Genomic DNA, 60,948 nt, shown 5'->3' with positions numbered 1-60,948 from the left:
TTGAAGCTTGTGAATGGCTTCCTTAAAATATATCACTGTGTTCAATATAACTATTCTTCATGGCAGAGTTACTACCACTATTATTATTACACCTCCACAACATTCTCTGAGTGCCATTCACTGACATAAATTATTAATATGTTTAATTATTAATACATTTAATTCTCACAACAACCATATGAAGTAGACACAATTGTTATGCTGCTTTTACAGATAAGAAATCTGTAAACGGACACACAGAGAGGTGAAGTAACTCAGCTGAGGTCACACAGCTTGTCTTTCTAGAGTCTTTATTCTTAACCACTAGACTGGGTTTCTCAACTTTGGCACTATGGACATTGGGCTAGATGAATCTTGATTGTAGGAGGGCTGTCCTGTGCCTTGTAGGCTGTTTAGCAGCATCCCTGGAATCTTCCCTCTGGATACCAGTGGTATCCCCACACCCCCAGATATAATGACCAAAAATGTCTCTAGACATTACCAGATGTGACCCCTGGGGCAATATTGCCCCAGTTGAGAACTACTGCATTATATCTGGTCCCTTCAGGTCGCCATTGAGGAAGCCAGATCCCAGGTCCTGTTTCATTCAAGCCCTGAAATGACGGGAGGACCCAAGATTCTGGGCGAGTGACCAGTCAGCCTCAGGTAGAGCTGTGTGGACCTGTGGAGGGTCAATTGCTGTGTAGTGCCAACGGTAGAGCAAGTGGCTAAGAGTTCGGGAGACCGGGGAAGTCTCCCCATCTCAGAGATGCATCAGATGCAACTGACATGATAGCGTCACTTCCAGAGAAAATGAAGTTCCCTTTGTCCTTGAAACCCCTCCTCACTCCTTTTTCCCCTTCTTAAGGACAACCGCTGTCATGAATGTGGTATGTTCCTTTCAGTCTGTTTTTTTTTCTTTTAACATTTATATACATCTGTGATAAATACATAATACTGATTTTTCTACTTGAAAATTTATATAAATACAATTTAAATTTTATACCAAATATCAATTTTTGTTTTAATTCAACAATATATTTTGGAGATCTATTCAAAATGACACATATATATTTAACCCATTCCTTTTAACTGCTGTGAAATATTCCATTATGTGACTATACTATATTTTGCTTGGTCTCTCTCCTATTGATGGACGTTTGAGTTGTTTCCAGTTTGACATGAATACCAACATCCTGCAGTGAATATCCTTGGAGATATTTCCCGTGTACATGCTGAACTCCTCTCTGGCACATCCTTCAAGATAGAATTGCAGGCTTATAGGAAATTGCAGGCTTATAGGAAATACATGTTCCATTTAATCAGGTGCAGCCAAATTGTTCTCTATTTTATATGAATTTATACTCTTGGGGATTTCCCTGGTAGTCCAGTGGCTAAGACTCCACATTCCCAATGCAGGCCCAAGTTTGATCCCTGCTCAGGGAACTCTAGATCCCACATGCCACAACTAAAGATCCTGCATGCTGCAACTAAGACCCATTATAGGCAAATAAGTACATAAATAAAAATAAATATTTTATAAAATTTATACTCTCACTGTGCCGCGTTGCGCTTAGGTGCTCAGTCGTGTCCAACTCTTTGCGACCCCATGGACTGTAGCTGGCCAGGCTCCTCTGTCCGTGGGGATTCTCCAGGCAGGGATACTCTCACTTGCAATGTATAAAAGTTAACCTTTCCCACCAACACTTGGTGCAGACTTTTTTTTTTTTCCCACCATTTTTGCTGATCCGAGGGAGTCTTTTCCCATTGCGGGTGGGTCCAGCATGTGGGTAAACAACATCCATCATGTGTGTCTCAAAGGGGAAAAGGTTGGGAGTCACTCGGTCTGTGAGAATAGTCATGTTTGACCACAAACATCATACCGAGGTTCAAAAGTTGATGAATTGCTTAACAGCTCCTCAGAGTAATTCACCTTAGCCAGTGAAACACAAACTGCTCTTAAAACAAAGCAGTCATCAAGTTAACTGCTGTGCTGAAAGAACTTCCCCGTGGACTTCATAAATGCGGTCTGAAGTCTGCGCAGTGGGTCCCCGCGGCTGTGCCTTGGCAATGGAATCACACTGAGCCTGGAGGTCCGCCCTGCATTCCATGGGCTCTGCATGTGGGCAGGTGTGAGATGAGGGGCCTTGGCAGTTCCTCTGGGATACCTCCTCCTGCATCCCGCCCCCACTGCTTGACCAAGATTGGTGGGCAGACGGTTGATGGCCTGCCTCTCAGCCCACCAGGGGAGAGGCCAGGACTGGCCCAGCAAGGCTGCTTCAGAAAGTGAGGTTTGCCAGGGTGGGAGCTTGACTGTACTGAGACCCCCTCTTCCCCCAGGCCTTTCAGACCTTCCTTGCTCACCTGTTCCCCCCTAGTCACGTACCTCCACCCCTCTAGAGTCAGTCTTTAGGGTATAGATAGATTTTAGCAGGAAGCCAAGGAATCCGATCTGGGCTCTACTCTGCCCATCATCCAGTGACCAGGGAACTGCATCTGTTCAATGGGGAGGGTCCCTTTCCTGGGGACCTCTCAGGGTTAGTGTGAGGAGTGCCGCGGGTGACAGGTGAAGTGGGGAGTAGTTGGTTTAGCAGAGGAGGCTCCAGTTGGACTGTTCAGTGGCCTAGGCTCCATCACTTAACCAGCTGAGTAACTTCAGGAAGCCTCCTCTGTTCTCTGGGCCTCAGTTTCCCCATCTGTGACATTAATGCATTGGGTCAGGTCAGCACTTCTGAAACTGTATTACACACAATGTTCCACATGCTCCATGGAAAAGGGGTTCCATTGTCTACTAAGTCTGGGGAACACTGAAAGCCATAACTACCCTGGTAATCACATTAGAAGGTAGCATTTGAAGGTTTGGAGATACCTGGCAGAAAAGAAACATGACATTTCCCAAACATCTTTGGTTTTGGAACACTTTCCCTGTGGAACGGATAAAACTTTTTTAACATCTCTGAAATTACAGATTTGTCTCACAAGCGATGCATCTTGAGAGACTTCGAAATATGGTTTAATAAATACTAGCTATTGGGTATCAACTAAATGTTGGCACTCATTAAGTATTTAACATGTAGTATTGATTTAATGTTCCCAGTAATCCTGTAAATTAGGGACTATTATTATTCCCACTTTGCAAATGAGGAAACTGAATCACAGAGCAATTAAGAAACTCAAAGTCAGAAAGAGAAAAACAAATATAGTATATTAACACGTATGTATGGAATCTAGAAAGATGGCACTGATGAACCTATTTGCAGAGCAGCAGTGGAGACACAGACACAGAGAACAGACTTAAGGACACGGGGTTAGTGGGGAGGAGAGGGTGAAATGAATGGAGAGAGTAGCCGGGAAACATACAGACTATCATATGTAAAATAGCCTGTGGGAATTTGCTATGACTCAGGGAACTCAAAAACTAGGGCTCTGTGACAACCTAGAGGGTTGGGATGGGGTGGGAGGTGGAAGGGAGGAAACATATGCATACCTATGGGTGATTCATGTTGATATATGGCAGAAACCAACACAATATTGTAAAGCAATTATCCTTCAATTAAAAATAAATTAATTAAAAAAAGACACTCACTCAGGATCATACACCTAATAAATGGGAAAGCTGGGATTTAAGCCCTGATGACCCTGAACGCTTAACCACATAACCCTGATCTTTGGAATCAGATTTATAATGCAGTGACTATGAAGGACATAGGCAAGGTCATGAAAGGCCTTGGAGGGACTGCGTTCCATGAGAAAGGGCAGAATCATAAATGGGCAGAGGCTATTTTAGTGCAAGTATTAGAAGAGAGGAAGCTGCTTCAGGAATGTCTTTGAGTGAGTGTGAAGAGAAGAGGGGAGTGAGGTTGGGAGGAGCTCTGAGAGGGGTCCAAGTCTGACCTTTAGCAGATTTCATGCTGCAGTCTTGCAGGGTAGAGGGATCAGACACCTGGTCGACCTCATAGTAAGGACTGTGCCTAGACTTGTGGTCTGCTTGGAATCCTGCAAATCCTGGCAGGCCTTAAATCACACCTGCGAGGGAGGTGGGCAAGATTATGACCCTCATCAGAGAAGGCTGCTGAGGCCCAAGGAAAGTGAAATTCAGACATCTTTTCTTGCGGCTTTTTCTCACTGGAGTCTGTGGGAGCCATCAGTTCTCCAGACTCTGCAACATGCAGGAGACGAGGCAGGCAGAACTTCACCCTGGGAAGGCGGATTTCTAGGCCAGTGTGCTTCTAAGGAAGGCACACACTGCTCCCTCTCTTCCCCTCCCTCATGGTCCCTTAGGACCTGGTGCCCTCTCCGGGTTCCTAACACCCTGTTCCCCAAAACAAGCTAAAACTCACTCCTGTTGGAGTGTCTCTGACTGATGTCAGCTGTGTTCCTCCTTCAAAGGGGATTTGCATCATTGCAAGGGAAGGCAGCACTTATAACCAGACATTTTTCTCAAACTATAATGCGCAGACCAATCCTGGGGGATCTTGTTAAAATGCCAAGTCTGAGTTTGTAAGTCTGGGTCATACATAATGAGCTTCCAAACAGATGCTGAAGCTGCTGGCCCAAGGACCACACTCTGAGTGACAGACAGTGGTTTGGTGGAGACTCTAGGGTCAGGATGTCTGCCCACTTTTCTATCCAGCTGACTTTTGGAAAGCTACTTACTTGCTCCTAGCATTAGTTTCCCCATCTGAGTAGTTGTAGTAAATGCAAAGAGCCAACTCGCTGGAAAAGACTGCTGATCCTGGGAAAGAGTGAAGGCCAAAGAGGAGGGCAGCAGAGGATGAGACGGTTGGATGGCATCAGCAACTCGATGGGCATGAGTTTGAGCAAAGTATGGGAGGTAGTGAAGGACAGAGGAGCCTAACGTGTTACAGTCCATAGGGTCACAGAGATTTAGCAGCTGAACAACAATAAACGAGTAGCAAATACCCAATAGGATTTAATAAATGCCTAGTTATTATTGAAAACCCCAAATAGAGCTACCTACTTAATGGAATTGTTAAAAAGGATTAAGTGAAAAAAGTAGGTACACAGTACTTAACCCAGAGCCTGGCACGTAGTAAACCCTCACTAAATAATAATTATCAGATGTTATTAATGGGTATGGAAAGACTAAACAACAATAATATGGAAAGGCTAGTCTGGTAGAATCAGGGACTGGGAAGCCAGCAGGAAGATGGGGGAGAAAGCCATTCTTTCTGGTGTCATAAGGATAAAGTATTCTGGCTTAGAACGATCGGAGGTGAGTTCTTCTCCTGTACTTCATCACCACTGCTGCCCTGCTGGTTTCCCTGGAAAGAATGAGAGCCCAGGTCACCCTGGGCAGATGGGATGACAGGTCATGGATCCAGCCTCCTGTCTCAGCAGCTTGTCTTCTCAGGAGTGTCTCTGTGGGTCTTTCACTTACTTGCAGCCACCCTCAGCTGCTTCTCCTTAAATCATCTCTGCATCGCAGAGGGTTGGGAGCCTGCCTGCATCTCAGAGGCTCCAGCTGTCTCCTGTGGACTATGAATAGTGCTTGTCAGGCTATTTGTCTCGTCACCTTTTCAATCTGCTTTCTGCACAATGTCAAGTTGTAGGCTTGGTGAAGCCATTGTTTTTCTCAGTGACATTTTCTGGGAGAAGCATGGATTCATGAAGAGATAAGGAAAGTCCTTGTTTATGATGGGAACTGTGTGGCCCACTTGTCATCAGCATCTATTTGTCCTACAGACCGGTGCACACTCAGACTGCAGAATCCAAGGGCTGGAGCTAAGCTGTCAAACTGTAAGGTACATGTGAACCTTCTGGGGATCTTGTTAAATTGCAGTCTGATTCAGCAGGTCTGGGGTCAAACCTGAGATTTTTGCAATTCTAACAAGCTTACAGGTGATCCAATGATGCTGGTCCATGGACCACACTTTGAGGAGCCAATGGATCTCAAACTTTAGCATGCATCCAAATCACCTGTAAGCTGGTGTAAAACACAGACTGCTGGGCCCCACTCCCAGATTTTCTGTTTCTGTAGACCTAGGGTGGGACTAATACTTGGCATGTCTAAGAATTTCTCAGGAGAACCTAATGCTGCAGATTTAAGCACTGCACTTTGAGAACCAAAGCCTCCTAATCTTTTCATAACTTATATTGATATCTTCTGAGTTCTATTACTTAGTCTGTAGTCCTACCTGCTTGTGACAATTTAGTGGTACTAGTCTGTCATATGCATAGCCGGCAATGCCCCAAACTTGGCCAGTGATGCCCTTGTGTTTGTTATGACCCTATCTTGAACTGGTTGCTTTGACTTGCCTTACACTCTGCAAGTTTGCTGGCTTCTTTTTCCCACGACAGCCTCTCCTGGTCCTTTTGACCTGAGCCCCACAACAGCACCTCCAGTCTTGGTCTTTGTATCACTGCTCTGCCACCCCTAGACCTCCTGCCCTGGCTGCCCTGCGCAAGCAATGCTCTCCTGTCTGCACCCCGCTCACTGCCTTAGGGTACCCCCTCCCTTTTCCTGGTTCTTCTAAGGACACCAGGCAGCTGCTAGGGGCCTGGCATGCGAGGCTGTGCCCAAGGAAAGCAGAAATCATGTTGTTAATTAAACCAGCATGGACATACTGCCCCGGAACTCAGGAGCCTGCCCTCTCCTGCCCCCTCTGACCAGAGCCTCACAGAGCTGGAACGAGTTAGTTCGACCTTCTCAATTGATGTCATTTACGAGGTGGTTGTGCAATCCTTTGTTTAACAGGACTGGTTTCTGGGCCTGGCCCAAGGCTAAGCTGGACTCTGGCAGGCATCCACATCCCCAACCCTGCCTGCTCCCTTGAACTTCCAGACCCTGGCCAGTACCCCCTATATACCAGGCTGGCATTATCTTGTTGCCAGCATCCCTGAACTCCTCTGCCTCCCCGGAGGAATCCAAGGACAATGCCTCTGACCTTTCCCTGAAGCCCTGTCTCTGTGGAGCTTTCTGTTTTACGAGCTGGTCTTTCTTGTCTGGAGAATCTGTTTCTGTGTTTGTAGTTAGAGCAGAAAAAACTGCCCAGAGAGGTTGCATGGCCCTCTCGGGGTCTGGTAGCCATATCTCTGTGACTAAGAATCTTTGGCCTCAAGGATGCAATCTTCTCTCTCTTCCTTACTATAGTTCCCAAAGTTCTTCCTAACCTTATGTGACAGCTTCTGCCTAAACTGTACCAGGCTATCTTTCCTGAGCCCAGCATCCTGAAAAGGCAAAGGCTCGGTGTCAGATTGGCCTGGGTTCAAATCACTTCTTCACTGCTTTTCAGCTGTGTGACCTTGGGCAAGAGACTTCTTTGCACTGCAGCTGCCTTGTCTGTAAAATAAAGAACACAATTCCCACCACCTTCCGGGGGCAGTCTAGGGAGTGAGAGGATGTGGTGAAGGACGGGGCACAGTGACAACCAGACAGGGTTGTCACTGGTCCCCACAATCCAACCCTAGCCCCCATCAAGGTCTAGGCTTCCAATGGCTCAGCTCTTCAGACAGGGAATGAGTGGGTGCAATTCCAGACCGGCTTGGTTCCCTCCTGGCACTAAACCAGCTAAGGATGGCTGGGTGGGCTACCACCACCAGGACAGAGGGCCTGAGACCCAGGCCTGGCTGAGCCCCACCCTTCTGCTTTGATGATCTCACCTGTAAATGAGGCAGCTTGACTGTGAAACCGAAGTTCTCTCCAGCTCCATGATATTAAAATAGGTAAATTCAATAAACACATTCAGGCGGGGAGATGGGCCTTGCACGAGATGTGGGGTTGCTAGGGTGGATTCTGGGCCCTTCTCAAGCCTCACCTCTTGGAGAATGCTGAAAAAACTAAGACCTGATCTCTCTTCCCCTAGGCTCACCCTTCAGGGTCCCCATCCCCATCACAGAATTCTCAAGCCCCGCCCTGCTGAACTGTGCTCTGATGGAATCTGTGTTTTGCATCTTTTTCCTCTAAGTGCAGCTTCCTGGTGAGCCCGACATCCTTCGAGCCACATGTGGGACAGCGGTGAAAGGTTTCAGGACCTGTAGGTGGTCCCTCCCCAGTGGGCTGGTAATCACTTCCCGGATTCCAGAGGCTCATTATGTGAAATCTAAGCTGGACGCCCCAGCCGGGGTTTGCCTCTCCCATCTCAGCTGTCAGCGGGTGCTTGAATTGTTTACAATTATTCCAGGGGGGAGAAAGGAGGGCTGAGGCTCAGGAAGGTCTGCTTGCAACCCCCTCCCTCATGTTCTCCCTGTTGATGTTGGCCCCGCTGGAGTCTCCCCAGAGCGGTGGTCCCGCCCCCTGGGAGCACCTGCTGCGGGCCTGCCAGCCCCGCTGGGCTCGGGCGTGTGGGGTGTGTGTGTGGGGGGGGGGGTGGTGTGGGTGTGTGTGTGTTGGGGGGGGGGTGGAGCATTTGACTTGGGCTTGACCTTCCCACTGGGAGGTGGGGGCTGAGGGGCAGAGCAGGGGATTCATCAGCAAAGAGCTGTTTGACAGTGTGTTCACCATACTAGAACTGAACTTGAAATGGGTCTGCAATCCTTTCTACCATTTCTTCCATTTTTCCTTTCATAAAGAGGGTGAAATGCCTCTCATAAAGCCAGAGGCAAGTACTGGTTTGGGGGAAGAATTATGACACACAGATCCTGCCTGTAAGGAAAGAACAATCTAGAGAGAGGTCAGAGAGAGTCATCCCTCCGTTCATTCTTTTATGTTCTGGGTGAGTAATCAGCCACCAAGGCTCTGTCCTTCCCTCAAGCCTCAGGTGGAAATGGGTAAGTTTGGGGGTGGATGTGGAAATTCTGAAGCTGAAGAGAGGCTGTTTTCCTACTTCCACTCCTTTCCTGGGGGCTGGGGGCTGGTGCAGACAGGAGATTCTGAGAAGGGAAGCACAGCCCCTGCGTGGGGTTGCACAAGGCCTAGTAAGAACAGGAAGAGCTACAATACAAGGCTGACTCTGATAAGTGCCTTCATGAGGCAGAGAAAGAGAACCAGGCGTTCCCAGGAGGAAAGGGTTGCTCCCAGCTAGTGTATCCAGGAAGGCTCCCTGGAGAAGGCCATGAGCTGAGCCTGGAAAGATGAGGGGTTTCCACAGCTAGAGATGGAAAGGGCGGGATTAAGGGTACTGGCATTGTGTGAGAAACCCATGGGAAGGCTGGAAAAAGCGGGAGATACTCAGGGAACAAGTTCACTAGAAATTAACTAGGAGAGAGTCTCTTTCCTTTCTTAATGCCTGTGTGGTCTTGGACAAGTCCTGTAACCTCTCTGGGCTTGACGGCTTTGTGTACCCAACATGGAGAAGGTAGAGAGCTCCTGTGAGGCCCTTTCATCTCGTCTTTCTTTCCTAGAGCAGTGAATAAGACTGACAAAATCCCTGCCCTCATGGGCTGGGGAGAAACAGAATAAACAAATAGGACAGATGGTACTAAATGCCTTGGAGAATAATAAATTAGGGAAGGGAATGGAGAATGGGGGTAGGATAACAATTTGAAATAGGATAATTAAGGAAAGACAGTGATGAGATGACAATTGGTTGAAGATCTGAAGGACTCAGCCATGTGGATACCTGGGGAAAGAGCTATAGAACAGAAGAAACAGCTAGTGCAAAGGCCCTGGGGTGGTTGCAAGCTTGGTGTGTTCAAGGCCCAGTAAGGAGGACAGTCTTCCTTTCCTAGAAAGGAAGAGCAGTAGGTTTCCATAGAAACTGGATCTAGGAGGATGTATATAGCTGGCTCTCTCTCTGTCAGGGGTAAGTACCATTGTGCAATCAGAATCAGCTTGATAGGGCTTGTTAGCAGGAAGCACTCACAATGCTAGCACCAGCAGCTGGCAGAGTGCCCAGGGCACCTGGCGGCAATCAGCTGGACCAATTGGCTGTGCTGAGAGCATGCTTCCTGACATACCAACTGCAGGGATTCTCAAGTGCTCCTGCCTTTGGTCTAAAGGGCCCTGCAGCTTTATCTGGAGTGTATCGGGGTACAGCATGGTCCAGCAACGGCAGGCCTCCAGCACAAACAGTGCTATCTCCACAACCAGACACTAGCCCTGAGTGGAATCTCCAGTAAGGGGACGACACAGGTTGGGAGAAAAACATCTGACATCACAGCTGGGCCCCGTTCTCCCCAACTCCCAACACTTCCTTCCATCTCTCGATCCTTCCCCTTTCCACCAGTCAAAGGATTCCTCCCTTGCTCACTGATGGAAGAGATGATACAGTAGAACCCCCAAAACAGTCCTTTCAGCTATTGAGTCACAAATACTAAGGTCCTGGGGATATTTACGGGACTAAGGCATAAGGATGAAGGAGGAGAAATAAGTTCATGGTTGGGAGGTGGGAGGGGAGGGAAGAGAGAGGAAAATGAAGATTGGATACTGGGTGGGGGGGTGGGGAAGGGGCCATTGAAAGGAGTCTGCGTTCTGCCCTCCTCTAGATCAAGTGCCCAGTGTGGAATGGGGGCAGATGGGGGTAACGGTGGGGTATGTCCAGGGCAAGTGGGATTCAGGAGTGCCTTCCCCAAGCTCTCTGGGTCCAGTTTGATGCTGGTACCACACTTAGTCCTGTATGATTAAAAAATGGCCTGGCTGGGGTCCTGGGAACCCAGAAAGACCCACCAGGAATGGTGGGAGCACATCAATGTCAAACCTCCATATAAAGAGGAGTATTTATTATATAAAGCATTTATTCTAAGGCATTAACTCATTTAGTCCTCAGAACAATTCAGTAAAGTAGGCACTTTATTATCCCCATCTTACAGATGAGGAAACTGAGAAGTTAAACAACTTAGCTAAGGTCCCAGGACCAGTCAGTGATGTGGCTAGGTTTTGAACCCAGGCCTTTTGGCTCTGGAATCTGTTCCCTTAATAACCACTCCACTATATCACTAAGATCAGGCCACCTTGTTGGATGATGCCCACGTGGATTCTTGACTACACTGAGGATCAGCTTCCATACCAACCCCCTCCCCCACTGGTTCTCCATAAACCTCCCCAGAGCTTAGGCACCATTCAAATAAAAGAGGGAGGGAAAATTCCAAATTGACTGAGATTAAATTTCTACCACCTGACAGACGGGACTCAGCAGTGAACTTAGTTCAGTTACAGACTACTGTCAGTGGAGTAAGTTCATCCTCGTTACAATAACCTTCTAGGACTGGAGTGCCACTCCCTGCTATTGCTACTTCTCCCACCACTCTCACCACCATTAGGCCACCTGCCGAGGAGCAGGAAAGGGTGGCACCTCACCTAGGGTAAGAACAAAGATATACCCACTACCGGGGATGCAGCTTCTTCCTTGGTCAAGGGTTTCTGATTTTTAGGTTGAGCCATTCCAAGTGGGTCAAGGTTGGGGCATTTCTCTTGACTCCAGCAGAAAGCGTTCTGTGATTGGCTGGAGCCATCAATCACCCACTCACTCATCCAATTATGCCTGCAGTTCTACCCTCATCTGGAAAGAATGAAGGCAGCAAAGCACTATGGTCGCTTAATGCAAACCATTTGTGTAGTCAGAAGGAAAATGGGATGTGATTCACATGGACTTTCCAGCTTCTTTTTTAAGAGGCCTGCTGTCAATAAAGTGAAGGCAGGGCATTTTGCAGAAAAGGGACATTTCTGGTCAGGCTGAATTCATTCTCCCGCAACCATCTCTGGACTTCTTTGGGAAGCAGGGTCTGATCCATTCTTGGTTCTCTGCAGATGAGCTATGTGTGTGTGTAGAAGGTCAGGAGTTTTAGAAATTCTAAGTGGGTGAGTTTGACATCATCTTAATTTGTTACAAGCCATGGGCTAAGATGCAATAATGTATTTCCTGCACCAAAGAACACTGAAAGGAAACATTTAACAGTTATCATCCTGTTTTAGTAGATTGTAAACTCCTTGAGGGCAGACATATTTATGATTGGCTTGACCTCCAAGACCTAGCACAGGCCCGCAGGAGGCAGATGCAGAGTTTTATCCCAACACCCCTTCCAGTCTCTCATCCCGCCACGTATCCTCTGCCTCAACCGTCCTTGGACTGCCAATCTTCTGCCACAGGACCTTTGCACATACCTTCCTTAAGCTTGGCGTGTCCTCCCTCCCTTACTTACCTAGTTAACCTCTATAACTTCTGAGCTCTCAGCTCAGTCATCACATCTTCAGAGAAGTCAGCCTCCCTAATTAGGCCAATTTCCGCAAGAGAGATTCTCATTCCAGGCTGTCACCTTCCTTGTTGAATCTGCCACGGTTGTCATTTTACGCTATTTCACGTGCCTCTTTGATGAATGTCTGTCTCCCTCCCCACTTTGCCAAGTCTAGGAGGACTCACCACCATCTCCCCCACTGTCCTGCCTAGCTCCTGGCACTTAGGAAGTATGGAATGGATAGGTCAACCTTCGCTGAGTACCTGGACCTGTGTACCAAAGGCTGAGTAAACCCCCCAAACTGAGGCCCAGAGAGGAAAGGAGAATTGTTCAAAATGTCATGCTTTGTAAGGGCCAGAGGCAGGCTTTGAATCCAGTTCTTCTGACCCAGGTACCAGCATTCTTTCCGCTGCCTTTCTACGGGTTGGCGGAAGGACTGACCTGACCACTTGGGATGGACGGCATCAATCTTGAATATGAAGCTGTAGAGATAAGGCTGCGGTTCCAATGCAAATTAGCAGAATTTTTGCCCAAGGAAGGAGGCTGCTTGGGTTCAGCTCCAGGCCAGCCTTTTCCTGCTTAGCTGGAGACAGCAGTTCCCCAGCCAGACAGCCCCGTTCTCTGGTCCTTTTCTGCCCTGCTGGGCCATGAACTCTGTGGGCGGTGAGGCAGGCATTTCCGGGGCCCCGGGTTATGTGCCTCTGGAGGGTGATGGCTCCAGCTGGCCACATGTTCACCAACTGCACTTTGGTCAATTGCCCCAGGTCCTGGTTCACAGAATTGCCGGGAAAATGACAGCTCTGGGTCCACATGAAAGGCATTCTTGAAAAATCTCTCTGCCCTCCCTCCTTCCCCTGCTGGAGAATTTTGTGCTGTGAGTTATTGCAGCAATTGGCGGCCCGGATGGGTTTGAGTGGAGGGGGCTGGGCTTTCTCGTTGCTTTATTGCTCCAATGTGTGCGGAATCAACTCAGTTCTCTGGCAATCTTTTCTCCCCACCTCTTCGTGGAATGAAGATGCTCAGAGAAGTGGAAGCAGTAGACAAAGAGCCTCAGTTTCTTTGCAGTTTGTCCTGTAACACAGGGGTCCCCAACCTCCAGGATCTAATGCCTGATGATCTGAGGTGGGGCTGATGTAATCGTAATACAAGTAAAGTGCACAATAAATGTAATACACTTGAATCATCCTGAAACCATCCCCCCCTATCCTGGTCTGTGGAAAAATTGTCATCCACAAAACTGATCCCTGGTGCCAAAAAGGTTGGGACCACTGCTGTAAAGCTCCCCTGCACATTCCAGACCTCCTAGCAAATAAAGAGGGTGAGGAAGAGACTGGGGTTGGGGAGGGGGGTGGGCAGGTTGCAAATCTTTGCACTGAATTCCTGCTTCATGTCTCCCAGAAGTGATGGCCATGGTCACGACCAAGGTGCATCCACAGTAGTGGGCCTGGCCATGAGGAAGAGAAACCTGCAATGTCAGACCAAGGACTTCATCTGGACAAGAATGATACTTAATGCTTATGAATTTGATCTCAAGTAGATTTTTATCTGCCCATGGCCACTCCAGGGGTGTCAGGGAAAGTCACACATTACACGTTGCGAGGTGGCGGGGGCAGGTAATTGTATTTCCAACACCTTCCTGTCTGAAGAGCAGGGCTGTCCAATGGGACTTCCTGAGAGGAAGAAAATGTTCAATATCTGTGTCATCTTAGGATGGAAGCCCCTGGTCACACGCGGCCCCTGAGCACTTGAAATGTGGCTAGTGCACTGGAGGAACTAAATCTTGAATTTCAATTAATTTTCATTTGAATTTAAATAGCCACACGTGGCTAGGGGCTATCATATTGGAGAGGGTGGTTCTAATGACTAGCAATATCAGCATCACCTGGGAGCTTATTAGAACTAAGCCCCACCCCAGATCTGTTGAATCAGAGGAGCATTGTAACAAGATCCCAGGTGATGCACGTTAGCAATTGAGAAAGGTTTCTCTGGAGCACAGTCAAGAACAAAGGAAGTGAGAAAACAGAAAGCAAGGAATAAAGCTAGTGGGCAGAAAGAACGACTCTCATGAAATCTTTGTATCTTTCACACAGCATTTATCTGGCGGGTATTGATGCTTACTTTGGAGTCCATTCTAACAGCACTGGCTGTGGGATTTTTTTTCTCTTTCCCAGTCTGCAGTAGATTGGAAGCAGCAGTAGAGGCACCATAGGAGCATCTTTGCCACCTCTAATGCCACTTGTTTAATCAGCACAAAGTGCCTGTGAATATAAGGATCATGATGACCAGTGTCATTTGGGAAGGTGAGGTCTGGACCATCTCCCTAAGACCACACTGGAGTCTCTCGGCTAGAATTCTGCAAGCCAGGGCAGCATTTCAGAATCTCATTTTTAAGTACATGTTAGTGTCTGCTGGTAATGAAACACATGTTGTAGACCGATGAAATTTAATGTTCAAGCTAAATAATAAAATCTTTTATTTATGGGCAAGTTTTACATCTCCCTGAGGGGAGATAAGCTAGTGTACAAGTCTTTCCCACTTTCCCGGGTCTGATGTGAAGCCAGCTTGTTCCCCCTTGACATCACAGGGGAAATATGGATAGGAGCAGGGTGGGGGGTGGGGGAAGAGAAGGCTTTATATTTACAAGCCTGTGGTACGATGCAGCCAGATGCAGATTCTACTGGGTTTGTGGGTGTGAGGACGCTGGGGGAAGGAGTTAAATAGGACTTACCTTTCTGACCTCAGCCAAGTCTCCAGGGGGACTCATGGGGAGGGTTGCACTGGAGGAATTTTTTTAACTCTAAAGAGACCACAGATGATCAGACAATGCTAGGAAGGGCTCCCAGCCCTCACAGACCCTACCCTTCACTGATAAGCTTGCTCTTTCATTCCAGGAGTCTATCAGCAAAGACGAATTGAGCTCCTTCCATGTGCCAGACACCATTCTAGGTGGTGGGGGATTAAACAGTATGAAACAAATCAGAGACCCCTGTCCTCAATGAGTCTACATCTGAGTGGAACACAGTCATATACACAAGTAATTTCAGGAACTGAGAAGGGTTGTCAGGAGGATAAAATTAGTGGAGAGGCATGACAGTGATCCAAGAGGGCTTCGTGGAGGAAGTGACATTTGCATTGTGTCCTTAGAGGTAGTGAGAAGAAGGCAGTCCCTGAAGATCTGAGGGAAAGGCACTTCAAGGAGGATAGGGGTAGGGGCTGGGGGGATGCAGTGAATCATGCCAGGCCAGAGTGGTAGGATTTTATTCTAAGCAAAGTAGGAAATCATTAGAAGGCTTGTGTCTTAACAAGAGGAGTGATATTTCCTAAGCTTACTGTGGTTGCCATATGGAGAAAGGACTATAACTTTGAGGGGAAGAGCAGAAGCAGGGAGAACAGGGAAGAGGCTGTTGTGTTCCAGGTGACAGAGGATGGAGACTTGGGTTGAAGGTTCATAGTGGGAGTATGAGAAGAGGCTGGGTTCAAGATATATCCTGAAAGAGGGGCAGACAGGTCTTCCTGTGAACTGGATGCTTGTGGGAAGGTCAAGCTCAGGTGCCTGAGTAAACGGGTGAGTGATGCCACCACATCATGAAAGGAAAATGTTTGGAAGAGGAAATCAGTGTTTCCCTAAGTCTGAGATGCCATTAGGATATCCAAGAGGATTAACATTTAGGAGTCTGGCGCTCAAGTTCTTGAGATTTTTAAAATGTGGTCGTAGTCAGAATACAGAAAAGATTGGGAGCTACAGGACTACTAGAAAACAAAGAATGCCTCCAGAGGGATAAGATTAAAGGCTGAGCCGAGGGGCACACCACCACCTAGAAATCTAAAGGAGATGGAGGAGCCCGCAAAGGAGACTGGGGGGAAAATGGCCAGAGAGGAAAAGGGAGAAAAGGTGGTGGAACTAGTAGACCACATCAAATGCTGCTGAGAACTTGAGTAAGATGGAGACAGAGTGGTCTTTGACTCTGGCCTGAGAGAGGTCACTGTTATGGGTGGACATAAAAGCAGATTTAGAGTCAATTGAGGTATTAATATTTACTTCTTCTACAAGGAATAAGAAGAGAGGACTGTCAGTTGCCTCTAGGGAGGGACACTGGGTTGTTGGGAGAAGGGGAAGGGGACTGCCTTCCTTTTCACTAGATATCACTTTGTGTGTTTTATACCCTTGTTACAAGCACCTATTCAAAATGTCCCAGCAGATTGAGGAAAGAATGGGCAGTAAAACAAGAATGGGGATATCAAATATAAATGACACTTGGGAGATATTTTGCTGCAAGAAGGAAGAGAAAAATGGGTTGTTGTGGGGTCAAGGAAAGGTTTCTTTAGAGGATGTTTATACATTGGTGAGCGTGGTCAAGCAGAGAGTGGGAAATGGATAAAACAGGAAGGGGAGGGGATGGCTGCAAGGGCAGGATCTTTAAAGAGGCCACAGCAATGAGATGAACTTTAAAACGAGGGGTAAGTAGGTAGTGGGAGCTGGCCTGAGACTGACAGCTCATCTCATGGAACAGGAAGGAAGGTGGGGATGTAAGTTTAAGCATAGCAAGATGATGAATAGGTGGGAGGATGGTGAGACCATCAGTTAAGGGTGATGGGGGGTGTTAGAGAAGATACTGGAGGGTCAAGAAGAATGTATGAAAGGGAGTGGAAAAGTAAATTCCCATGGACAACAGTAATAGGTTTATTCAGCAATATTGAGCACCCACTTAAAGTCTGGGGTCATAAAACTAGAGTGAAATAGTTGAGGGGAAGGTGTGTCTGGGGGCAAGGAGGTAAAATGACTTCATTTGGGTCCCTCTGCATTTGGAGGCCTGCCTTGATTCTTCTTTGGCAGAGAAGTCTTTCATCTGTGCTCTTTTGGCACCTTGGATAATTTTTGGTGGGGAGGCATTGTCAGAAAGAGGGGTGCCATGGAAACACATGAATAACATAGAGCTGGGATTACCAGGCATTTAGAAGAGCAGCTGGCAGCAAAGGACCAGCTAGTTCCTTGAAGAGTTGTTGGTGATGGGGCAGTGGGACGTATTGGTAATGGGATGGATGTGTGGATTTGGGAGTGCTGGCTTTGGATACTGGTGCTAGCTTGGTGGTGATGGCATGTGGGCAAAGAGGTATTGCCACTGGGGTGTTAAAGGGGCAAGAATAGCTATGGATGCTCTGAGGGACAACAAGAAGGGCTGCTGCTATGAGGTACAACCCAAACTGTGACACTGAAAAAAGAGATCAGAATGAAAGTTAATCTACAGAGACAGAATAGCATAGTGGTGGCGTGGGGCTAGAGGTGGGGCCAGAGATTAACTGTAAGTGGGCAAGAGGGATCTTATTGGGGGTGATGAAAACGTTCTAAAACTGGATGACGTTGATAGTTACATAACTCACTATATCTACTAAATATCATTGAATTGTATACTTGAAATGGATGAACATCATGGTATGAAAATTATATTTCAATAAAACTGAAAACAAAAAGAATGACAGTATCATGCTTGGCACACAGCAGGTCCTCAATAAACAAATATTGAATGAATAAACTATCTCTTCACCAAGAAGTGAAAGAAAGTCAAAGTTTAGTCGCTCAGCCGCATCTGACACTTTGTGACCCTGGGCTCCTCTGTCTATGGGATTTTCCAAGCAAGAATACTGGAGTGGGCTGTCATTTCCTCCTCCAGGGAATCTTCCTGATCTAAGGATCGAACCCAGGTCTCCCACATTGCAGACAGATGCTTTACCATCTGAGACACCAGGGAAGCCCCTCACCAACAAGGAGAGATACCAAAACACTGGCCACATTTGTTAAAAGGAGCATGTATTACTCTTACAATCAGAAGAAAATGGAGGGTTTTTTAAAGTGGTGGGGGCCCTTGGCATTCTCAGTCCTCCATTCTCATTGCAAGATTCCCTTCCTGTGCCGAGCCCTTCAGATCTGGGTTTCAACTCCTACCTGTCTCCTATCAGCAACCACGTAACCCAGCCGGGTCTCTCCTCTTGAAATCTCATGTTCCCAGGCTCCATGTTTCAAATATACCCATCATCTCCATCCCTTCCACCCCACCCCCACCTGCTCCTTTTCCTCTTCTCTGCCTCAGTGACTATTCTCACCCTCCACCCTGTGATCGAGTCTGGAATACTCCTGGATTCCTCCCAGCACATCCAACATACCATCATTCCCTGACATCCACCTCACAACCACCCTCCCCTCCCCACTGCCACCCTTGGTCTGGGCCACCCTCTCCTCCCCACCATCTCATTCCTTCTCCTGATGTCTGCCTCAGCTGCCTCTGCATATACTCCTGCCTTAGCCAACCCCTCCTCCACACTTCAGCCAGAGTGATCATCCCAACATGTAAATATGGTCACCTGACACCTCTTCTTCAATTTCTCTGATCCTCAGAGCCTGCAGGATAAAGTCCAAATTCCACCCCAGGGCTATTCAGGATTCTCCACCTCCATCTCCTCTCCATTTCAGTCCAGTTCAGTTCAGTCACTCAGTCATGTCTGACTCTTTGTGACCCCATGGACTACAACACGCCAGTCTTCCCTGTCCATCACCAACTCCTGGAGCTTACTCAACCTCATGTCCATTAAGTTGGTGATGCCATCCAATCATCTCATCCTCTGTTGTCCCCTTCTCTTTCTGCCTTCAATCTTTCCCAGCATCAGAGTCTTTTCCAATGAGTCAGTTCTTCACATCAGATGGCCAAAGCATTGGAGTCTCAGATTCAGCATCAGTCCTTCCAATGAATATTCAGGACTGACTTCCTTTAGGATTGACTGGTTGTATCCCCTTGAAGTCCAAGGGACTCTCAAGAGTCTTCACCAATACCAAAGTTCAAAAGCATCAATTCTTCGGCACTCAGCTTTCTTTATAGTCCAACTCTCACATCCATACATGACTACTGGAAAAACCATGGCTTTGACTAGATGGACCTTTGTTGGCAAAGTAATGTCTCTGCTTTTTAATAGGCTGTCTAGGTTGGTCATAACTTTTCTTCCAAGGAGCAATTTTAATTTCATGGCTGCAGTCACCATCTGCAGAGATTTTATTTACCACTCTCCAGATCTTCCCCTGCACGGAATGCCTCCAGGCCCTTGTGTCCTGTCTGCCTGGAACTCCCTTTCCCTCTCCAACTGGGAAACCTCCCAAGCCTTCAGGGGCTCAGCTCTGTGAACCTTCCACAGCCCATTCCTATGGAAGCTCGATGCTCTCCTCCGGGTTCCCTATCACTGTGCAGCCTTGTATATGTGTCCCTACTCCACCCTCCACTGTGAGCCATCTCAAGGACAGGGGCCCTGCCTCCTACCTGAGCAGCCTAAACACCTGGTACTGGGCCTGGTACAGACTTGAATCCTGATTTCCTGGGAACCTGCGTTAGCTGCCCGCAGCCAGGCTGTCCAGTGACTCTGGGAAGGAGAGAATATTAGCATCTTGGAGGGCGCCTCGGCTCTGCACCCCATAGGTAGATCATACCCTCCTTGTTGTCTGCCATATCCCATTGCCCAGTACAGGGCCTGACCATAGTTGTTGTTCTTCAGTCATTAAGTCATGCCCTTCTCTTTGCAACCCCACAGACTGTAGCACACAAGGCTCCTCTGTCCTTCACTACTTCCCAGAATTTGCTCAAATTTATGTCCATTGAGTCACTGATGCTATCTAATCATCTCAGCCTCTGCCACCCCCTTCTCCTTTTGCCTTCAATCTTTCCCAGCATCAGGATCTTTTCCAATGAGTCAGCTCTTCACATCTGGTAGCCAAAGTATTAAACTTCAGCTTCAGCAACAATCCTTCCAGTGAATATTTTGGGTTGATCTTCTTTAGGATTGACTGGTTTGATCTCCTTGCTGTCCAAGGGACTCTCAAGAGTCTTCTAAAGTACCATAATTTGAAAGCATCAATTCTTTGGTGCTCAGTCTTCTTTATGCACCAACTCTTACATTCATACATGACTATTGGGAAAACCATAACTCTGACTGTACAGACCATAGTAAGCAAAGTGATGTCTTTGTTTTTTAATACACTGTCTAGGTTTGTCATGGGCTTCCCAGGTGGCTCAGTGGTAAAGAATCCATCTGCCAATGCAGGAGTCACAGGAGATGTGAGTTTGATCCCTGGGTCAGGAAGATCCTCCGGAGGAGGCAATGGCAACCCACTTTAGTATTCTTGCCTGGAAAATCCCAGGACAGAAGAGCCTGGCAGTCTACAGTCTATAGGATTGTAAGGAGTTGGACATGACTGACCATGCACACACACCTAGGTTTGTCATAGCTTTCTTTCCAAGGAACAAGTGTCTTTTAATTTCATGACTGCAGTCACCATCTGCAGTGATTTTGGAGCCCAAGAAAATAAAATCTGTCACTGCTTCCACTTTTTCCCCTTCTATTTGCCATGAAGTGATGTGACCAGATGCCATGATCTTAGTTTTTTTTATGTTGAATTTCAAGCCAACTTTTTCACTTTCCTCTTTCACCTTCATCAGGAGGCTCTTTAGTCCCTCTTCACTTTCTGCCATTAGAGTGGTATCATCTGTGTATCTGAGGTTATTGATATTTTTCCTGGCAATAAAATTTCTCTAGATTCCAGCTTGTGATTCATCCAGTCTGGCATTTTGCATGATGTACTCTGCATAGAAGTTAAATAAGCAGGGTGACAATATACAGTCTTGTTGTACTCCTTTCCTAATATTGAACTAGTCCATTGTTCGGTGTCCAGTTCTAATTGTTGCTTCTTGACCTGCATATAGGTTTCCCAAGGTAAAATGGTCTGATACTCCCATCTCTTTAAGAATTTCCGAGTTGGTTGTGATCCAAAACATTCAAAAGCTTTAGCATAGTCAATGAGGCAGAGGTAGATTTTTTCCTGGAATTCTCTTGCTTTTTCCATGATCTGATGAATGTTGGTAATTTGATCTCTGGTTCCTCTGCCTCTTTGAAACCCAGCTTGTGCATCTGGAAATTCTCAGTTCATGTACTGCTGAACCCTAGCTCAATAACCACTTGTCAAAAGGACAGAGGTTTACAGACATGAATGAAACAAACCCCCATGCCTGGAAAGACCCAGGGGTCATTTGGCCCGACCTGTACCACCCACATGTGTCCCAAACAAAGAAGCTGAAGTCCCCCATGGAGCAGGGGCTTGCTCAAGGAGAAGTAGTGGCCTCTCCCCCACCAAAAGACTAAAACCCAGATATCCTTTCCTTCAAATGCAAGATGGTTTCCTCTCCAAACTCTAAAGGCGAAGGCTTCCAGGAGCAGGTGGGGTCTGCTACTAACGCTGTACTGAGCACATGCCGTGTGCCAGCTTGGCGCTAGGTGTCTTCATACATCTACTCGCATAATCCCACGTGAGCCCGGAGGGAGGCACTTTTGTTACCATTTCACAGCTGAGGAATTGGAAACTCAGACAACTGAAGCTGGTGAGAGAGAGCTAAAGAGAGAATTTGAATCCTGATTTATCTGCCCTCAAGATTGATATTCTCAGAAACCACATCCTGCACCAGGATAGTTTGGAAAGGAGTGCCCGAGGTGTGGGGTTGGCTGAGCAGTGTGTCATACATGAGGGGAAAAGGCCCAGCAGGGTGATGGCCCCTTGAGAACATGGCCCCTGACCCCTGGCCCCTGACCCCTGACCCTTGGGGGCAGAGTTGGGAGGAGGTAACACTTAGAACCCAGGAGAAGAGGCCTCCCTTTCTGAAATGCTAACTGCACAGGCGCAGGCCCTTCTTCACTCTGGCCTCTGATGGTCTTAAAACTGGAGTGGATTTTTAGGGGGTTATCCCAAAGGACTTCATTTGGGTGCAGAAAACATAGATTCTAAAGAAGTCAGGTCATGGCCTGAACTGACACCCCCAAACCATGACATTTGAAACCTTTGTCAGGGGCCGTGGGGGCTCCTCTTCTATGCACTTTCCTCCCATCCAATTCCTTCTTAACAAGCTAAACAGGTCCACTTCTGTCCCCAACCTAGCAGTGGTTGTTGGTTGTCAACTAGTCCAGATATCTTAATCTGGCATTCATGCTGCTCTTTGGCCACATCCTTGACTATCTGTGCTATCTTGTCTCTCTCCCCAGTCTCTTAAACAAGCTCTTTGCAAAATTACACTGCTTCCTATTCCTCTAAACATTCCTGCTGCTTTCCTACCTCTGAGCCTTTGTCCACACTATTCCCTCTGCCTGGAATGCCCTCCATTCCCATCTTCCATGGAAATCTTACCCTCTTTTCAAAGTCCAGTTTTATTGGCACTGCCTCCTTTCATGGATTTTTCCTCCAGCTCTCAAACCTGCTGTTGCTATTGTTTAGTTGCTCAGTTGTGTCCGACTCTTTGTGACCCCATGGAGCCCGCCATGGGATTTTCCAGGCAAGAATGCTGGAGTGGGTTGCCATTTCCTTCTGCAGGGGATCTTGAAGGGCTATTTCTCTCTGACCTTCTTAGGACCCTTAACTCACTGCCTCAAGTGTGGATTACCTGTGTGTGTGGCCTTCTCTTTCTGGACAGTGTATGTGTAAGGGTCTTATCCATCTCCCTACCCCCAAGGGCCAGACACACAGCAAGTGTTCATTGAATGCATACTGGCCAAATAAAGGCATGAGTGGACTTCTAAAATCAGTCAGAAGTATTTCTGGTCCTGAGGTATTTGCATTTTAATGGAGATCACCACTTACCCTAAATTAGAGAAATTATCCAAAACCTGGAATTAAGACAAAAACATGCTCTTTAAAAGTCCTCCTAGATCTAGAAAGATGGTACTGATGAACCTATTTGCAAGGCAGCAATGGAGACACAGACATAGAGAACAGACTTATGGACATGGGGTGGGAGGGGGCAGGGGTAGGAAGGAGAGGTGGGACGAATGGAGAGATTAGCATGGAAACACATACACTACCACATGTAACATAGACAGCCGGTGGGAATCTGCTATATGACCCAGGGGACTCGAACTGGGCTCTGTGACAACCTACAGGGGTGGGAGGGAAGCTCATGAGGGAGGGGACATATATATACCTATGGCTGATGCATGTTGATATAGGGCAGAAACCAACACAATATTGTAATTATCCTTCAATTAAAAAAAATAAGGAAAAAAGGCATTTTCTAAGGATTGCCTAAGGGTTACTGACTCTAAGGATGTAACCTCATTTGAATTACTATTTACCATTAGTCAGGGCCCAGATTTTGTAAACATTGATGTTAACTGTAAAAAATTGATAAGCTACAAAGGATTTCCAGACATTCAGAAAAGGACAGCGCTACAGGTTATGGTTTGACTGTCCTGTGGGACATGAACCAGTTTTGTATCTAATTTAGCCATCATATTGCAGCTTTCTTTCTTTCAGTAACTATATAGACCCCAGTGTCTAGTGCCCCCCTTTGAACCAGCTTTGCCATTCTGCTGGGTTCAACTCTTCTGCCATTGCCCTCATTCATGAATTCAACAAATATTTGACATTTATCCATTACATGTTTGTATGAAAGCTCTGTGTTATAGATTTTTGTTATAAGTTTTGGGTACATTGACTCAACCTTTGGAGCATATTAGAATCATCTGCGGGGGCAATTAAAACTTTTAGATACCCAGGCTGTACCTCTGTATTCTTATTCAGAAAGTCTTGGGTGAGGTCCTCATGTCTATCTATTCTTTTGACACTTTAAGAGAATTCTAATTAATATTCAGAGTTGAGGACCTCTCTACCAAAGGGTATTGACCAGATGGTCAACACCAAAATCAGATTGATTATATCCTTTGCAGCCAAAGATGGAGAAGCTCTAGACAGTCAGCAAAAACAAGACTGGGAGCTGACTGTGGCTCAGATCATGAACTCCTTATTGCCAAATTCAGACTTAAATTAAAGAATGTGGAGAAAACCACTAGACCATTCAGGTATGACCTAAACCAAATCCCTTATGACTATACAGTGGGAGTGAGAAATCGATTTAAGGGACTAGATCTGATAGAGTGCCTGAGGAACTATGGATGGAGTTTCATGACATTGTACAGGAGACAGGGAGCAAGACCATCCCCAAGAAAAAGAAATGCAAAAAAGCAAAATGGCTGTCTGAGGAGGCCTTACAAATATCTGTGAAAAGGAGAGAAGTGAAAGCAAAGGTGAAAAGGAAAGATACACCCACCTGAATGCAGAGTTCCAAAGGACAGCAAGGAGAGATAAGAAAGCCTTCCTCAGCGATCAATGCAAAGAAATATAGGAAAACAATAGAATGGGAAAGACTAGAGATCTCTTCAGGAAAACTAGAGATACCAAGGGAACATTTCATGCAAAGATGGGCTCAATAAAGGACAGCAATGGTAGGGACATAACAGAAGCAGAAGATATTAAGAAGAGGTGGCAAGAATTCACAGAAGAACTGTACAAAAAAGATCTTCACAACCCATATAATCATGAAGGTGTGATCACTCACAATCACCTAGAGCCAGACATCCTGGAATGTGAAGTCAGGTGGGCATTAGGAAGCATCACTACGAACAAAGCTAGTGGAGGTGTGGAATTCCAGTTGAGCTATTTCAAACCCTAAAAGATGACGCTGTGAAAGTGCTGCACTCAATATGTCAGCAAATTTGGAAAACTCAGCAGTGGCCACAGGACTGGAAAAGGTCAGTTTTCATTCCAATCTCAAAGAAAGGCAATGCCAAAGAATGCTCCAACTACCACACAATTGCACTCATCTCACATGCTAGTAAAGTAATGCTCAAAATTCTCCAAGCCAGGCTTCAGCAATATGTGAACCATGAACTTCCAGATGTTCAAGTTGGTTTTAGAAAAGGCGGAGGAACCAGAGATCAAATTGCCAACATCCACTGGGTCATTGAAAAAGCAAGAGAGTTCCAGAAAAACATCTATTTCTGCTTTATTGACTATGCCAAATCCTTTGACTGTGTGGATCACCATAAACTGTGGGAAATTCTGAAAGAGATGGGAATAGCAGACCACCTGACCTGCCTCTTGAGAAACCTGCATGCAGGTCAGGAAGCAACAGTTAGAACTGGACATGGAACAACAGACTGGTTCCAAATAGGAAAAGGAGTACATCAAGGCCATATATTGTCACCCTGCTTATTTAACTTATATGCAGAGTACATCATGAGAAATGCTGGGCTGGAGGAAGCACAAGCTGGAATCAGGATTGCCGGGAGAAATATCAATAACCTCAGATATGCAGATGACACCACCCTTATGGCAGAAAGTGAAGAGGAACTAAAAAGCCTCTTGATGAAAGTGAAAGAGGAGAGTGAAAAAGTTGGCTTAAAGCTCAACATTCAGAAAACTAAGATCATGGCATCTGGTCCCATCACCTCATGGGAAATAGATGGGGAGACAGTGGAAACAGTGTCAGACTTTACTTTTTTGGGCTCCAAAATCACTGCAGATGGTGACTGCAGCCATGAAATTAAAAGACGCTTCCTCCTTGGAAGGAAAGTTATGACCAACCTAGATAGCATATTAAAAAACAGAGATGTTACTTTGCCAGCAAAGGTCTGTCTGGTCAAGGCTATGGTTTTTCCAGTGGTCATGTATGGATGTGAGGGTTGACTGTGAATAAAGCTGAGCACTGAAAAATTGATGCTTTTGAACTGTAGTGTTGGAGAAGACTCTTGAGAGTCTCTTGGACTTCAAGGAGATCCAACCAGTCCATCCTAAAGGAAACAAGTCCTGGGTGTTAATTGGAGGGACTGACGTTGAAGCTGAAACTCCAATACTTTGGCCACCTGATGCGGATAGCTGACTCATTTGAAAAGACCCTGATGCTGGGAAAGATTGAGAGCAGGAGGAGAAGGCGACGACGGAGGATGAGATGGTTGGATGGCACCACCAACATGGTGATGGACATGGGTTTGGGTGGACTCTGGGAGTTGGTGATGGACAGGGAGGCCTGGCGTGCTGCGATTCATGGGGTCGCAAAGAGTCAGACACGACTGAGTGAATGAACTGAACTGAACTGAACTACCAAAAGGAGACAGGCTTTAAATTAAAGCACTTAACCACAAGCCTGGCACATAGTAAATGCTTATTAAAGTTAGTTATTATTCCTGGTAGCCTTAACTTTTGAATTTTAGACATTGAGAGTGAAGGTTTGGCATAGGGTCACCGTGGGTGCTCCTGAAGTCATACTACCTCTGACCTCTTATATCATGACATGCAGCCAGGTTTATCACTGTGTTTTTGTTTCTTATTGCAGCTATAATGAATTATCACAAACTTAGTGTTTTAAAACAGCACAAACGTATTCTCTTACAGTTCTGAAGGTCAGAAGTCCAGAATGAGCCTTGTTCAGTTGCTATGTCTTGGGTCCAGGTGTTTGCAACCCCATGGACTACAGCACATCAGGCTTACTTGTCCTTCACTGTCTCCCAGAGTTTGTTCAAACTCATGTCCATAGAGCAGGAGATGCCATCCAACCATCTCATCCTCTGTCACCCCCTTCTCCTCCTGCCCTTAATCCTTCCCAGCATCAGGGTCTTTTCCAGTGAGTCAGCTTTTCGCATCAGGTGGCCAAAGTATTGGAGCTTCAGCATCAGACCTTCCAATGAATATTCAGGGTTGGTTTCCTTTAGGATTGACTGGTTTGATCTCCTTGCAGTCCAAGGGACTCTCAAGAGTTTTTTGCAGCACCACAATTCAAAACCATCAATTCTTTGGCGGTCAGCCTTCTTTATGGTCCAACTGTCACATCCGTACATGACTATTGGAAAATCTAAAGCTTGTACTATACGGATCTTTGTCGGCAAACTGATGCCTTTACTTTTAAATACATTGTCTAGGTTTGTCATAGCTTTCCTTCCAAGAAGTAAGCATCTTTTAATTCCATGGCTAAAATCAAGGTGTCACCAGGGCTGTTTCTTCCTGCAGACCAGGGGAGGATAAATTCCTTGTCTCTTCCCGTTCTGGTGGCTTCCAGCACTACTTTGCGCAAGGCCTCATCCCTCTCATCTCTGCTTCCATGTTCACATGACCCTTTCCCTTTCACCCACTCATTCTGATCTCCTGCGTCTTCCTCCTATAGGATTACATCAGGCCCATCTCAATAAACTGGATAATTTTCCCATCTTAAAATCCTTAATGTAGTCACATCTTCAAATTCCTTTTGCCATAAAAGGTAACATTCACAGGTTCCAGGGATTAGGATATGGATATCTGGGGGGACGTCATTCAATATACTGTAGTTCCCAATCCCCTGAGCCCCTGGGGCCCAAGGAATCACCCCTTGCTGAGTGCCAGCTGCTGTTTCCCCCAACCACTGCAACCCCTATAACCATGGGGGACTGAGTCTGTTCTATGTTTGGGATCAGAGAAAGCAAGTGGAAGTTGGGCAAACCTCCCAAACTAGGATTTTTATACTGAAAACTGTCATATATTTGGGACTCAGGAGGTTAGGAGGGAGAAATGAAAGGCAGCTCTGATGCTCTCGTTGCCTGTGGGTTGTCCACAAAGCAAGTGTGACATCTCCCTGCCACGCAGCCAGGACACGGCCACCTCTCTTCAGTACTGGGCACTCTGCTGTCTGGACTGCAGCTGCGTTTACTGTGTATTAAGCTGTTAAAACCTATCCACTGTTTTTTTTTTTTTTTTTAAATTATCTCTGTAGATAATAACAGAAACAAGTTGAGATTGTTGCGGTTATGTGTCCATTAAACGATTATAATCTAAGAGCTCCACAAAAGTCCATTAGAGAAAAGGTGGAGGTTCATTTCCTTCCCCCTAGCTGGACGTGGTCTAGGTTTGCAAGGGCAGGCAGGGACACTGCACCGTAAAAGGCATGCCCTCCCTGGTCCTGTGCCAGGGCGAATGGCTTGGCAAGCAGCAGACGCTGGATGTCTGGAGAGACTCCCTTGAAGAGTCAACAACATGTCGATTCGGACGCAGCAGCCCTGCTCACCCAGCTGCATCCATCTCCCCCTACCCCCACCATATGTGAATTTATTTCACAGATGCTCAGTCTTTACAAACTCTCAAAGCTTTCCCCCACATCCTCTCACTCAGTCCTCACAACAACCCTGAGACATTGGCCATGTTGGTACTACTGTCCCATTCTGGTGATGAGAAAACTGAAGCTAAAAGACATGAATGACTTGCCAATGTCAGTGGGCTAGTACGTGCTAGGGCTGGATGTAGAAGTGCCACCTGTGTGACGTCACTCAGGGTAAGGTGGCCCTGGGGCAGGGAATGGGGCGGGCATTCCAGCAGGCAAGGTTTCCATCTTGTCACCTGCTACCAGAGGCCCAGCCTTTAGGAGGTTCCTTTTTAGAAAGCTACCCACTTTCTCCACCCCTCCCTACCCTCCTCAGCATTCTCACTTTTTCCACTTCGGATGGATCACACCTCTAAGACACTCAGCAAACACTCCCTGCTGCCCCCAACCATCATTACATCAGTTTCCACATTACAGGCCTCAGGGCAGATAAATCACAATTACTTACTCAAAAGAGTAAGGGAATTAACATGTTCTGAATGAATTTTGCCTTTAATTGAACAGGACAGTACATTTGCTGTGGGTCTAACTAAAGAGCCTCTTGATGAGGGTGAAAGGGTGAAAAAACAGACTTAAAACTAACTAAGATCATGGCATCTGGTCTCATCATTGCAAATAGATGGGGAGAAAGTGGAAACAGTGTCAAATTTTATTTTGTTGAGCTCCAAAATGACTGTGGACAGTGACTGCAGCCACAAAATTAAAAGACATTTTCTCTTGGAAGAAAAACCATGACAAACTTAGACAGTGTATTAAAAAGCAGAGATATCACCTTGCCAAAAAATGTCCACATAATCAAAGCTATGGTTTTTCCAGTAGTCACATGGTTTCAACTGTGGTGCTGGAGAAGATTCCTGAAAGTACCTTGGACTTGAAGGAGATCAAACCAGTCAATCTTAAAGGAAATCAACTCTGAATATTCATTGGAAGGACTGATGCTGAAGCTGAAGCTCCAATACTTTGGCCACCTGATGCAAAGAGATGACTCATTGGAAGAGACCCTGATGCTGGGAGGGATTGAGAGCAGGAGGAGAAGAGGGCAACAGAGGATGAAATGGCTGAATGCTATCACCGACATGAGTTTGGACATGAGTTTGAGCAAACTCCAGGAGATAGTGAAGGACAGGTAAGCCTGGCGTGCTGCAGTCCATGGGGTCACAAAGAGTCGGAGAAAACCGAGTGGCTGAACAATGAACAAGAACTAGACTGAGGGCTGTCCCATCAGGGCAGCAGCTGGCTGGCCTTTCATGGGGCATGAGGGCCAAAAGCAGATGAAGATCAGCTGCACTGACAGGAGGAATAGGTAGCCAGGTTGGAGGACTTGGAAAACAACTTGGCACTTTGTTTCAGTATAACTGGAAACTGCTCAAACTGGGAGGCCTGGGGTGCCCCTGCTTTGCTGAGCAATGCTGATTTAGTGATGCTTTCTCTATCTGCACCTCATGAAGGGCAGAGCTTAGAGAGGCATCCCACCCACCCTTTGCTTAAAAATCTTCTGCCCTCAGTTTGGCAATAGATCCCACCTGGAGACTTGTAGTGAGAACAGACCAAGGAACCCTATCCAGGGGTCCCCAACCTCCAGGATCTAATACCTGATGATCTGTAGGTGCTCAGTCACTTCAGTTGTGTCTGAATATTTGCAAACCCATGGACTGTAGCTTTCCAGGCTCCTCTATCCATGGGATTCTCCAGGCAAATACACTGGAGTGGGCTGCCATGCCCTCCTCCAAGGGATCTTCCAGACCCAGGGATCAAACCCCCGTCTCCTGCATTGGCAGGTGGATTCTTTACCACTGAGCCACCAGGGAAGCCCAATGATCTGAGGTGGAGCTGATGTAATAATAATAGAAATAAAGTGCACAATAAATTTAATGTGCCTGAATTATCTCAAGACCATCCCTTCCTCCCCTGGTCTATGGAAAAACTGTCTTCCACAAAACCAGTCCCTGGTGCCAAAAAGGTTGGGAACTGCTGCAATGATTAAACAAGTGACCCACTGGAGCAGGTCACTCACTGGACCACAGACTTGCGGATAGAATTCAGAGGGGTCTGTAGACTTAGACACACAAAAATGACACCTTTATTTTCCCTAACCTCTAAAAGTAATTCAACATTTCGCCCTATGGTGAATGCAAGCAACAAACCTCAATAATATTAGCAGCACTTGGAATTCTGTCCCCACAGAAATCACCCATATTTTCATATCATATTACAGTGGTCACAGGTATCTTAAGATACAGTCTGTGCTCGTCACTACTTCAAAATCAGGGTAGTTGGTGGATGCAATGCTAGGTCCTAGTGGATGGCTTAATAAAGAAACACACATGACTATCTCAGAATGCAAAAAATATTTTGATTTACCATATTCCAATATAATTGATTTTCATTTGCAAGCCTATGTACTTTATTTTAGGTATTTAAAGACATTACGCTGAGAAGGGGTCTATGGCACCAAGAAAATAAAAGCATTAAGATCTCATACATCCAAAGTAACCTTCACAGTGGACAGAAGTTACAGGTCACATCACCAAGGGGGAGGGGTTAGAATACAGACTCACAGGTTGGGTTCTCTGGGAAGCTTACTCTGAGAAGGGGTTTAGAGTTCAGAGTTCAAAAGGAAGTGCCTTTGGGATCCATACCTGAGGAAGGGAGAGCAAGGAAGAGGGACTGAGCAGAGGGAAAAAATGTAGTCTCCAAAGAGGTCTCGGTCCGCCCCTTGTGCAGTTCTGGGCCTGGGACGACTCTTCCGATTTGTCCTGAGTTGGGGTGTCAGGGCCAAGCCGATTGTTGACTAGTTATTAGAAGCAATCATTCCTGGAAAGGGATAAGACCTTGGGCAAGGCTGCTCTTCCAGCCATAACATTTTCCAAAGGGAGCCTGCAGCTGAGGGCTCCCTGCCAGCAGGAGCCACCCATCCTTGAGGGGACCTGGTGATGGCTCACAATCCGCCAGGGCCTCTACCCCAGGCCCATGGCAGCTGGATCCCTGCATGGAGTCCAGGACCTGTCTTCCTCGACTCTTCCAATGATTCTGAAGCTCTACCCAGTTTGGAAGTCCTTGATCCCAGAACTGGAAGGGTGGGGGGTGGGGGGTGGGCTCTGAGATCCTGGCATCCAAGGGACTTGTTCAAGGCCAGGAGGCTGCTGATCTGGCCGAGTCCATTGGCAAATTTCCATTTACTAATTGTACTACACTGGGCTCTGGGGGTCCACTGGAGAGCAAAAGAGACATAGTCTGTGCCCTCAGGATGCTTATAGTCCAGTCTCACAAACCTCTCAGTACAGGAGGCCGTATGGTGAACTGAGTTGGCACAACTTCTCTGCAGGGCAAGTTGGCAATATTATCAAAATTATAAAGGAAACTACTCAGCATATCTACTTCTAGGTATTTATCCTGCAGATAGATCTCCATGAGGGTGAAGTGACAAATGTAAAGGATATTCACCAAGAAATTATTTATAGTAACAAACAACTGGAAAACCTCAGTGTTCAATAGAGACTGGTTGAATAAATGCAGTGTGCACAAAGGAATCCTATGTTGCTATTTTAAAAAGAGATAGCTCTGTATATGTATACATATGAAGAAACTCAACAACAACACTACAAGGCATATTAGTAAACAAAAAATAATAATAAAAGGAAGATGCAGAATCATATATAACATGTCAAATTTGGGGTGGGAAAAAGGGGAAATATTTATGTGGATCCATGAGTTCTCAGGCTTCCCTAGTGGCACAGTGATAAAGAATCCACCTGCTAGTGCAGGAGAGGTGGGTTCGGGAATATCCCCTGGAGGAGAGGAGGAAATGGCAATCCACTCCAGTATTCTTGCCTGGAAAATTCCATGGACAAAGGAGCCTGGTGGGCTACAGTCCTGGGGTTGCAAAGAGTCAGACGCAACTGAGCGACTGAGCATGTATGCATGAGTTCTCAGTTGCCCAAGAGTTTTTCATTTTAATGAGGGAATCAGTCTGTCCAGTTAGAAAAACACACCACCAAAGGTTTCTCAGACAGAATTTAAGTCAGGGAATTGACTAGAAAACAAGTGATGTAAGAGCTGAGAAGCCAAATAAGGGAAGGCAAGGCAGCTCAGAAACTATCAACTCAAAGAAGTGGCTGGACCTGTCCCCTGGAAGGACCAAGGGATGAGGCTCTTACTGGGCTGGAGGAGCTGGAGTCCCAGTGGGTCTGGAACCCTAAATAATGCATCCCACATCCATGGAAGAGACACAGTTGCTGCTGAGAATCCACACACGGCAGAGAGGGAGGGGAACAGAGGATCTTTTTTTCTCACCCCTCTGCCCTTTATTTCCTGCTGGGTGCCTGCCCTTGACTTGTGCTCAACCTGAAGACAGCCGACTCAGGATTTTAGAAACGGTAGCCTGTGAGGAACAGCGTCTTCCAGTACAGAGAAGAGCAGGGGAGGCGAGACGCGGACTTGTGGGCTAGCGTAACAAGGGATGAGCATAAAGAAGATCAAAGCGTTAGTTGCTCAGTCATGTCCAACTCTTTGTGACCCAATGAACTGTAGCCTGCCAAGTTCCTCTGTTCACAGGATTCTCCAGGCAAGAATACTGGAATGGGTAGCCGTTCCCTTCTCCAGGGATCAAATCCAGGTCTCCCGCATGGCAGGCAAATTCTTTACCATCTGAGTCACACCAGCACGTGCTTAGAAAATGCACATAAGAAGTAATAACAGCATGGCCTCTAGCTGCTGGGGATTGGGAGGGAAACTTTATATTAAGTTCCCCCGGTACTTTTCAATTTTGTACCATGTGTTTGCATTGCCTTTTTGAAACAAGATGCCTGCTTGACATTCCCTGGAGGCAAAGGGAATATTTTGTACGTCAGAAAGGGCAAGGCTGTTAAATCTTTTCATTGAAAAATGTCCCGGAAAAATAGTGCCAGCAAAATCTACCCCCAAATCTCTTGTGATTACACCACCCACCCCCTGCCAAGAGAGCACAGCCCTTTTTCTGTGGGTCTTTCTTACAAGTGTCCTCTTCCAATCCCTCCTTTCACAGCCCCATCCCTGAGAGGAAGAAGTGTGGCCCTGAGCGGTGGCAGAGCGGTGAGGAGAGTGAAGAGATGTGGGGAATATCTTTCCCTCTCATCAGCAGCTGGCCGGCTGCATGATCTCACATCACAGCTGCAGCCACTTAGAAAACGGCCAGCAGGAAGACCTCAGCTCACGGCTTAGAGCCGCGCCTGCCTGCCCGAGCACCAGGCTTACCACCTCCTGGCAGCGGCGGCTGCTCCAGAGTGGGGCTCTCACCCTCCCCCAGGGAACAGCACACACCGGCTGCTGCCGCCAAAGCCCCAGATGCCCACAGGGGGATGGCACAGGTCCCTGTGCTCTTGGGCTCTGCCCTTGATGGATGTCACATTCTACATCCAATACTCCGTAAAGAAGGGCAATGGAAGAAGGGAGGGGCCCCTTCTTCTCTGAAAATTTACCCTTGTTGAACTCTGTGACGGGAAAGCAAAGGCACACGAAGTGTAAGTGACTTGCCCGAGGTCACACTGCTTGAGTGTGGCAGAGGCATGATGCAAGCCGATTCTGGGTGGGATCATGAGTTCAGCCCTCTCACTGAAGGACAGGAACCCCAAGGCCACCAGGGAAGTCACAGAGACATCGGCCCAGGGTCCGTGCCCTTCTCTGCTGCCTCTCTTGACACTTTTGTTGTTGTTCAGTCGCTCAGTTGTGTCTGACTCTTTGCAGACCCCATGGATTGCTGCATGCCAGGCTTCTCTGACTTTCACTGTCTCCTGGAGTTTGCCCAAGTTCACGTCCACTGAGTCGGTGACGCCATCCAACCATCTCATCCTCTGCTGCCCTCTTCTCCTTTCACCTTCCATCTCTTCCAGCATCAGGGTCTTTTCTAATGAGTTGGCTCTTCATATCAGGTGGAACTTCAGCTTCAGCATCAGTCCTTCTAATGAGTATTCAGGGCTGATTTCCTTTAGGATTGATTGGTTTGATCTCCTTGCAGTCCAAGGGACTCTCAAGAGTCTTCTCCAGCACCACAATAGCAATTTCTCACAAGCTCTCTGAATCTTAGTTTTCTTGGCTATAAGATGGGACCACTAATACACATCTAAAAGGTTTTGATGAGGATTGTTTGCCGAAGACAGTAATGCTTCTGGCACATGTCTCAACAAATATGAGTTCCCTTCTTCCTTCTCTTTAGCTTGTCCTAAAACCTCACAGATTGCTTGAGGCTCAGACAAGAACATTGCCCTCCCACCAGAAGCCTCGGGTTTTGCCAAAACCCCTGGGCAGGCCTGGGAGCTGGGCTCTGCATCCTGGATGCTTCTGCCCTGAAACCCTGATCCAGATTCGCTTGGCTTGCCGTCCTAACTCGAGGCAGCGAGTGCAAAAGTTAGGTTAACTTCCCCTATTATTAACATTTCCAGGACTGTGTTCCCAAGTAAATTCTGAACAATTTTCCAAAAGAAAAAGAAAGAAATGAAAATGCTCTGTCATCTTGAGCCTCCCACTCCTCAAAGGCAGGGCTAAGTGGGTTCTCTGGCAGATGGACTCTCTGGGACTCTGCTCAGCTCCCCCATATCTGCCCCTTTTCCCCCACCCTACCCCCCATCATGATGGTCTAAACAAGCAACCAGATCTATTACTGAATGGAATGGCTTATACCTGTGTTTCTAAGATGAGTCTCCCTGGCGAATGTCCCAGGCCTGGCTCTTGGCCCCAGAGCTCTCCTTTCTTTATGATGGAGCCAGCTCTCGTCATGGGCTCAGCTCCTCTCCAGCTTCTGAGACTGAGGTTGTCAATGGTTTGTACCAACGGAAGGAGCCCGAGGCTGCTAGTTAGCTTGGTGGCTTAATTTCAGATCATCCTTGCTGTGGGCCTCACTGTGACCTCCCACCTGGAATGTTACCTCTACTGCGTCAGCTCCCATAGCATCCTGCAGCTGCTTACGTGGCTCGACTTCCCTTGTTGCCTGTAACAGTTGGACCTGTTACACTTCCTCGGGGAAGTGTTTGCTTCCCCGAGCCATCCTCATTTTCCCTCTCCCTCATCTGTTAATGTCTGCTCTGTGCAGCTCCTGGAAATGGAAATTTGGAGATGAAGGTGATACAGCCCCTTGTGCCCTAAGTCCCCAGGACTAGCAGAAGAGACAGGCATTAATGAGACAGCTACAGCCCAGGGTGGCCAGTGCTCTATTGGAGTGATGCATGAGGAACTTTGAAAAAAAAAAAAAAAAACAAATGAGGGAAGAAGCATTGAAGTTCACTCAGAGGAGTCAAGGGTGGTGTTCCAGTTATTTCTTGCTCCAAAACAAACCACTCTAAAACTTAGTGGCACAAAAATCCATGCGTGTTTACAGATCCTAGAGGTCAGGAATTTGGACAGAGAGCTGTGGAGCTAGCATTTCCCTGTTCTATGATAACTTGGGCTTCAGCTAGAGTGACTCTAAAGGCTGGACGTGACGTGAAGATTGGGTGTCTGGGCTGGGCTGGCTGAAGAATGGGCTCAGCTGGGGCTGTTGACCAGAGCATCTACTTGTGGCTTCTCCAGCATGGTGGTCTCAGGGTAGTTGGGCTTTTTACATGGTGTCTCAGGGGTACCAGAGTGAGTGTTCTCAGTGAACACGGTGGAAGCTTCATATACTTTTATGACCTAGCCTCAAAAGGAATGCAGTATTACTCCCAACATGTTCCATGGGTCAAGTGGTCATAAGATGGGGTCATAGAATCCACTTCTTCATGGGAGGAGAGGCAAAAAAAAAAAAAAAAAAATTGCAGCTGTGTTTCAAACTGCTACAGCAGGTCTCCTGAAAGAAACACTCTGAGCTAAAATTTAAAGGCAGAGTAGAAATTAGCCAGACAGACAAAGTGGGGAGGGTGTCCCAGACTGAGATATCAGCATATGCAAAGGCCCAGGGACACAAGAGTGGGTAGTATTACATGAAATAAATCAGATTTCCTAGGAACTCAGCAAGATATCCTGCCTGTCTCTCACCAGGCAGCCATTCTCTGCTGGTCCTCCCCAGACTGCCAGGGACCACTGTGCCCCAGGGTTCAGACACTAGCTCCCCAACTGAGGGCTCATTTCAATCAGGGATTTAAATGGCATATCTACATCCGAGTGGTCCCACCTGACTCCCCAGGCCATCGTGAGTATTCAGGGAGATGCCACCTGGAAGAGGCTTGAATACAGTCTAGCCATTCCCCACACGCATGTTCTCATCTTCAGCTCTTGATTTAGAAGCCCTTGCAGCTCAGCCAAAGCTTTCTTGGTTTGGTTTCTTAAAGCACTGAAGACTCTGTGTCTGTTGGCTTGAATCCCAGCAATTCTTTCCATAATGGTTATTCCTTTTGATTGTAGGCATAAAAACTCAGACTAGATTAAACAAAAAGGGGAAATTATTGGTTCTTGTAACTAAAATGTTCTAGAAGTGAACTGTGGAGTTTAAACAGTATCAGAATTCTATCTCTTCCTCTAAGCTTCTTAGCTGTACATTTTTCTGTGTTGACCATTTTCAGGCAGCATCTCCACAAAAGTAATGACCATTGGCTTGAAAGCTCTAGGCTTAACAAATTCTGAGAGCCAGAAAACCCAGCCAAAAGAGGGTTCCTCTTCCCTGGGCCCCCTTCCTTTCCAAAGAGGGTCTGACTGGCCCAGCTCCGACCACACGCCCCTTGCCAGAACCAATCACTGGGGCCATGAACATGTAGTATTCTGACTAGCTATGACTGAATCAAGCTAACCCCTAGTGGGGTTAAGGGTTACCCCTGTGGTAACCACATAGAATCACTTCATTTCAAAATATAAGGTTTCTTTAACTAGAATGGAAAAGGAAAATGTGAAGGGCAGGCAAAATTTAGCTGCTATGGTCCCAGGGCGACTAGAACAGTTGCCCAGTTTGTGCACTGTGCAAGGGAGGATGGGGTGCCTTCTGTATTTGCCCAGAGAGCATTTCTTTTTCTAATTCACACAAAAGTGGACATGTGGACTACTGCCAGGCTTTGCAAAGTCGACCACACACTCTCCATTTTCCAGTGTTTAAATACTGCCTGGAAAATCCCTCCTCCTCCTTCATGTCGTTGTGCAAATGCCTTCTCCCCCCTGCACTGACTGTGATGAATCATGAGTTCCCCATGTGTGCTAAGCTGCTTCAGCTGTGTCTGACTCTGCAACCCCGTGGACTGTCGCCCACCAGGCTCCTTTGTCCGTGGGATACTATAGGCAAGAATACTGGAGTGGGCTGCCATTTCCTACTCCAGGGGATCTTCCCAACCTGAATTCCCCACAAGCTCTCAGAATTATGCCTTCTGCCTCAGTCAGGGTCATACAGTTGAACAGTTGTGTTTCCTCATCTGTATCTCCTCACCGGGCCAAAGATGGGCTCCAGGAAAACAGGGAGTGGGTGTGATCTCCCCTCCCTGACTGGCAGGAGGGCTGCACAGGTGGGATCTGTTAAGTGGATGGGAAGAGACCAGAACCATCCTCCTTGCTGCCCTAGCCTCTCTCCTAGCTGTGGCTGCAGAAGCCAATTATAGGGGAATGCGGGCCAGGCACTTTGGTTACAAAATGACTATTGGCCTGACCCATGCCAACAGTCTTCTTTCTCCCCTCTCCCAGCCCCCAGAAACCTTGCCCAAAGGAAGGGGCCTCGAATGGTGCGTCCACAGGACCACCGCCCAAGGCAGGGGCTCCGGAAATCTAGCACCTCTCTCCAGGAGGCCTCTGAGGAAGAGAAGGTGGCTGGGCTCCATCGGGGCCTCACCGAGGACTGCCAGGCCACTGCTCCAGGGCTCAGCTCTAGCTCCTGATTAAAACCAGATCCAGGAGCTTGGAACCTTTGGTGAAACTAGATACTTATCAATGGAGGCAAAGGAAATATACTGTGGGAGGGAGGGAATCTGGCCAGCAGCCCAGCAGCCCTGGGCTGGGCAGCAGGTTGAGCTTTCCTTCTGAAAGGTCCCCAGGAGCCCTTGCTATGTGAGGTGATGACAGGTCTAAGAAACTGGAGGCTGGAGGGACACACCCACTGCTCTGTCACTTGCTTCCCACTTCTTCTCTTTGTCTGCTTTTTTTTCCTTCAGTTAGAAGGCCTGGGTTCAAACCAACTACCAAATTTAGTCCATTTGGGGTAAAGTTATTTAACCTCTCTGAGCTTCAGTTTTATCATCTGTAAAATGGGGGTAAAAATTGTGCCAACTTGATTAGTTTATTGTAGGATTCAAAGTGACGCTGCCTGAAAAGTGCTTAGCACAGAACTTGGGACAGCGTGTGTCCTGTTAGTCGCTTCAGTCGTGTCCGACTCTTTGTGACCCTATGGACTGTAGCCCACCAGGCTCTGCTGTCCATGGGATTCTCCAGGCAAGAATACTGGAGTAGGTTGCCATTTCCTTCTCCATGGGATCTTCCGGACCCAGGGATTGAACCCGAGTCTCAAGTCTCTTGCATTGGCGGGAGGGTTCTTTACCACTAGGACCACCTGGGACACCTTGGGACAGAGTACACCCTTATTAAATGTCAGTTATTGTTATACTGTCTTTTTTTTTTCTATGAGAAGTCATTTGGTATCATTAAACTATAAACATTATTTTGTAGTCCCTTGAAGAGCTCTCATTTTCCTAGGCCCTGGGCTTGGGGCACATTCCTCCCCCACAGCAGGATACCTGGCTTCTGACTTTGCCTTCTCACCCCAGCACAAGATGGAGGCGACAGGCCGAGAGGGCTGAAGCCAGGCTAGGAACTTGGATGAGCTTCCAGGGGCTTCCTTGGGTGGGAGATGGGGCTGGGGGTTGGGCCTGGTGCTGAGGTGTGGGGGCTTACCCTGTGTTCTCGGCCTATGACTTCAGTGGAGGAACTGCCTGTGCCCCTCAGGTTGGAGTGGAGCTGGTGCCCCAAGGTGGCCCAGAGACCCCTCAGCCTGCGGGCGAGACAGAAGCTGGGATGGAGAGCAACCCCAACTCCAAGGGAGCCTCCCGGAGCCCCGCACCGCCCCTGCTGGCGCCGTGAAGCTGCACAAGAAGCTGGAGCTGAACCCCAAGGAGTCCCAGGACATCAAAGCTCTTCAGAAAAACCCCGAACAATCTGCCAAGCTCGTCAAGCAGGAGAGGATCACCCTGAAATCTACTCAGGCTGCTGTGGGGCTCACCCTAGGGGTTCTCTTTGGGAAGGTGTTCAGCTAAATGACAATCTGCCGTTTCGAGGCTTTGAGGTTCAGTTTCAAGGACATGTGTAAGCTGTGGCCCCTGCTGCAGAGGTGGGTAGATGGAAACTGACAAGAATGAGAATCTAAAAAAAAAAAAAAAGAATGAGAATCTGCGGGAGATACGCAAGGCAGAAACCCATGCAGGCCTGGAAGAGTATCGAGAGTTGAGTGAGAGGCAACCTGGACAGCAATAGGAAGAACAGAGGCTTCCTGCAGTGGCGAAGCCCACTCTGCGGCAGCCTAGCGGCCCAGCATTTTGGGCTTGAGAAGGATGTGGTTCTGCAACCATCGCCAGAAGGGCTAACAAGCAAGCAATGACTGTTCATTCCCAAGGAGAGGATTTTGAGGTTGCTGCAAAATCCTTGAGGTCTCTTTTTTCAGGGGGGCCAATATTCTTTCCTGTAGTGCAGGGCCACATTTTGGTACCCCAGGCTATGGGACCCCTCACTTCACTAGTCTGTACTCCTTGGTCCCATTCCCTGAAGGTGAGGCCTTTCCCCCAGGAGTCTGTCACTGCTCTGGGCTCTCCCGTGCATTCAAACCACAGGGCCTGCCCGTCCTAGGAATGGGGGGCAGAGGAACAGGAGAGCTAGGGAGAGAACCCTGTGGGTTTGTACTTGGGGTGGGGGATTAAGTTCTTCATTCACTAAGAGAGGAACTGGGAATACAAAGGGTTTGGGGGCAAGGAGTTTGGGAGAACTGGTTGAAGGGAAGGTGAAGTTCAGTGATGCTCTTGATTTTAATCCCCACATCAGTCATCACTATGTTCTTCAATAAAGAAGCCTGGGACCTAAAAAAATGAATACAGTCTCTGGTGATCACAATAAGGGAAACATTTCGTGTCACCAGTGGTAGAAAAAGCATTGGCTCTGGGGTCAGACGGCCCAGGATTGTAATCCCAGCTCTGCCATTTACAAACTGGGTAAGTCACTCCAAGGACTTTACCTTTCTAAACCTCATTGCTCCCACCTATAAAATGGTATTACCTGACCTGCCTACGTCCCAAGATTGCTGTGAGTGTCACAAAGGATACACGTGTGAAGCGGTACTGGGAACTGTACAGAGCCATACACCTTGGTCATCATTATCTCTGCTTCCAATATTGTGCCTCTTTGCTGTCTCCTTTTCTTTTCTTTGGTCCTTCTCTTCCTTTCCCCAAAAGCCTTGAGGCAAAAAACTTCATGGGTTCATAGTGTTAGGAGTCAGGAGACCTTTGAGATCATGGGTTCAGTTTTTCTATTAGAAACTACTTGGGGAAACACAAAGAAATTCAGATTCCTGGGCTCTATCCCAAACCTCGATGAGAATCAGGATCTCTTACTTTTTAAATGAAAATTTGTTTTAAATTACAAAAGTAATCCATACTCTTTCTAAATGAATTCCAGCAATACAGAAATAATGAGAGTTAAAAACAGCCAATTCTCAGAGGTAACTGCTATTTAGCAGTTTGGTGTATATCCTTGAGGGTTTTGTATTTGTCCTGAAAAGAGCTGACCATGTAGTTTATATTTTTCCCATTAAACAAGATCGTCACTCATTTTTAAAAACGATATAGCTTGGACATCTTTTCACATCAATACACACGCAGGCGCCTCATTCTCCTTGACAGCTGCAGAGAATTCCATGCTGTGGTTTATTGTGGTTGGTTTAACCATTTTTCTGTTGGTGGACATTTTGGATTCCCCCTGGTGATTCATATGCAGCCAGTCCAGCCTCTGTTCACATTTGGCAACCTCTGCTTTGCACAGATGGGGAGTCAGAGCCTTAGGGAGGGGATGTCAAGAACAAGAGCAACTTACTCACAAAGCAAATTAGTGGTGAAGCCAGGCTTACAATTATGATCCTCTCATGTGCTCTTTGCATTGAACTATGTCATTACAGTTATTATTTTTTTTTAATGACCAAGGGAACTTAATATTTTTCTGAACCTATTCCTGATAGGAAGAGAAAAAAAAAACAACAACTCAGTGTTAATTTTGTTTTGTGTATTTCTGAGAATTGGGTTTACCCCCAAACTTTCTCAGAGTTTTCACATTTCATTATGTTCTTTGTAAAAGTCCACGATTCAATCATTTTTCCTTGCACATTGTTTGCAAAGCCAATTTTTTTAAATGCTACAATCCCCAAATCTCACTTCCCCTGAGTATTACTATTCTTGGAGACCCTGATAAAATTTCACTTTAGGGACCCCCAGGCCCTCCCCTTCACTCACCATAATTGATGAATTTTGCTCTCCTGGAAACAAATGGAATTATACAATTGTGACCGTCATCTATTTTCTTATTAAGTAAATTTCTCCAAGTCCTGTAGGTAACTTTCCCAGAAAGATAAATTACCCAATTGTAACAAATACAATGCATAATATTTGCAGAACCCTTGTGAGAATCTGCCCTTTGCCCAGAAATTGTGCTTAATTTTCCTACAAAAGGATGGACCATTAATCCCGCCTCCCGTGGAGTAAAGAGAGGTTTGATTGGAAGTGACTCCTGCCCATCACGTCACATGCTCTTTAAAGCAGATGCCCTCAGAGCTTGGTGGTGAATTGCAGACAGATGTTTCCCAATCTACTGCCTCTACTACAAAGGGGTTGGTCAGAAACTACTCAGATTTCTGAGTAGAAAGGAAGAGATGTCATTCTCAGAAAACTGACCATATTCAGCATTGGTAACATCTGCATGTTGTTTAGCACTGTCTTGGGCAAAAGATAAAGGGAACACAGGACTACAGAGTGACTCTTCTGTCTAGTACTTGCCTCTTGGGTCCTAGAACTCTGGCTTCTACCTTGGAATCAAACTAGACCCCTCCCCTGGCTCCTAAACTGTGACTTCTATTGATAAATCCCATTGCCTTCCAGAAGGACTGGATTTCTTCAGGAAATGGGTGATTCCAGGTCTGGAGCAGGAAACACATAGAAGGAGCCTGGAACGTCGTGTCATACCAAGGAATTTACCAAAGATGACCAGGGCCCTCCTGAAGGACTCAAGAGTCAATTTGAAAAGGCTCCCCCTGGCCAAAGATGGGCCACTTTCAGCATCTATAAGGATAGCAACTGCAATGAATTAAAACACATCAGCTATGTTTAGAACCACAAATTCATAGTGACTTTCAAAAAGGAAGCAAAAACAGGGACTTCCCTGGTCTAGGGGGCACTTTGAATGCTTTGAATGCAGGGGGCACTGGTATGATCCCTGGTTAGGAACTGAGATTCCACATGTTGCATGGTGTGGCAACAAAACAAAACAAAACCAACCAAACAACAGACAAACAAACAAACAAAAACTCATCAAAAATACACTGCTCTCTTTTAAAGGATGTCAAGAGGACCAATACATGACTTTGAAAACTAGTAAATACAGGGAAAGAATCAAACTTTGATTCTGCCTTTCCTATATAAGGGCTTCCCTGGTGGCTCAGACGATAAAGAACCTGCTTGCAATGTGGTAGACCTGAGTTCGATCCCTGAATTGGGAAGATTCCCCTGGAGGAAGGAATGGTTACCCACTCCAGTATTCTGGCCTGGAGAATTCCATTGACAGAGGAGCCTGGCTTGCTACAGTACATGGGTTCATAAAAAGTCAGACTCGACTGACTGACTTTCACTTTCTATATAAACTATACCTCATGATAATCACATAGAAGATGAAAGGAATTATCTTTTAATGGAAATATTCCAGCTCAAAAGTGAAGAAATAATGATAGAAGTAGAATCCCCAGGTTTCAACCTCTAGTGAAACCATGTTTCTAGGCAAAGGTCACTAGTAGCTGTTAATGTCACAGAGAGGCAAACAGACATCATGAGTCCACTGAGGGACGTACAGCAGACCCATGACCTCTGCAGAATTCTTGCCAAGAAAATCAAACCTGAATCTAAATGAGCTTGTGGCTCTAACTACCACTTCTCAAGAAATACAGGAGAAACAAAGCATTTTAAACAACACCATGGAAATGTAATCATCAAAATTTAGACTATAGGAAAATTTTAAGACAAACAACCTGTTTTTCCCACAAATACACTGTTTAAAAAAAAAAAAAAAGATGAGGTAGAGGGGAACTTACAGATTCAAAGAAACTTAAGAGATGTATCAATCAGTCAGAAAGTATGGCTATTTCAATCCTGATTTGAACAAATAGGAAGAAAAAAATTATGAGACAGGAAACTCTGAATACTGACAAGATATTTGATGATATTAGGAATTATTTTTAATTTCCAAAATGTGAGAATGATATTGTAGTCACTTTTAAGGTAATTATTAACATCTAGAGAATGGCAACCCACTCCAGTACTCTTGCCTGGAAAATCCCATGAGCGGAGGAGCACGGTAGGCTGCAGTCCATGGGGTCGCGAAGAGTCGGGCCCAACTGAGGGACTTCACTTTCACTTTTCACTTTCATGCATTGGATAAGGAAATGGCAACCCACTCCAGTGTTCCTGCCTGAAGAATCCCAGGGACTATGGAGCCTGGTGGGCTGCCATCTATGGGGTCACACAGAGTCAGACACGACTGAAGCGACTTAGCAGCAGCAGCAGCAGAGACAATATACTGAAATACTTGTAAATAGAATCTTAAAATGTCTAGAATCTGCTTCAAAATAATCCAGGCAAGGAGAGCGTAGATGAAACAAGATGGGACACAATGGTTGTTGAAGCTGGGTGGTGGGTATATGGGAATCATTATACAATTCTATTTTTGTGTATGCCAGAGATTTTCTATAATAAAGAGTTAAAAAAAAAACAACAAAAAAAAAACCACCTCTCAATCCAGAGAAAGAAGTCTTTCTGATCTTTACAAGCACCTACAATGATGACCCTGGGCAAATCATTTCTCCTCTCTGAGTTTCATCTCTTCACGGTTGAGAGCGCTTACAAGCAAAGCAGCCCTGATGAGTTGGGATAAGCACAACTGTCCAACCAATTTAAGGGTTTTCAGTCAGAGAAGACTTCAAATCTACTCTGACCCACATTAACTGACCATCGGGGACTTTGCAAAAATGAATTTTTCACTCAGTGACATACTGCTTTTCTTTTATCTTAGAGGAGATGGTTTGCTGGACATTGGGGAGGGCAGATATAGAGGTAAGAGACATTTTTGAGAAGGTCCAAGGACTTTCCAGACACCAGTGAGCTTTAAAGTAAAGGCGGGAAGAGCCCTGGAGTGTATTCCCAGAGGACAGATGGCTCTGAAAGCAGTGGGTGGGGTTAGACTGGTGGTACGAAAGGTTGCATAGCAGGCTGGTTGCCCTATGTTTTCTTGATAACATCTGCTGTTCACTTGGAAATGTTGGCTGCCATGATGAGGAGAAGAAGATGAAGTAAAAGGGAATTTGAGGGACTTCCTGGTGGTCCAGTGGCTAAGACTCCAGCGTTCCCAGTGCAGACGGCCTGGGTTCAATCCCTGGTCAGGGAACCAGATCCCATATACCACAACTAAGAGTTCACATGCCCCAACGAAGATTGAAGATCCCACCTATTGCAACTAAGATCAGTGCAGCCAAATAAATAAATAAAATTTTAAAATTTTAAAAATAAAAAAGAGAATTAAGAAAGATGTTACAATATGCACAGAATCTTAACTACCACAGAATATTTTGACATTATTTTTTCCTGTGAGCAAGATGGCACATTGTCTAGTTCCATAGCAGTGGTAGTCATCATCAAGACAAGACGTCCTAGAAATCTGCCGTCCAGACAGGCCCCTGTCCTTTCCATCACCTCAGTGTATCAGTTTGAAATGCTTTTACTTGCAAGTATGGAAACCACTGAATTAACAAGCTTAAACAAACAAGGGCTTTTTTCTTTTTTTAGCTCACATAGCAATACATCCAAAGAGAGGTAGGGGTTGTATTGTCTCAATGAGTCTGAGCTGACATCTTCTTTCCTCATGGTTATAAGATAGTTGCACCAGCTCCAGGCATCACAATCACATACCATATTGAGAGGCAGTAAGATGTTGCCTTCTCAGGCTCTCCTCTCTTATCAGGAAGGAAAAGTCTTTCCAGGAAGCCTTCTGGAAGACTTACCTTTATGTTTCATTAGCCAGAACTGGGTCACATGCTCAACGCTAGTTACAATGCAGGCTGGGAAAAAAAGCATTGACTTTCCTAGCCTCTACTGTAGGAGGTGGATGGAAGGGGTGCTGGGACAAGCAATCAGTAAGTTTGCTTCTTCCAAGTTTTCCTGCTCCTGAGCAGGGTTTCCTGCACTATTCGCACTTTTATTTTAAATGAGTCTTGCGATCTCTATCCTCCTGCCTCTGAGATATAATATGCTATGTGTATTATATATACTACCTACCTGAGGGATTTCTCTTACTGTTGGATGGTGTTTGAGTTGAGTACTGCTGTTTGTGCCCATATGTCTGCTTTCCCTTGCAGACATCCATTCAGGAAGGTTTAGATCTTATAAAAACTGTTGGCCCTTCATCAGTCAGATAATCAGCACATGTTTACAGAGTTCTCCCCATTTGCCAAGCCCTGTGGTGGGGCAGTAGGGGGTGGTGGGGGAGGAGACAGAGATGGTTAAGCAGCCATTCCTGGCCTCAGGGACCACACAGGCTGGTTGGCGGAAAATGTCAGAAACCTAGGAGATGTGGAATGACAACACAGGACCACAATAGAAGCCCTTCAAGCACAAGGCAGGCTGTAATTGTGAGCCTGATGTGGGCACAAGAGACATAGAGAGACAATGCCCTAGAGGAGGTGAATGCAGGACTTGAAAATATAAAAGATCTGAGAGACTCAGAGGAGTGGGAATCAGGGTCTGGACCCATGTGGCTACAGGGCAGGATTGTGTAGAAATCTCTAAAGCTCTTTTGTTGTTCAGTCGCTGAGTTGTGTCTGACATTGTGACCCCATGGACTGTAGCCGGCCAGTCTTCTCTGTCCATGGGGTTTTTCAGGCAAGAATACTGGAGAGGGTTGCCATCTCCTTTTCCAGAGGATCGTCCCCACCCAGGGATGGAACCTATGTCTCTCATGTCTCCTGTATTAGCAGGCAGATTCTCTACCAGAAGCCACCAGGGAAGATAAATATAAAGCTTTTAGTACTTTACAAACCTTCATTCCACTAATCTCCACACCAACCAGGCCAAACGGATTTTATTGTCCTCATTTTACATAGCAAGGGACTAAATAATTTGTGAAAGGTTTGCTAGCCAGCATGGAGGATGGCTTAATCAGTTCCTTCCTACCCGGTTCTTTCCCCTCTATTCTTCCTTTTCTAAAAGGTTCTGCCCACTAGCCCAGGAGAGGTCACATGTCTTAGGCCTGGCCAATCATTGTATTATGTTTCCCTCAATTGTGATTGGTCCAGGGGTGGTCATATGACCTGAATCTGTTCAATAAAGAAGTCAAAATGGAGTCAGAGATGGAGGGGTAGAGGGGTTTGCCTCAGATTCTAGGGCCTAAAGCCCAGTTCTTGAAGCTTTTGCTTGAATACTGAGAGTTTCCCCAGCATTCTTCACAACCAGGTCAGCACTTCCTTAAAAAAAAAAGAAAGCAATAGCTTTATTAAGATAATTTGTATATAATTCATCCATTTAAAATGCGTAATTCAGTGGCTTTTTTGGTGTGTTTGTAGAGTTGTGCAACTATCACCACATCAATCTTAGAACATTTTCATTACCACCGGCCCCCCCACCCCAGAGAAGCTTTTTACTCCCGTTTCCTCCCGTTATGTCCAGCCTTAGGCAACCACCAATCCTCTCTGTGTCTGTATGGATTTATCTGTTCTGGACATTTCATAGAAATGGAACCACACGCTCTGAGGTCCTCTGTTACTGGCTTCTTGCACTTAGCGTAACGTTTTCAAGGTTCAGCTATGTTGTCGCAGAGTATGTTCCTTTATGCTGGGGCTGGTTGGGGTTGGGTTTCTAGTACTTGCAAACCAAAGGTGTGGCCAGGAGTTGAAGCCAGGTGTGACAGACACCAAAGCCCTCATTCTTTGCTTCACCTGGTGAGACCAAGACATGGAGGGTGCCAGAGAGTTTGACCTTTCTGTCGCAGACCATGGGTTTGCTGAGCAGAGGAGTGACGTGTTTAGAACAGCATCATAGTGAGGATTTTCTGATGACAGTGGTATTTTGTGTAGGTGTTCATCCTACATGTATGTGTAAATTATATATCATATGTAATGTGTCTGTGAGTTGCTTGGTCATGTCCGACTCTTTGCGACCCCATGGACTGTAGCCCACTAGGCTCCTCTGTCCGTGGAATTCTCCAGGGAAGAATACTGGAGTGGGTTGCCATGCCCTCCTCCAGGGTATCTTCCCGAGCCAGGGATGGCAGCTGGGTCTCCCACATTGTAGGCAGTTTCTTTACCATCTGAGCCACCAATGTGTGTACACACAAATATTTAAAGGTTGAAAATTATAGCAGCAACTCCCATATTGGGTCCCATGCTAATGTCTCGTGAGCAGTGTTCAAAGAGGGATGAGAAACACTGTTCCTTTTTCTCTGGAAACTGAAGAAGAAAAGGATTCAAGAGAAACAGGCTACAGCCTCTGAGTCTAAGTAAACAGTGGTGCTCCAGACAGTCCTGGTTCTTCCCTTCCTTTGAGGCGCCACTCCAGCCCCCTTCCTCCAAGAAACCATGAGGCAACTCCTCCTAGATGTAGGTAGTAGAATCTTTGAGAAAGAGCCGAAGTTCCCATCAGCAAAGTAGTGTTCTGGACTGCAGAGGTGTGATAAATCAGGTAAAGGTGTCCTCATTTACACACAGGTGGTGGCACCTGGGCCTTAGGTGTCTGCCCATCAGGGTGTGAACTCTTTGAAAGTGAAAGTATTAGTCGCTCAGTCGTGTCCCACTCTTTGCAATCCTGTGGACTGTAACCCATCAGATTCCTCTGTCCATGGAATTCTCCAGGCAAGAATACTGGAATGGGTTGTCATTTCCTTCTCCAAGGGATCTTCCCCAACCAGGGATCAAACCCAGGGTCTCCTGCATTGCAGGCAGATTCTTTGCCATCTGAGCCACCCAGGGTGAGCTCTTTAGGGTCACCTTAAACCAGTCATCTAAATTGGGCCTCACCCATGCCCACCCAGCCAACTCTGGCCTGGCTCTGCCAAGAACCCCTGTGCCTAGGATGGCAGGGAGAGATGCCCAAGAAGCCGGGCAAGCAATGCAAATTAGGGCAGGGGCAACGGTGGGTCCCATGGGAAGGCAGAGAGTGTAAGTTCCACTTAAAAAGGGGGGAAGTTGCTAAGCCAACTGTTGCCCTGTAAGAGATGCCAGATTTTCCCAACTTTTCTAAGGAAATAGAAATGCAGATTTTCATATGAATTCTCCTGGTTTTTCGAATGTTAGAGTTGGTGACTGTGGATTATTGTCCTTTTGCATGTTGGGATCCATTCTCCTCTTGGCTATATCCTAGGAGGGTAACTGTTGTGGGCAGTACCCTCCTCCCCCCACCTGCCCACTCTTTTGCCCTCTAGATTCCAGATGGGTTTGGCCAGTGGACAGAGTAAGTAGATCAGAGATTGAAAGTTGGGTGGTCAGTATATTTAACCCCCTTGTTCCAAGCCAGAGACTCTCCCCCACCCTCTGAACCCCCCTCTGCCCACATACTGGGGCTTTGGCAGTGACCACATTCTTCTGTGGACTCCACAACTCTTGTACGTAGTGGTCTCTCTTCCAGGCTACAGCTCTTGTGGTCTGATGACCTCTCTGTCTGTCTCTCTAGGGGAGTATATCAGCTCCCTACTGCTGGTCTCTGAGTACCTCACCATCCTTTGTTGGTTCTCTTCACCCCGTCCATGTAAAGGCCTGTGTAAATAGTCCCTTCATTCTGAGCACGCCTCAATTAACCCTTTCAAATGTGCCCTCCCTTTCCTGCTGGGAACCAGCAATATATCAACTAATTCAGTTAAAACACCAGCATAGTGAGGTCTAAGCACACCTGGATCTGCATTGTGAATCCTTTCAGAGGGAGCCCAGCTCGCCACCCTTGCCATATATGCCAAGCTCTGCACCAGGGCAGCAGGTAGAAGCCGAAAGCCCCTACGCAGACCAGTGCAGGGCTCAGGTCAGCAGGATCACCAAGACCTTTGTGGAAACTAAAGAGGCAGTCCAAAGAAGGAGAAAGCCTTGAGGTGTGTACACACAGTTTAATGACTGATGAAACCATACAGATGCCAGACTATGGAGCGCCAGGGACACAGAGGCACAGAGCCTTGGGGAAAACACTACAGCATTACTGGGGGGACATTGGGATCACCTAACGTTAATACCGGGGAAGAGGAGGTCCGCTGGCGGCTCAGAACTATGACATTCCTTGGGGGAACATGCATCCCACCCCCAAAGCTGGAGCAAGCTGGCCGCCTTCATTCCCGAACATAAATCCTCGTGCAGACCACGTCATCGGCGCCGAACGTCTGCAGGGAAGGAAAACCAATCAGTGCAGATGCCTGTGCAAAAATGTTAAAGCATATCGCTAATAAGGCCACTTACTGCCCTGTTAAAAACTCTTTGTAACAGACATTCAATTTCCTGTGCTGTGTGTTCATGCTCAGTGCTAAGGATTTTTTTTTTTCCTCCCTTGAGCTCTGCACTGGCAGAGAGGCAGCTAGGGTATAGAATTATATTGTGTGCAGTTTTCCTTTGCTTCTGGAACCTGGGAGTGCTGACATAAAAAATGCAAGTTTCCTGGCTTTGGTTTTTTAAATTAAACTGAAGTGGGGGTGGTGGTATGTCATACTGGACATTTCTGAAGTGGTTCTGTCTCTTTTCAAGTGATTTCAAGAGGACAATGGGCCCGGGCCACTGAGCCCTGGGATCCAGTAATGAACAGTCAGGTGGGATATCCTTGGAAAGGGTGTAGAAGTGCCTTCTAGGAAGCGGCTGTCCATCCTGACACCTGAGATGTTGTGTCAGTAATACTCAAGGAACCTGTGAGCTAGAAACGTGGTCTTGGTTGCAAGAGCATGACATAGGCCTCCAGACCTAGGCCTGCAACTCACAGCCGGGTGAGCTGGGGCACCGCTCTGATCTCTTGGACAATTTGGAGATGGAGCAGGAGGGAGTTGAGGGCAGGAGTGCAATTGAACAAGATGATCCCACAGTTCTTTCAGCTACAGTTTTGTGACTCTTTGTTTGTTTGCTGTGGAGAGGGCACAAATCATTCCACAAATGGAGGAGGACCATTTTCTTCTGGCCTCTGAAAATACATCCCTGTAAGTAAGCTGTCTCAACTCTTCCAAAAACTGGCAATTACTCACAGGCCTGCTCCCCTGGGTCTCTCACAGATAACTGGGACAGAAAAAGCCATATGTATATTGAAAAAAAAAAAATTTAAGACAAACAAACAGGATGTCTCCAGTCTGTCGACTGATGTAGGTATGTTTGTTTGCAGACATACATTTTTCTGTGGGAGAGTCCCTATCTTTCGAATTGTCAAAAGGGCCTTAGGTTAAAAACCCTGAACTAAGAGCGTGAATGGGCTTCCCTGGTGGCTCAGGGGTAAAAAAAAATCCCCCTGCAATGCAGGATCCACTGGAGACATGGGTTCCATCCTTGGGTCGGGAAGATGCCCTGGAGGAAGGCATGGCAACCCACTCCAGTATTCTTGCCTGGAGAATCTCATGGACAGAGGAGCCTGGCAGGCTACACAGTCCATGGGATCACAAAGGGTCGGACACAACTGAAGCGACTTAGCACACATGCATGCAAGAACTTGAACATACTTGTATCTTCCCCTGGGTCACTCAGTTGGTCATGAGATGCTGTCAGAGAACATGAGTTGGGACATTATTCTAACGTGTATTTCAGGGAAATACTAGTCATTAGTGATTATGAAGGAATCAAATGCTCATCACCAGCCTAAATAGGGAACTGCTGATCATACCGGCACAGCTATACCTCCTCTGGACACCTTCTCGGTCTTCCTCCCTCTCCTCATTAGTGAGGAATCAGCAGATGATGCTGGGTGCTGCGGGAGGGTGAGGCAGGGGTTCCCATAGAAATTCACCTCTCAAATGTCCAGACCTCTCAGAACCACGTCAGTTTTCCAAAACTCTTCCAGCTCTATGGTCATGGAGTGTCCCACGGCAGGCCAAAGTTTGGGGATTGGACTCTTTACCTGTGCTGGAATGATCGACACCTCACCCAGGCATCAAATGGCCTCATGAAACAAGAAGAAATGGCTACATTTCCAATCACGTTCGAAATGTCCTTCTCAGCCCGCAAACTATGCTGAGAGGTTCCTGAAAGAAACTCTCCATACAGTGTTCCAGACTGGTTTAAGGGACTTTACTCAGTTTTCAAAAGAAGGCAAGTTACAGCTCGGGGTTGCTGGGAGAGCTTATTTCAAGTTAACTAGAATAAATTGCCTCTTGTTTATAGAGACAGCATCTCCCTATGTTTGGATTTATTAATGATAATAACCCTTGGGACAAAAGCCCATATTTTAGATCCCAAATGCCAAGAATTAATGTTCCCTTTGAGGCTCGTATGTATGTATGTATATGTCTGCTGAGCCAGGGAGAGAGGCAAGGGTGGAGATGCAGTGGGGGAGCTGGAAGTGGGGGAAATCTCCTAACAGAATTGAGCCAGTGTGCGGGCTGCTCAGATATTACAGAGATTAATAAAATCACACTTTCTCACCAAGCACACCGGGCCTACTTAACCCTCAGCTACCCTCAAGAACTCTAAAAATCATCTCCCTCTTTGCTATCCATGGTCCCAATGAATATGTCCCTTTTTCTCTTAAATTTCCATCTCTTGGCCTCAAATTGCTCCCCCAACCCCATCAATGTATTCCTGCCCTGGAAACAACATTAACCAGGTTGCAAATGAAGCCAGTCCTTTCTCTGTGAAAGGAGGAAATCTGGGAAATCATCTCAGGGAAGGACAAGAAGCAAGAGTGAGATCAAGCGGCCTCCACTGGAGTAACAGAAACAGCTCAATTGAGGGTCTTCCTACAGAATAAACATGTAATTTCAGGGCTGAGAGGGAGCTGGATGGGGGGGAACCAGGCTTTAGTCCAAACCCTCATGTTACAGCTTGGGGAGGGAAGGGCCAGGCCTGGGTCACACAGTGAGTCCTGTCCTAGCATTCCTTGCCACCTCCTTTCCCAGCATTTCAGGGTGACGCTCATTAAGACGGGGCAAGCAGGCAGTCTTAGAGGGGAGATGTTAACAACAGGCCTGATGGAGAACAAAGGATATCATTTCCTGGTTACCCACAACAGCTTTCCCATTTTCTGGGGTGGGGGTGGTTGCAGGGAGTGAAGAGGCGGGCGGGGAAGGCTGTTGTCAGGAAAGCTCAGTCTGTTCTGAAACACAAAGGGAGCATAACAGGGAGCTGTCCTTCACCCCTGCCCCCCCCCACTTCCTATGCTCCCCCAAATAAAGGGGAAGGAGGTGTGTGATTTAACTACAGAGGTTTCTAACTTGGCCTCAGCAGGTATATTTTGCATGGCCAGGGATGTTTAAAATACTTCAATCTGATTCCCTGATTACCCTCTCCAGTTAACCCTCAGACTGTCTTAAATTAGCATTTCTTGTATGTCTCCCGGAAAGCCTTTGGAGTCTGTAAGTCCGGGGCGGGGGTGGGGGTGGGGGGAGGTAAAAAGACTTCCATTGCAGGCGTACTGAAATTTCTGAAATCTTTCCTAGAGAGCAAAGTGGAGAATGGTAAGGTGAGGAAAACCCCTTCCGCAGAGTGAACTCTGGGGCCTCGCAGAGCCCACGCACGCTGAGCCCAACTGGAGGGGAGGTTGGCTTAAGCAAGTCAGCAGGTCACCGCCGGGATAGTGGCTGGAAGCGCAGCATGTCTCTAGCCCCTGCTCTGCCCGCTGAGCCACTCCGCTCTCCTGCCAACCATCTAACAGTGATTTCCTCTGGCCTAAACTGTCATTTTGAGCTTTTCTGCTCACATTTTAAGCCAGGGCATAGAGCGTCTCTCCCTGAATGAGCGAGTGAGGACAATGTTGGTGGGCCCCGCTGCGGGCAGCATCTGGAAACCTTCGAGCTCCTTTTAGGCTTGGGGTGGGGGCGGTCTCACTCACCAGGATGAGCTCGTCGTTGGCCAGCTCACGGGTCCAGTAGGTTTTGGGGCCGTCCCCTTCCAGGAGAGTTTGTGTGCAGTGGATCTTGTTCTCATTCTCCCAAGTGGGTAAGCTCTGCGGGCAGGAAAACCATTAGTGACATTAATTACAGTCTTGGCAGCGGGGAGCAGAGACAACAATGAGCACGGGAGAATAATTGCTGTGCAGAGAAGCAACACATGGTCCCTGTCAGCAGTGCACAGAACCTTCTCTGAGGGCTGACCACAGATTTTATGGGAGTATAAATATACCTTATATCATACACACACACACATACACACACACACACAGAAGCAGCAAAGCCTCAGGCATGCCTTACATCATCAGGAATAAAATTGAGATCATACAATGATTCATTTATGTCAAAGTGGACTCCCCCTTCAAGCAGTTTGGTTGTTCAGGGCAAAAAGCTTCACAACAGAAATACAAAATTTTAGAATGGTTGACACCATGTTTGTGACCACATCTAGTCAGCAAATCAGGAGCTGTTCCTTGCACGGATTTGGGGATAATGCCTTTCTTTCTGTTTGCGCTCAGCAGATGCAGTACACAGCCTGCTCTGATAATCCTGAGTTTCTCTGACTCTGAGAATACAAACACTGCCACTTCCCAGGTTACATCTCTCTAGAAAAAAAAAAAATTTTTTTTTTTAAAGATCTGAAGGGTCTTCATGCTGTCGGAGGTAGGAGGCAAAGAAGGGATTCCCCTGTAGTTTTCCCCAGTGTCTGCACGAAGCAAAATGCCGTACTGCGGGGCGAGGCGGCTGTACTGAATGTGCACATACTGACTTTTTAACTAACACATGGGACACGTTCACTAGGCATCGTGGGGATGGAAAAAGCCCTGCTCCCCAGGCTGTCCCGTGAACCTTTGATTTCTGATCAGAATTACTGTCTCCAGCAGTACTCACTGTTGGATGTACCCAAACTGAGTCCTGCCTGTTGCCAGGCCTTTCACCTTAGACTCCCAGACCCTCCCTCTACGCTGAAGAGATGTCCTCTCTTTTGTTTTTGCAAACAGAGCAGTGACTGAGGGCTTGGATCTTGCCAGCTCCAAGCCCAGATATCATTTTCAGGCTGTGCCAACTCTGGGGGTCAAATATTGCTTCATGGGCCAGGGTGCTTCTGGGGGGCTGTGTTTCTATGTCCTCCCAAATCCGGTGCCCAGAGAGTCTCACTCTAGATCAGACAGGCAGGGCTCTGGAAAGGTGAAAAACAATTTCTCACTCTCTGGAATGCTATGAGTTTTTCTTTTTTCAAACCTTGGGGGAGAGGAGGGAGACATTTTGTCACTTTTTAAATAAGTGGTAGCATCGGCGATTTTTCCGTCTGTCCTCAAAATACATGGGTAACCAACCTTCCATTCTATTCCAGAGACCAACCAATGCGACTTTGCCCATCTAAAAAAGGAATTTACAACCCCTTGCTTCAGTCCACCGATTCATCCCAGGGGCCGATAAATGGAAACAGAATTCTTGCCCCTGAGGACTAAAAGAGGGCACTCAGTCCATTTTCCGGTCAGAATCTGCGTTGCTTTTGGAAAGATTTCGTCTTTTCCTTTAAGGAACCTAACTGAGGGCGGGCAGGAGAGGTACCGGGGCCATGAAGACTGCTGAAACTGGATCCAGAGCATTCCCAAGGGCCCAGGGACCTGGGAGGGCAGGACGCCAAGAGCTGCGGCTCCACCTGCGAGAGGAAACTTGGCAGCCGCACGGCCGGGCAACCCGGCCCAGCCACCTCCTCCTCCCCAGCCGCCTGCGCTCGCGCGAGGATCGCTGCAAAATGCCGCAGAAACCCCTGCAGGGAACGCGGTGTAACCCCAAAGCCCGCGCTTTAAGCGCGGCTGTTAGCACCCCGGGAGGCAATTTAGGGATGAGGTTGGGAGGGGCTGGGGTGGGACTTTCTCCCGAGCCCAGGGCAACGCGTTGCACAGATCCTCTGGGCAAACAGCCGCTGCACACGCCCTGCAAGGAAGGCGCGCCACAGGCTGCAAAAGGAGACGGGGGTCTCGTCTGGCTGCAGCGGTTCCTGGGTAGGGAGCAGGGATCCGGGAACGCTGCCCAGACTCTGGGACCTCACCCTGCACTTGCGTCCGTCCACGGTCTCCTCCTCAAAGCCTTCTCCGACCTTGAAGTTGATCTCGGTCGTGCGCACCGTGGTGGACGTCTTGATGTAGAACTGATCCCCGTCCTGGCGGATCTCCACGTGCGGCTTGGACGCAGCCGCCACGGCCACTTTCCTCAGCATGGCGTTCACACCTGCCCCGGGAAGAACGAGGGCGACCCGGGTTCGGGTCACGGGGTCTCGCCACCCGCCCACTGTCCCAGAACTGGCCCGGCATTTCCCAAACCCTCTGACTATAGAAGAGGGACTTACAACTAAACCATTCCTCCCCCGGCTCTCGCCCTGATTTTCAAGATGCGAAACTGAGGCTCAGAGAGGGTAAATGGCTTTCCCTCGGTAGCACGTGGTAGGGCCTGATCTCAAAATGAGCCCCCAGATTTAAAGTCCCTGACCCTCCCAGGATTTCAGTAATAATATCTCCTCGCGATGATCCAGCGCGAGATAAAGGCTGAGCCGTCGGGGAAAGCGCCAAGGATCCAGCAAACGTTCGCTGGATGAGTGGATCCCGGGCTCTCCTCGCCACTTCTAGATGGGATGCTCCTTGGAATTCGCCCCGATCTAAGGCACCCAGGGCTCCCTCCTGCCTGGTGTTGGTCCCTAAAGCCGACTCCCCGCGGGCCCCGGGGCGCCTCCGGCCGCTACTCTCCGTCGGGGCGCGCTGCCCGGGCCAGCTTACCCAGCGCCTTGAGCAGCTCGTCGAAATTCTCGCTGCTGCGCATCTTCCAGGTGCCGGCGAAGTTGGGCATGGTGGCAGCGGTGGCGGCGGCGGGAAGGCGGCGGCAGGCACGGACAGCTGCGGCGCAGCGGGCACACTCTAAGCTGCAAAGGCGGAGACTGCAGCTCTGCGCCCAGCCCCACGCGCCTTGAGTCACCGGGAGAGCGCCCCCAACCCCCTCGCCGCTCCAAGCCCCGCCCCGCTAGCCCCGCCCCCGCCCCCCGCGGCCTCTACCCAGCGTGAGCCCCTCTCCCAGCCCGACTGTGCCCGCGCTCTGCCTCTTGGCGGTCCATTCGCCAGGGGTGCAAGCTTGGTACCAGCTCTCCTACAACTCTGGGAGGGGGGCGCCTCTGCCACCCCCAGGCCACCCACATCCTTCTTTAAAGTGGGTGGTAGGAGAGGGTTTGTTGTAACAAAATTGGCCAAGAGGAGAAAATTGTTGAAGCTCGGCGTTGGGGCTTGGCGAAATCACTATACCACTCTCTCTACTTTTGTATATGTTTGAGAATATACATAATATACAGATAAAATAAGTGGGTAGTAGGTCCGCCAGGGGATGAGAGCCACCCTGTCCCCACTCCCAGGCATGCCTTCTGGATGCGCCCAGTAGGTCGCCTCCACTCCCGGTCCTGGATCCTATTCCGCAACCACCACCAACCCACCTAACTTCCGCTCCTCCACCACCACCACCACGAGCAGGACCACGGAAGGAAGTGGCGGAAAAGCCTCAAACCTCTCCAACACCGCCCGGCACTGCTGCGGGGAACTCAGGATCGCGCGATATTGCGGGTCCTCCGCGGTGGTATGGCGGGAGGAAGCCCAGGTCGCTGCACCCTGTGGGTAGCTCAGAGAAGGGTGGACTGAATAAGCTCCAGAAGCCTGGATATCAGCGGCCTGTTTTGCAGAAAAGTGAGACTTTGCACTTGCCGGCAGGCTGGGAGGGCCAAGTGGAGGAAATCGCTTCTCTTCTCCCTTTGATCCGAAATACGGCCCAAACCTAACGCCCCCTCAGTGCCTCCGCTACCAAAGTACAAACACTTCACCACAGCTCTTAGAGCTTTGCACGCAGACCCTAAAATTCCCTTCCAGTCTCTTCCCACTCTTCTGCCATCAATATGCCTCGGCAAACTGCACAGCCCAGGATTCTGGGACCTGCCAGGCATCTTCCCACCTCTGATGCGCCTGCTGTGCAACCGTCGGGGAAAGCCTTTTTCCTCCTCGGGTAAATAAAATCTTGCCCACTCATGGAAGTCCACTTTTATGCCATCTCTTTTGAAATTCAGCTTCCTAATCAAATATGATGATTTTTCTCTGAACCCACTGAATTCTGTGTTTGGTCCTGCTCTTGTTAATCCTGCTATTAACTGAACTCCTGGAGGGCAGTGATTGAGCCTTTGTCAACTTGTGCTCTCTTCCACAGGCTTAGCCAGGTGGGGCTCAGTCAATAAGCATTGATCTGAGGAGGGTGTATGCACCCTGCAGCCCAGAGGTAGTGTGGGGGCGATGATTGCCAGAGGGACTGCAGGAATTAAGTGCCTGCTGAACAGGGCTCTGGCCTCTGTGGGTGCCTGGGGCTGGGGTCCTGCTCTCAGGCCCTGAGGAGCTGCCCTAGAAAACAGCTGAGGACAGGAGAGGGGAGAGGGGCTGTCCCCAGCTGGAAAAGGGTGTGGGCAGGGCCAGCTTCATGGACGTGAGACCTGTGTAGTCACACAGAGCCATGCATTTAGGAGGGCTTGGTGTTTGGTTCAGTGCTCTCCTACTGCCATCTTGAAATTATTAACCGCTTTTGGGCAAGGGGTCCTGTATTTTCATGTTGCACCAGATCCACAAATTATGTACCTGATCCTGAGTGTGGGAGGCAGAGGCTAGGGCTGCCACAGAATCAAGCCCACTTAATGGAGGGTCTGGTGTCTGCACAGTGAGGGGGCAAAGTGGGGGTGCCATCCAACTAACGCAGACCTCTGTCCCCATCCAGCTCTCCTCCCCAACATGGCCTCCGCCATCTTCAGACCAGGCTGGGGAGGGGTTGAAGCAGGACAGTGGAGGGCAGTAAAGTTGGGAGTCAAAGCTACAGGGAAAGCCTTGAAGTGACTGGCAGGTATTGTAGCAAAGACACTGAATGGGCACAAAGGGGAAAAGGAAAAGAGGATGGGGAAGTCGTGGTGCACTGCCCAGGCACTGAGCAAGGGTGGGAGAGGGTCCAGGAAGAGGAGGGGACTGCAAGTTCAGAGTGCAGGTTGATCCTGGGGTCCTGTGAACCCGCTGTCCTTGTTAATGAAGTTCAGAGGTGGCCAGGGCAGATAGAAGGAGCTAAGACTTCTTACATGCCCCAAACCTTATCAGAGGGCACGTGGAGAGGGGGGAATGCAGCTCTCTCTCCGATCTGGCTACTAGGGGAATGTCAGAGCCTGGGGGGCAGCTCAAACCCCACGAGAGTGGTATTTCTGAGAACCCAGCCTCAGGATCCAGAGCAGAGTCCCTGCTAAGGAGAGGTCAGTTGGTGGCCTGGGCCAAAGGACAGATAGGCAGAATCACCCTGACTCCTCTGGGCCTCTCTGCTCTCTCCCATTCCTTCTCTTATTTTACCCTTCCATCCACTAATCTTGCTGGGTTCAGCTCTGGAGATGGTGAACAATCAAAGTCCAGGCTCTATCTTGAGGGCCCACCATTTACCTGGGAGGGGGGTGGGAATCTTAGGAAATCTGTAGTCCCCATGTGGGCTAACAGTGCCTAAGGGGCAGGTTTTTAGCCCAGCTTGTGTTGAGCCGTAAGAGTCAGTCCAGAGGGGCTGAGGGAGTGAGGAGGTCTGATTAGAAAGAGCAATGTGTGCAAAGCGAGGAGCTATAGAACAGGGCTGTGGGTTTGGGGACTAATTATCCTTTGGGGCAGCTGGAGTGCATCATCTGAGGAGAGGGGAGTGAGGCTGGAGGTGACACAGGAGGTGAGCAGAAGTCACTCCACTGAGTTCACATGGCTATGAAGCAGGGCTCCTGGGTAGGGGGCGCATATAGAAGGGTTTTAGGAGAGGTGAGCCATAGTCCTACGGCATTTTAGCTTCAGTGTGGAAGATGGATCAGATGGGGCAAGCAGAGGTGCTTTTGGCAGTGGAGACTGGCAGGGGACAAATCAGAGAAGAGTGGTTCCTAAATGCCAGTCTGGGACTTGAGCCAGGCATCCCAGCAGGCTGGAGGTGCTTGCTAGGAACTCAGATTCCCAGGCCCAGCCTGGGAGCTTTGGATTCAGTAAGTCAGGGTAGGTCCCCTGGAACTGTGTTTGACAAGTTTTCCCCTCTGTACAGTCAGGTTGGCTCTGCCATACTGTATGGCCAGCTATGCCTGGCAGCAGAAGGAGAAGTGGAAGGAAGGGACCAGGGTGACCCTAGTGTCTGGGTTGTGCACTTGATGGCCTCATTTGCTGCTGGGGGAGCGCAGAAGCAGGAGATGAGTCCTTCTCAGGATGTGTTGGCTGTGAGTTGTCTGGGGCGCCCAGGACCCAGGAGACAGTGGGCAGTGTGGTCCTAGAGCTCCAGAGAGAGGTCTGAGATGAGGACAGGGGTGTGTGTGGGTGGTTGCATGCTGGGGGACAGTTGAAGACATGAGTGTGGATGAGATGCCCAGGGACAGGGCACACATAGAGAAGAGCAGACGACCAAGGTAGAGCTTGGAGACTCTCAGGGTGTAGGGGACAGGTGAGCAGGGCAGAGTCAAAGGAAGCGGGAGGAAAAGCAGGGGCTCATGTCCTACCAGCTAGGACACAGCCGTGTACAAAAGAAAGGATGGGCCATCAGTGTCAGCTGCTCCAGGGAGGATCGTGAAGGCAAGGCAGTGAATGGGTGAGTCAGGTAACTCTAGGCGACTGCAGCCAGGGCAGTTTCAGAAGGTGGTGGAATCTGAAAGGCTGCAGTGGGTTGAGTTCGGAATGGAAAGAGTGAAATGGAAGTGAAGAAGGTAGACTCTTCTTTAGAAAAGTAAGGCTATACAGGGGAGGGGAGAGAGGGATTAGCAGTTATGAGAGGAGGTGGCATTCAAAGGACTACTGGGGAGGGGGTTCGTTTGCATGTTAGATGGAAGAGTTTGATATTTATAGGCTGAAAGTAGAGACTAAAGCAAAGGTAGAAGATATAGGAGAAAGAAGATGGATACAGGTGGTAAAGGGGAGAGAGAACGAGATGCAGAATGTAGGTGGAGATGTCTGCCTTCAGGGGGAGGCAGGAGGAAAGCGAGCCAGACATGAAGGGAGTTCCTAAGTTCTCTCCTCGCCCCATAAGTAGGAGGTGGTCTTCCGCAAACTCAGCAGAGCCCCTTCTGAAAATGGGAGAGGTGACTCAGGCTGCACAGAAGTGATGCTGGGCATGAGGCAGGGTTCCAATGAGGTCTAACAGGACTAGGGTAGAGAGAAATGGAAGAGCTTGAGTTCTGGATGTCCTGTGAAGCTGAAGAACATGTGTACTGGGGGATAGCAAGAAGGTGGGCATGGTCAGAGAGCAAGATGCTGGAGTTTAGGATGATGAGGCCATCTTTTAAATTTTTATTTATTTATTTTTGGCTGTAGTGAGTGTTCGTTGCTGCTTGTGGCCTTTCCCTAGCTGTGGTGAGTGAGGGCTACTCTCTTATTGCAAAGCATGGGCTCTAGGGCACAAGGGCTTCAGTAGCTGTGGTGCACAGACTTAGTTGCTCCATGGCATGTGGAATCTTCCCAGAACAGGGATTGAATCTTTGTTCCCTGCATTGGCAGGTGGATTCTTAGCCATCAGGGAAGTCCTGAAGCCATCCGCAAGATGCTAATGTACATTATGGATCTTAAAGAGGGGCATTGTGTACAGCATTTCCTGAATCTTATGTCTATGAAATATCCTG

The 60,948-nt window shown here is 47.7% G+C and overlaps 1 protein-coding gene and 1 pseudogene across 1 annotated transcript; one reads left to right on the top strand and one right to left on the bottom strand.

Annotated features, from left to right (window-relative positions):
- The first annotated feature begins 8,192 nt into the window (after window positions 1-8,192).
- LOC122706394 lies at window positions 8,193-39,779 on the top strand (annotated as a pseudogene).
- Window positions 39,780-49,296: 9,517 nt separating this feature from the next.
- Window positions 49,297-56,410, bottom strand: CRABP1 (cellular retinoic acid binding protein 1). The gene is made up of 4 exons (XM_043922375.1): window positions 56,054-56,410; window positions 55,333-55,511; window positions 53,216-53,329; window positions 49,297-49,583 (listed from the first exon to the last, which is right to left on the bottom strand). Exons 1-4 carry the CDS (start codon window positions 56,121-56,123, stop codon window positions 49,533-49,535), a joined length of 414 nt encoding a protein of 137 aa, XP_043778310.1. The 5' UTR covers window positions 56,124-56,410; the 3' UTR covers window positions 49,297-49,532.
- Between the last annotated feature and the right edge of the window lie 4,538 nt (window positions 56,411-60,948).

The sequence above is a fragment of the Cervus elaphus genome, chromosome 13 (genome assembly GCF_910594005.1).
Source record: "Cervus elaphus chromosome 13, mCerEla1.1, whole genome shotgun sequence".
Taxonomy (NCBI): Eukaryota; Metazoa; Chordata; class Mammalia; order Artiodactyla; family Cervidae; genus Cervus; species Cervus elaphus.
This window is presented reverse-complemented; position numbering and strand designations above follow the sequence as displayed.

What these genes read in the sequence shown, in the direction of transcription:
- CRABP1 (XM_043922375.1), bottom strand. Translation starts at nt 56,123, where the DNA reads ATGCCCAACTTCGCCGGCACCTGGAAGATGCGCAGCAGCGAGAATTTC. An exon ending in CGAGCTGCTCAAGGCGCTGG is followed by an intron (nt 55,512 to 56,053) that starts GTAAGCTGGCCC and finishes TTCCCGGGGCAG; the next exon opens with GTGTGAACGCCATGCTGAGG. An exon ending in TGGACGGACGCAAGTGCAGG is followed by an intron (nt 53,330 to 55,332) that starts GTGAGGTCCCAG and finishes TCCTGCCCGCAG; the next exon opens with AGCTTACCCACTTGGGAGAA.